We start from the raw sequence: 60,948 nt of genomic DNA, 5'->3' as shown, positions 1-60,948 counted from the left end.
ATAATTATTCGTATCAGCGAGCTATATAAATAAGTATTATTATGTCAAACTATTATAGATATCGTCAAAAAACCAAACATTATAGAGGCCTAAGAACCTACACTGCAACCCAAATAGAGATGGGTAGGGCACGGAGCCCATTTAAGAAATGGAAGATCGACAAAAGGGGCAGACAAAAAAATCAGACGATCCTATTTAGCCCTATAAAGAAAAATATTTCAGAAAGCAGATATAGAAAACTAAGGGGCAAGAGATTTTGTATATACCTACCTACAAGGAATATATTTATGTTTTTTTTTCTCATTTGACAATTCAATTTTTATCTTTCTCTCCCGTGTCTTGTTAAAATATTTATGTTTATTGGTTTTACAATAAAAAAGTTGTCTAATGAATAAATACGATATACAATCTTTCGCTTATAAATTCATACGATAAGCTTCGAAAGGCATATTCAACAAATTAATACGAGAAAAAGCGACGCAGAGACCTCGGAACTAAATCACGTTTGTTTTTATCAAACTTAAGTGAATATATTCACGAAATAACTTCTTCGAAATTAGTATTGTAAATGTACATTGTTCACTAAATACTCGTAAATAATTTAATTTTCAACGAATAGTTTTGTAATTGGCCATATTTTAGGTTATTTCAATTCTCTTTTCGGTGTAAGTCACAGCGCAGTGCAGATACAGCTAATATTCCACAATTGACAATCTATAAAAACTTATGATAAAAATAATGCAAGGAAACGAAGAGAACATCACTAAACTAACATGTACATGGTTAGGCACATGAGTCTCTAAACCACTTACCAAGTTGCAGACCGTTGTTACAACAGGGAAGTATTGTTTTTTTTATGAAGGCTTATGATAAGCGATATCGCCGCCCATAGACACTTATATTGACAGAGAGTAGACATGCTTGGAAGTGCGTTGCCGTCCTGTTGATAATTGGTACGCTCTTTTTCAATGTCGAATTGGGACGGAAAACCATCAGTGAGCCGCTGGTTCCACATAGTAGTAGTACGCGGCAAAACTTCCTTGAAAAGCGCTTACTTCTGGAACGACGAACGTTTAGATGATACGGGTGGAAGTACGTATTCTGCCTCGACTTCCGATGAGGAAACTCATCACGACCCTTAGCAATGAGCAATCATCGGAGAAGTAAATTATTTAAGGTCCTTCAAGAAAAGAGCGTACCAATTCTTAAAAGGCCGGCAACGCACTCGCGAGCCCTCTGGCATTGAGAGTGTCCATGGGCGGCGGTATCACTTAACATCAGGTGAGCTTCCTGCCCGTTTGCCCCCTGTTCTATAAAAAAAAGTTACAACGAAATGAGGAAACGCCTTGATTCACTTACTAGATCAATAGAATAAAAAACTGAACGCATTTATCAACGTTGACGTCATTCGCCTTATCAATAAAATATAAATCCAGCGTCACTTTACCATATAAAAATTCAAGATTCACCTGCCAACAGTATCTTTTGATGAGCACATTGACAGTTTGGTCTAATACTGAATTAATCACGCCCGTGTATTACCATTCAAACCAAAAACGACTTTAATTAATTGTATTAAAGTTCACTTTTCTCTATTGAAAATTTTCGAACATTGACGAATAACTCCCGCTTACAGGACATAAAAATGGGCATATTTTAAATTTTAAGAGCCTCGCCGCTTGTCAACTGAAAAACAACCTGTTATTTTGGATTCCATATAAATATGATAGGACAAAGTTTTTATTGAATATACAAGATTATGCGTTGTTTGACATGACAGCTGAGTTTTTGCAGCTACTCCCGTCTTGGATTTAACCGATTACATTATATACTTTTTGCTGGTATTGTATAAAAGTTTGGCATCGTCAATATTACTTGAAATTTACATCGACGAAGTTAGACATTTAATTCAACATAAATCTTTTATTAAAGATATTAAATCATTTATTTACAAAAGCTTGATCAACGCTCGGCATAATACACATTATAAAGAGAAAAAAAAACAGCGATTTAAAAATTAAATAAATGCCAGGAAAGCAACTATCAAAGCATTATCCAGGATCTTTATAAAAATAAAAATTAAAAATTACTGGTAATTTATGTTGTAATCTGTAAGTATACGATACATAACTGACTTTCGTAAACAGTTGGTCTTGGATTGAGGAATTTGGAATAATTGGGTTTGCCTTGTATTTATTTATTAACACAACATAATTTAATGACAAGCAACTGGCGGCCTTATCGCTTTAGAGCGATTTCTTCCAGACAACCACTGATATTATTATACTGATATGTATTGTGTGATGAAGAGGTCTGAAATAGCAAAAGCGTTATATTATTGTTGTGTTTATGTTTTAACTGGAAATTGTTGGTGTTAAAAAAACTTAAATAATCACGTTCCAAGTAGACTAAATGTTTAATATTCGATTACCCAATATCACGGTTGAAGCAGAAAATTTGCATTTTTCCATGGATAAAATCTGGGTCAAGCGTTATTATGTTAATTCTTATCGAGTCACGGCTTTAAACAAAATATGCTCGTACCTTAAAATTTAAGTGATTTTGAAAAATATTTTTTTTATTTAAATGTTTATAGACGTATGTAGATATTGAGTCAAGTCAAGACTCTACCGAAGTATTTCCGAACCAATTCGACTTAGGGTCCTTCAAGAAAAGAGCGTACAAATTCTTAAAAGGCTGGCAACGCACTCGCGAGCATCCAGAGTGTCCATGGGCGGCGGTATCACTTAACATCAGGTGAGCCTCCTGCCCGTTTGCCCCCTGTTCTATAAAAAAAAATATTCTCATCGCATAAGTCTGCATTGTTTCTTTAAATGTTTACATTACAGAAATGTGTGTGTGATATACACAACAAACAACAAAAAAAAACAACTTAAAAGCGTCAACACACGGCCCTAAAATCAATGGGCGTCGTAGAAAATGACTTTCATTATTTTCACTAACGCGTCATAAGAACTAGAAAAATGGGGTAAGCCAAAAAATCGTCTATAACATCATTTTTACGTATTTATTGGAGTGCTTGCAGTTTATTAAAACTGCCAGTTTCTAACGGTCCACTCCATAGTTGAAGTTAGCCGCCCAGACTAGTAGTGCGTAGAGTGCGTAAATTTGGATAATTTCTGCGTCATGTTTTTTTAAAATCTTACAAGACTATATTTAATTACGTTTATTTATTAGCAAAGTGATAAGAATATTATAGTTAAAGGTTATTTGTGAAAAGATTTGTCATTGGTAACAGTTTATCAGTTATCAAAGATAAGATATATTATGTTCTAGGCTATTCTATTTTCTATTTCCATTTTCTAATAAATACTTCCTTATTTATGGTTCAAGTTTAACCTCATTCAAGTTTTATGAGTAAATAATTAAAAAAACCAAAATCATTAAATCACATTACAATCATTTTTATTCAAAGTTTTGATTAGACACGGCTACACATCAAAGTTCTCTTGGACTGGTCGAAAGTTCTTAGCTGATAGAGTCATACTGCTAACTCACGCCCTTAGAAAACGCATTTAAATTTGCTTAAAAATGTAAACAATGTAAGTAAATATGGATGAATGTATATTTTTATTTTATTAAAAAAACCTTGTTTCGGATCCAAGTTGTCGGGGTACACTACGTCGAGTGTCGAATACTCGGATCCGAGAACTAGTGATGGCAATGGTTTGAAAAAAATAACGAAACGCTCTGAAGAATGGCCCTACTCCACTCGGATCCGAGAAAAGAGCACTTAATGTGTTACCCTCACACTTTGAAATCGATTTTAGTTTAGTTTTTTGTAATTCTTTCTTTTTTGTAATGTTGGTTTTGTTTAAAAATTGTTTCGATTGATATTTGTATGTGCTCTAAATGAATGTCATGTTTGTCTCTAATTGCTCGTCACATTCAAAATTGTATTTTGTGTTTGTTTTTACCAATGTATCAGTGTGCCGACCGTTGGCAAACTTTATCAATAAAAAAAATGTGTTAAAAGGCTCGCGAGCCTTGTTGCTTTCTGGCAATGTGAGTATAGTAGTAGTCCATGGGTATCTCTTAAAATCAGGTGATCCTCCTGCCCTCTGCGTATGCATATAAAAATAATAATATACATTCTCACATAGGTATTTTTAAACATTCATATTTAATTAATCAAAATTCGCCATAGATAGTTTTTTTTAATAGGGTTTTCAGCGATTACTTTGTATTCATTCTTTAAGCATTCAATGTAACTTAACTTTTATTATTGATTAGATCAACTCTAACGGCTATGACAAGTTTTTGACACACGCGAGTAACTATTAGCATTAGATTCCGACTCAGCATCTGAGGATTAAGTACCAAAAACAGTTAAGGTCCTTGATATCAGATAACTAAAATAATATTAACCTATTTTGCCACTTTGATTTCAGCAAGAAATATGGTAATAGAATCTTTATTTCTCTTACAGCTTTCAAATTACAAATAAACTGTAAGTTTCCTGGGTCATCGAGGTGCTTTTAATAATAGGGGATTAGTTCTACTCTATATTAATAGAGTAGTTTCCGAATCATCATCGAAATCATCGGGTGTTACTCCGATGATTTAGGTAATCGCCACTCTAACACTAAGAAATCCTGAGTGAGCAAACTGTACAGCCTTGGATCGTACAGAAACCTTTATATATATATAATTAATCTTATTGAAATGACTACTAACAGTTACACAACACAATTAGTAATTTAACTAATAACACACTACAATAAGGGGTCAGTTTTAGATAAATAGTCGTTTAGATTAAGGTCGTAGTGAGCATAGAAAATACCATTAATTTACATCCATGCGCTGACATTGTCCCAATTCTCTGCCCTTAGCCATGACAATGTAACAGATTCGTAACTCATTATTCACAGCGCATCGATGGACATTATATAATGTGTACCGCTGACCTTTACGCTTGAACATGGAACAATTGACAGTTGCATCGCTTTTAAAAATAAACAATGATTCCATATTTAAATTCAATGACATTACCGTGAAAATACATCTTTAGTCTGTGTTACGTTGCTACGGCAACAGTACGAGTACGCAATGAAAACAATTGGCGGTTTTTTTTACGTCATACACATTTTGCTTTTAAGGGCATGTCTTTTTATTATCAGGTGAACTATGGTGAGATTCCAGTGGAGGTCTAATTTCACATATTTTTGTTATTTTTTGTTGTATAATATTACAAACGCATTATTTTGTATTTATCTCAAACACTGTTTTATTGGTTATATTGTTTTGTAATGTAAAATAATCTACGATTTCGATATTTGTTAATATGTGAAGAACATGTATACTAACAATACAATAATAGACCTGTGTAGTAATTTTATTCTGGTAGTACATTGTCTACACATAAAATGATTTAAGAATAAGTGTGGAGTTTCCTGCCCATTCTTCTCCACACGAAACAACCTTTTGGAAGGGGCAACTAGAATCATCTTTATATTTTATTTAATGTTCAAAACTGCCATTATAATAAACGATTTGATTATTAGATTTTTTGATTTTGGTCGACTTTTTGGGTCTGAGGCAAGTAAGTCAAGATGTTTGATGTTGTTGTGATGTTTGTCTCGAGATGAGCCTATACACGCTGTTGACTTTGGGTCTATGGCAAGATAGTTTCTTCACGATATTTTCCTTCAACATTCGGTTGAATATTAAATGCGCACACAGAAAGTCCATTGGTGTCCAGCTGAAGATCGAAATTACGACTTCAGGGGATGAGAGTCGCAAGTTAAAGCCACAAGGACAGCTACTCTATCCCCTAGTCATCATCATCATCATCATCACTTAAGGTATATTTCTGTTCGTGAATTTGTCACAATTTGATGATACGTCATGTGGGCGCACCCGCATCGCTACGACTTCAGACTTCAAAGCAGACACAGGCCTTCGAGTGACCTTTGCCGTCTTATCGCTGCCATACGAAATCCTTTCCGCTTTCCATTTCCGTGTGTATATCTTAAGGACGATAATGTGTTGAAATGATAATCTATAAATAGGCAAATAGGATGACAATAAGCAAATCGTTGGTGGAATGTATTTACTTTTAGAAGTGTCGTGTAGTTTAGTGTAGTAGTGAAGTTTTTAAGTACGAACTAGCGTCTTTATAACAGTTATATTTGATTAATGTTAGATGTACAGTATTGGGCTCAGCTTAAGAGACGAATTCTGGGGCTACTCGGCGTAGTTTTTGAAAAAAAAAATTATAAAATTGTTACGGATGAAACGTCACGAAGATGTGCAGCGTTTTTGCCGAAGAAAAGGAGAGAGCGATTGAGACCGTTTAAGCGAGAGTGAGAAAGGGAGATCGAGAAAAAAACACGCGCTATTGCACCCAATATAATAAACGCAATTTTTATTATAGATAAATAGACATATTTAACAATGTAGCTTGTCAATGTTTATCACACTCATTCGTTATTATGAACATAAAAATTACTGATTCTAATAGGCATGTGTTGGCAATCATAAAACTAAAACTATAAACATTTTTTAAATCAAAGTATTTTTAAAGCGTTAAACTAGTGCCTTTGTCTGCTTGTTTGACTTATAATTACTTATCTTTTTTAATTTCTGGGTACTGTGTCTCCATAAGGACACACAACAGCTAGGAACGCACTCTTCTTACGCCCGAACCCAATAATGAATCCAAAACGACTGTCACGGTCTGATCTCAGATTGAAAACAATCAATCAATCTCCTACTTGCATCCTAATAACCAAACCCTACGAACACAATCCATGTTTGGCGACGGATAGAATGCAATCTCGCTCTTTACACTCAAAAGCTTGCAAAAAACAAATAGCTTTTTAATTATAAGTAAGTAAGTTAAAATCTTAAGATAGGATATTGGCACAGTTCAACTGTCATTTTCAAACAAACTTCTATCCACATACACTGATCGGACATACCACGGATAGCTTGTAACGACAGATGGCTATTACAATCCGTCGAATGGTAATAGGCACACTTTTATCAACATTTGGGTTAAGATATTTATCTCAGATGCTTAAAAATGGATTGAGATAGGTTTGGGCGTTAGTGTATTCATGAACTTGTTTAACCGACTTGAAAAATCATAGAAAATTCGACGTGTTTAATTTAAATTTTATTCCTATTGAGAAATCTCAATGATGTCTTTGAATCTCGTATCTAATACTTCTTCGTCCTAAGTAGGCCAAGATGCTTCTGTTCTACTTTGCTATGCACTTGGCCGAGTAATGTGTTGTGGAAGTAATCAGTATTAGGGTAACCATACTTTTTTACGATAAATTAATTAAATGTCAACAAAAATGTTTTTGATGCAAAAGACTTTTATCTCATGTCATAATCTCAATTAGTAATAATTGACACTGTTCAGTTAGGGTACTCTTGCATTTAATTATATATATATTAACGCCAAAATCGAAATCTTCTTTGCAAACTTCATTACTTGATATAAACATAGTCATAACATTTATTACTAACAAAAACACGCACACAGGAACCCATATTAACAATGAAAAGGATACTAAATACATTACATATACAAATATATACCAAATGAAAGTAATATCATCAAATCAGTATCAAGAGGTTTTGAAAAAAAAATTGACAATTTAAACATTATTGTTATGTATTTTATCATTATTCTAAATAAAGCAACGATTACAATTTTTCTACTCTTTAAACATATTAGGGACGACATAGTAACTGCATATTTTGACGAACGTCTAGAACGTTAGAATTTATTACCTCTCTTTTCGCGGACACATTATGACATTGGTGAAACAGGCAGTACCAATCTTTATTGTCGCTTTACCTTTTATTTCATAGAATATTTACAATATTTATTTTTTATATAATTAATACTATGCACAATATAATTTCCGTAGACATACAGTGGTTTTTTTTGTATAATAAAATGTTTTGCAAATATTCTAATTCATTATGACATATTCACCCTAGTCCAGTGCATTTGACATTGTAGAGAAATATTTCGATAATGTATTGTCATTTATGTGTAATGAGTGGTTCCGCGACTCTTATCAGCTTATCAACCGAGGCTGCGACGAACCTGACAATGAATATTAATAGAGATGACTCTTTTCATCTATCGATATCGATAGATTTGAGTACTTTTATTTTGATTTTTTTCAATTAATTTCGTTCCAGTAATAGCGTACTTAGTGAATTAAACGTTTTCTTACGCAGCCTGCCGCAGGGCCGAATTGATTATAAATATATTTTATAATTAAAACAAATATTATTTATTTAAGCAGACATTCGTAAACCAACAGTGGGATATTAAGATTTTGTTCTCGGGGTTCTTTGTTTAATTATAGTTTACACAATATTATACTCTCTGCAGATGTCGATATTGTTATATTGATATACGATTGTATTCCTCCAGTCAACTTAATCAAAAATTTATCATTGTTAATGCTTGCTCACCTGATGTTATCGTAGCTGATAACGCCCTCTATGGACACTATGCCAAGGCACTCGCGAGTGCGTTACCGGCCTTCTAAGAATTGTTACATTTCCTGAAGGACACTAAGACTACTAGGTTCAGAAATACTTTAGCGGGCAGCTGGTTCCACATTTTGTGTTGCACGACAAAAACTACCTTAATAATGTTCAGTTGTTTAACGTTCTATTCAACAAGCTGTTGCAATTTACCTTTTTTTCAAACTATCGATAACTATGCGCTCGCGCAACTCACTAGCACCTTATAGGGGTGAGGCCTTCATACTTCAGAAGGATTATTTCAAATCATAGAATCCTTTAAATATTTAACGTTTGACAATCGGACGCATAGTATCATTGTATGTCTGTAACGTATGCCATCCTAAAAGGAAGGAAATATATAGTCATACACTGCAGTAGCATTATCAGATAATAGGAAAAACTTGTGAACATGGGTCGTGTTATTTTGTGTGTTTTGTTTGTGATTTTCGATTTTGGATTGTGTTATATTAATCGTAAGTATGATAATTATTATACATCTAAGAGACTTCTGATATTCAGATTAAAACATTACATTGACTTATATTTTGTAGAGATCTTTGATTCCAACATACAAATAAATATAGTATTTAAAATTTTCTTAAACTATATAATATTAATTATTTATAGCGAGGAAATGATACCAGCATTTAAGGTACATTGTCACAGGGTACCAAAATTTTAAATTTATTTTAATTTAATTTTAAATTGATTTTTAATTGATTATTACTTTATAGGTTAAAAAAATTGTCAATTCTGTATATTTGTTGTTAATGTTACATGAATAGAATGTTGCGAAGGATTATGTTATATATATAATTCCTTTTTTTATTATACGCTTTTCCTACTTTATAATGAGGATCTCTTATCGTTTATTTATATTTTGATTTACGTGTCTTCTATTAAGTATATGGCTCAATTTACGCCTAGGTGAACAGACCCACAAACCAAACTATGTTTATATGACTATATATGACTGAAGAATTCGACTTAATTTGATTATTTTTTTTTAAATTATAATTTGAGACTTTTAAGACTGTAATTTTAACGGTTAGATTTTTTAAAATGTTTTATGGTGAAAGAAAATTTTGATACATTTGTATCAATTGTAGACAATAAATAAAAAAGACTATTAACAATATTGATTTCATTTCAAAATAATAGCTAATTTATATTGAATTATTTTAAAATATTCTCGGTTCGATGTGGTAAATGCATACTTACAGTATTTTCGTGATTAATATAAACTTTTTAGACCCATTCATTGTCATTACATATTCTGTTCTTACTAATACATGATGCATGCACTATTATATGAATTGTTTGAAAAAAATATATAATTACAATAATACGTCTTGCCTTATAATTATAATTACCTACAAGAGTAACTCTTAGTGCACGTGCAGAATAAAAATCAGTCTTATTCCACTGTTTAAAAATTTATATTTACATCACAGCGCAAATACAATTTGACAGCAGAGATAACAGAAATTATATATGGCTATGACTTCCGAATTCCGGCTTTATGTGCATGACAGGAGGCTAATTTGATGTTAACTGATACCGCCGCCCATAGACAGTCAGTATTGCCGCAAGTGCGTTGCCGTCCTTTTAAGAATTGGTGCGCTCGGTGTGTCCATAAGCAGCGGTATCACTTAACATCAGATGAGCCTCCTGCCCGTTTCCCTCCTGTTTTATAAAAGAAAACGTTTATGGTGCAGCTTATCACAATTATCAGCTATTATTTTGGGTCCATGTTTTGACGATGGTTATTATGGAGGCTTTTGCATTCATTTGCAGCTTGCATGCTTTATGATGTTATTGCTCCAAATTGTCTTTGGGCGGCAAGATGATTTTTAGTTCCTTCCAAAAAGCTTTTAGGTCTATCGGGTCTTGTCTATGTGCGCTATATGCCCACCATTTTAATTAACAGTGCAGTTAGACTGAAGGTGTTTTTTGAAGAATACCATTTTGAAACCATGAAACTATATGTAAATGGTGATATAACTATATATTTAATATTCGAAGATCATCATAAAATATCAAGGAGAATATTCAGACTGCAAAATTAATTTGAATTACCTTATTAATACCTTAACTTTACAAATAATTAGAACTAAATTAAATCTTTTTGAATCAAGTATTGATGTAAGTCGTGCCGAAGCGTAGTTGAGATGTTCAATCTAGGAATGGCAGGAAGTTTCTATACTTGGAAATTTCATTTACTAATGGAAATAGATTATATGATCGTAATTGAACGACATCGTAGTTTGCAAAGAAAAATCAAACGAAAACTTTTCTTACGATACCTGTTTTAACGATAACATATATAATGATTGAGTTCTATAGATTTTTTTAGAGTTTAGGCACTTTAGCCTATGGCGTCCGCATATGACTAACTTTAGCAGTCTAGTCCCTGTGGAGACAAATGAAGAAAATTAAAATAAAGCAATGGCACTACAACCTATTTAGGTCTGGGCCTTATATATCTGTATAAGTTTTAAGATCAATTCATTTTAATAGGCAAGTAGGTGATCAGCCTCCTCTGTCTGACACACGCCATCAACTAAGGCATGTCGGTTTCCTCACGTTGTTCTCCTACGCCGGTTGAGCGAATGTTAAACGCGTACATAGAAAGTCCATTGATGCACAGCCGGGGATCGAACCTTCGACCTCAGCGATGAGAATTACATGGTGAGGCCACTATGCCAACACTGCTGAGTGCTGGATTCTTTAAATAACTGGTTTATATTATTTGTTTTTGGTTATTTACAGTGGCAGATATAGAATGCGGTGCCCAAACCTATAGGAATGCACGTATTGTGGGTGGTACAAGCAGTCAGCCAGCTGAGTTCCCATGGGCTGCCAGCATCTGGAGACAAGGCACCCACCAGTGTGGTGCCACAGTCATAAGTGATCGTTGGTTGATCACAGCTGGGCATTGTGTTTGCAAGTAAGATCGTTTATATACAAAATAACAGGGAATTGGAATGCGTTATATTTGCGTACAATTGTAATTATATTCAAAAAGTTATGTACTATATAGCTTCGATTCCCTGCTTCAATGATTAAGATGATGATCTTCAGTAATTTTAAAACGTGTAAAATAATAAATATTATAGTCTAGAATAATTTCGTTGGCATAAACGTAGTAGGATCCAAAGTTCTGTCACAGGCACTTTATTTTTAAATTTCGAACATGACTTATTGAAATATATTGCATTCTATTTTTGAATTTGACTATTTTTTAAAACAATCACTTTCCGCACATGTCCATAGATAATTCCACAATGAAAGAAATATAAATTACTATTAATATATTTCACTTGTTTTTTTTTTAAATTAAATATTCATATAGGGTTATATTATGTTGTGTAATATTGCTAACAAAAACGATATTAACAATTAAAAATAACTCAGTAAGGATGTAGCACAATATATTCGTACGTATATTATTTAAATACAATTATGTATTTTATTAAAAATATTACAATCACAAAGTGGTTGCGTTTAGTTGCAAAAATTTTAAAAATGTTCTATTACAATAACAGTTCTTATCACACTTAGAACAATTCTCACATTTCAGTGTATTCGATGCCTTTTATAAGGCAAAACAGCTGACAGCTGTCGTTGGCTTCACAGACATATCTACTTCGGATAGAAACGAAGCGTTATCAAGCATAGTACCACATCCCGACTACAGGTAAGTATTGTACAATAGTGCGGTCTGCATTAATATTGACTCTTTGTTTACTCTACTTGTCTATAAGGCAGTAAAGATGCATGTTCACTCTGAACACAGGTGACTAAAATTGAGACGGCTAATGGCGACGTGTATCTCGCTCATATATAAACATATTAATATTAGGTTACTCATGTAAATCATTTTTTTTTGTAATGAGAAATAACGTTTAAATATTTGTTATTTATAGGCTCCCATTGTTACTAGACATTTCAATCTAGTCCAAAAGACTTTTATGAACTAATTCCACTTAGGTTCCTTCAATACATGAGCATACCGATTCTGAAAAGGCTGGCGATCCCTATGTCGGTATCTGGGTATATGGGTGGCGGTATCACTTCAGATGAGCCTTGCCTTGTTGTATGAATTATATTTTGTAGTATTTAGCTTCCCGTTCGAATATTCTTTCATTACATTGAAATCCACGTCTAAGGATAAATTAACGCCAACTATGGTGACCGTACTGGATATGGATATGGCGGGATGCCATACTTTGCACAAGTCTCGATTTTGAATGTTACTTAAAATCAATGAACCAGACGCATAAATTTGTAGACTCTTAGATTGGTTAGAAAATTAAGAATTGTATAATAGAGAGATTTTTCTATATTTTTAGATGCAAGAAGAAGACTAACGATGTTGCCTTACTGAAAACAATTCGTCAGCTAATATGGAGTAGTTCCATTCGACCTGCATGTCTACCACAACCTTTAGATTCAGACTACAGCGGACAGTTGGCTACGGTAGCTGGTTGGGGCTTTACTCACGAAGATAGGGGTATAGGTAAGTTTGAAATCACGGTCAATCATTTTGAAAATAGATTTAAAAAAAACGTATAAGATGGAGGTTTTTAGTTCAATCTGTACGTATGTAGACTTCAAAGCATGTGTATTAAATTTCTCGATACTTTTTTTAAAAATAGGTATATTCTTAATTGTAACATATGCATGTTTAAGTTGCATCAATCGTTTTAGTACTTTTTGATATATCATTTGATAGGGATCACTGATCGTACTGAGGCGTAGGTTTTAAGATTCTTTTTTAACGTTTATTAGCATTGTCAAGTACCTAATATTAGCGCCATTTATAGCTTCAAATTTTGTTTAATGATCACTACAACGTCATACCTTGAAACGCGCTTACATCTCTTCCTTATCCACTAATATTCTTCCACAAAACTTAACAAAAAAAAGTTTCAACTTTATTGTTAATTGCATATTGTTCTAGGCGAGAGGCCCAATGTTCTTCAAAAGACTGACGTTCTAGTTGTTGACAACGATGTCTGCAACGATTGGTATAAATCCCAGGGTAGCAAAGTTCGCATAATTGGTACTCAAATGTGTGCAGGACACGAGACTGGTGGTAAAGATTCTTGTTGGGTGAGTAGACTATTTAATAATTTAGGGACCCCACCATGAGCATGTTTATTCTGTAATAAGTAATAGTAAGCAGCTGCAGCAATCTGAGGCCATGCCATAAGGCCAATCCATAGATCAAGGGCTAAGACATAAATTGCGTCCTTCCTTCCAAGTACTTTCTTAAGCTTAAAAATCAACAATGGTACTGCAACCTTTTAAAGACTGGGCCTCAGATTTCAGTTTGTGATATTTTTCTTCTGAATGGCAAGTAGGTGATCAACGTTCTGTGCCTGTCATTAAAAAAAATACAATAAAGAGATGGCAGTGGTCAATTTGGTTCTAAGAGCCTATTTTAGAGATTCGCTAAGTACTAAGTGACCCCTACCATTTATTTCAGGCTGACAGCGGCGGCCCACTGATGACTAAAAATGAAAATGGTCACACTACGCTCATAGGAGTTGTTTCAACTGGTAGTGGATGCGCAAGAGCAAAGATGCCTGGTATCTATACAAGAGTATCTCGATACACAGAATGGATACAGGCAAGTGTTAGTGAAGACACATCACGTTCTAGTTTAAGATGGTTTTCGGGAGCACATTAGACCTAGATCTGTTGTAGCTCTACAAATACTATATTATCTAGTGTAGTGAGGTAACACTCAAAAAAGAGCAAGGGTTGGCAACGTTCCATGGGCAGCGGTATGGCCAGCCTCTATGCTCGTTTTCTCCCCAAGCCGGTTTTATTTTACTCAATAGCGATTTTAAGTTTCATTTAGTCTCTTCAATTTTATTTATTTATTTAATTATAAGTAATCTAACAGCTTATACTTACACATATTATAATACAAAATACTAAGACAATACAGAGAGCCAAAACAGATTACATATATAACAATTTATGTATAAAAAACAAAAGAATAAAATTAAAAAACTGAAATTTGACATTTAAAAGCAACAAATAATACTAAGAATTTAAAACTACTACTTAAAAAAAAATTCGTAGTCCTATTGTTTTTTTTTGTCGAAAAGATTTAGTATAAAAAGAAATCTCTTTTGTAGTAGCAGTATTTAGTTTATCATAATTCTTTATAAATTTTGTTAATTTTGTGATATTTTAGACAATTTTACTATTCACACCTTGTTGACTATTTAAGTGTTCTATGTTATAGTTAAGTTGTAAAATTTATTTTAAAATAGAAAAACTGTGATACTAATCTTAAGTATATTTATTGTTAAAAATAAATAGTTAAAAAGTAACATTATTTTGCTTACAAAACACCTTAAATTCCTTATCACTCCCTTCAATTACCGAAAACAGCATCCTACCAGACGACTCTCCAAGATCGTCACTTAGTGCGCTTAAAGCTATTTCTATTGCATCTTTCGCCTCTTTTAAAAGCGCATCACGTGTTTTTAAACAACTTTTAACCTTTTTAGATTTTAGTACTAAAGCTGAGTGTAATTCATGATGTAAAACTGAGTTGTATAAACTCAATCTAGCGTTTCCTGGGTCCAAAGTTTTAGTGATAAAAATAAGATCTTTACACATTTTGATTTTCTTGTCCAAAATATCTTCCGTTGAATAGCTAGGTTGTCTACCATATAACTGAACGAGTGAGTGTTTTATTGAATATAGATGATAATGATTCGGATGCAGGAACATTGTTAGTCTGCATAGAATATTTTCTAACATTGGTACAGCACCTCCCATCATTAAAACTCCATCAACCTCTTCCCCCATTTGAGAAATTATCGCATTGACATGCGAATTGCCAACTTTTACTTTACATTTACTGCAAGCCCAGTCTGTTTCATCATCTAAAGGGTCTTCTGGTAGATGTATCCCATCACATTGTTCCTTTCCATCACCCATGCACTTCATAGCACTTAGATATGTCCCTAACTCTGTGGGGTCAGTACATCTAAGGCATTTACATGAAAAATATTTTGTCTCCTGTAAATGTTGCCGTCTTGCTTGAGTTCCCCATAAAGCGTGACTATACATTGTGGCTATATGCTGGCCCTTTAAAATCGGCACAACTACTTTGACACAAATTTTTAGGTTATTTTCAATTTTGAATGTATGTTTTGTGTTCGGTACACAGCTATGTTCCATGACACTTGTTTTTGCGTACAATCCGTTTAACTCCGATCCATCGGGCAGACGTATTTCTAGTGCGTTCGTATCAATTATACCACAAATTGTATGTAATAGTTCCTTTGAGGCATGGGGAAGGTATTTCGTCTTGATATCACCGTCCAGTTTTGAGATGAAATTGGTTATAAGATAGTCGACTATAAATTCGTCCGCCTCACTGAAATATTAAGAAACAAATGTTAAAAAATATATGTTATAGAATTTTTATTTTAGCTGAAACAAAGTCTAGTTAAATTGATTTTGAATTATTACTTTCGAAATGTTAAAGCCTCGTAAATGATTTTTCGAGTATAACAAATTTTAATATAATATTGAAATAAAAATAAAACAGCTCTGGTAGTATATACATGTCTACAATAAAGCCTAATGTTAGGGAAGAGATTTGAAATTAATAAAATTAGACTATCTAGTAATAATTTATATAAAGTTATGTTTGTTTTTCATCTATTGACAAACGTAACTACTAACCTCCCATGCAACAACATTATCCAGAAATTTCCAAGAACACGGTGTAAAATTTAAGCAAGAAAATTGTACGTAGACGATTATAAGTAGTAAAAACTAGGTCTGAAAACAACGTGCATAGAATCGGGAATTCCTGGTCTGAGATCTGACAGAAATTTGTAATATCCATTTCATCTTAAGTGGATTGGTTTGACCGCAAATAGTCCATTATCTCGGATATGATAAAATCTCAGTTTAACCAAATTGTGATTACTAAAGATGGTAATTTTCCCAATTCCCCTGGGCATGGCTCGGATTATTGCGTAAATACAATTTTCGGCCCCACCTGGGGTTTAAATACAAGTACGGCGGCGCTCATATTGATAGTAGAAAAAACGGTTGCTCTACAGACATTTAGATGTAAGCCTCAGATTTCTGCATCTGTGTTTTTTTCTAATATGCAAATTTTATCAGCCTTCTGTGCCTGACAAATGCCATCGACTCTTTAGCTCTAAGAAATGCCTCACTGTTTTTCTTCACCGTACGAACCAATATTTAATAAGCTTATAGACAGTAGATATAAGTTTTTACAGTGCGGATTGAACACACGATATCAGAGTTGTGAGGCGAACGCTCAAGCCACTGGCCATCACATATAACGAACACAAAGATAATGATTATAATGAAATATATTACTTATAATCTTGTCTCGTGTAATATCACTGACTCGGCAAAGCTTCTTGTCATATAAATACGGGTTATTTCGAATTAATCAATTAGTGCACGTTGATCTTAAATGCTAAACAGTGGAAAAATTAGAATGCGAGAACATAGTGTCTTCCCCTTAATAGAGACAGTAAGTGAGTGAGACACTTATATTAATAATTAGGTTAGACTTAAGTGAATATAAGTGTATTAAACAAAATAAAAAATGTATTGTTTTACCAAATAAATATTATTATTCGTACTCTTATTAGATAAAATGTTTGGTCAAGCAGTTTTTAGTGTGAGAATATAGAATATTATACATATATATATATAAGTATATATTTACTCATAAGCCTCAGTGCCAGGTGCTCTACTCTCCATATGTGATTGCATGTCCATCACCAGCTTCCATCTCTCAGGATCAATATTTTTTAGAAGCAAACAGCGGAGTGGCAGAAGTGCGTCATGTCTGAAATTAGGCATCAACAAGAACTTTAAGACTTTTTATTATATTAAATTAGAAAATTTTCTTTAAATCACTTGAGTAACTTTAAATAAATGTTTTGTAACTAATTTATCGCTTTCTATAACAATTTTCAAATTGCAAATTGCGCTGATGATTCTGAAAAAAAATACTACTATATAATTTATACCTGCTGCTGAGTTTCATGAGACATCGAAGAAGAATAGTTTATTTCAAAGCAGGTTTTTGCAGAGCACCACCACTATGTTGATCCAGCCCACTGAAGTAATTCCGAGCCAATTCGACTTAGGGTCCTTCAAGAAAAGACCGTACCAATTCTTAATAGAAAGGCATTGCACTCGCGAGCCCTCTGGCTTTAAGAGTGTCCATGGGCGGTTATATCATTTAACATTGCTTTGCTTTACTTTGTTTCACGTTCCTCAAATCAATACTAATTATGCTAAAAACTCAGTTTTGTATCGCGCTGCCCGGACATACAATGACCACTATTTGGGCCTTGACTTGTTTGGGTTATCGCGGAATGTGGTTAAAAAATTTATTAGGAATATCCACAGCGCAAAATCACACACATCATGAGCACACCCCACATACACACCATCACGTACATACCCACACTTTTATATCATCACACAACACAACTAATTTAAGCTTAGTTAAATAAATTAAATTAAAACACAATTAGTCAAATGTATTAAATAATTTTTGTTTGTTTGTTCCCTTTTTTAAATCTTTTTATTGTTAAATATATCATGTATTCCATATTTGGCTATATTCTTAGTGTATTTGTATGTCATTATGTATAATTTATGTTAGCTGTAGGAGTACTAAATAAATAAATAAATAAACATCAGGTGAGCCTCCTGCTCGTTTGCCCCCTGTTCTATAAAAAAACGCTACCCATTGAAGTATTTCCGAATCAATCCGACTTAGCGTCATTCAAGAACAGCATACCTCTCGCTTACATACCTACAGCTCTTGTTAAAAGGCCGGCAACGCACTCGCGACCCTTCAGGCATTGAGAGTGTCCATGGGTGCGGTATCACTTCAGATGGGGTAACATAAAAAGAACTTACCTGTAGTATTCAGCCATATTATCCAAAACGCAGTGCGGCCTTGAACTCAGTATGTGACACTCCACGCCATGATGTCTTGGGTCTGTGAGCCCCGGACAGTTGCCAGAACACACTGGCCAGCCGCATCTGAAATTATGAAATAAACCTGCAGTTCTTATGAATTTCTTTATTATGGTAAGGGATCCCTTTTTAAAGTAGTATTTTTGAGAACCTGAAGTTTAGCGATACCGCCGCCCATGGACATTCTCAATGTTAGATGCCTACGCACTCGTTGCCCTTTTAAAATTAATTAATTCATTTTAATTGACTCTATTACTCAAATTTTAAGAAAGCGCAGACAGAATTCATACAACTGTATTTTAAACCTAAATTATTTTAGGCAATTTACTATAAAAATAAAATTAATTATAATTATAATATATTTTATAAGACTCACACACTTTAAAAGCTTGATCACTTTCGATATAAATTAATTTCCATTACTGTATTACTATACATATTAATTTCAACAAAAATCTTACAATACATCCTTCCTTGTTTTTTAAAAAAAATTGTTATCTCTCACTTTTTTTTATTCCTATATTTTTTTTCATTATTGTTATTTTGTTTCTGTGCGTGGGTTTTGTTAGTAATATATGTCTATATCATTTCTATAACGATTATTAGACAGATTGTTACTTCTGGAGGCTAAATAATATACTGACTTGGAACATCGTTCACCAACATCCGTAAAGATAGGCTTATAGCAGCCCACACAAGGCATTTTAGATTCCGGGTCAGCCATTGCTTTGGGACCAAATACAATTGGAGACTCTTCTATCACTATATCGCCTGGTGACAAGTCTCTTGATGCTACCAGGTACCTTCCTAGATCTTCCGAGGCGTGGATCTGCGTAATTTTTATAATAATATTCATATATGAGCAGTGCTGGCCTAGTTGCTGCAGCATGCAACTCTCATCCCTGAGGTCGTAGGTTGGAACCTCTGCTATCCACCAATGTACTTTCTTTCTATGTGCGCACTAAACAAAGCTCAAGTGCCTTCTACAATACAAGTAGATGGTCAGCCTTCTATGGCTGACACAGACCATCAACTGTTTGGGACTAACTCAGACTCTAAGGGCTCATGCCCACGAGACGGTTTTTCGCTGGAACTAGGCCCAGGTCTACGTCCCTGGCGCCGTCTCTCCGCTCAACCGGGCACGGTGCTCGCCGCATCTACGCCCTGTGCGCAGTGGAGTATGGTACAGTGTGAAACCGGGTCGTGTACAACCCGTCTCGAGGGCATGAGCCCTTAGAGTCTGAGTTAGTCCCAAAAAGTTGATGGTCTGTGTCATACATAGGAGGCTGACCACCTACTTGTATTGTAGAAGGCACTTGATCTTTGCTTCGAAGGCTCCTGACTTGTACACGAGATCGTGAATACAATTGTTTAAAGCGCCATCTATTATTTTTATAATAGACCAGATGGTCGCAATAAGCGCAACAGTTTAGTAGTTTTAGTTGAAGTATCCTAGATGGCGTAAATACCAATATTTGCTTACCTCATACGGTAATTTTATTGAGTCCATAGTTCTGAAAATGTATAATAAAATTACATAAATACAATATACAAAAAATTATAGCTTTATATCTAGAAGTAGAATACGAAGTGATATTTTTCTTATGGAAATCTTTAAAATTTTAAATAACGCCATTGTTAAACATATTGTTTAAAAATGGCGTTATTAACCAAATTACTGTACATAGAAGCAGCTGAAACCTGGTGCTTCCTAGATTTTTTATTTCGTTCTTATACTAACAAAGTTAAAACAAAAGGTCAGTTTTGGTGGCTTGCCAAAGTCTGGAATAGTACCGCTTATATTATCAGCAAGAAACTACTTCAGAACATTTTCGAATCACATAAATCAATTAAAATACAAAAAATTAAAAGTTATATCGTTAAAATTCTCTACAAAAAACTGGGTATGTTTTTACGTTTTTTTATATACTAAGTTGTAAAGACTCTTAAAATTATAGCTACCGAAATATCAAATTATTATGGTAAAGATTTTATTATTGTCTTGAAATTTTAGCCAACCACATAGCCGTTGAAACTGTCTATAATTAAAATAATATTTTAAAACGGATAAATATAAAACTAAAATAAATTTAAAAAGTTTATTCCTGTGGCAGTGTGCCTTTAAAGCTGATAATTCCTCGCTGTTTGCGATACTTATTCGTAGAAACCACCAGGTATGGGGTCACCGATACTATCTACCAGGCGCCAATAGATATCTCCAGTAGTGCCTGGGCTATTGGTGACTAACGTCCTATCAATCTCTTTTCCAAAGGGAACATAATCAAAGTTGAAAGAACGACATACAGTTTTGCCGTTAACGATATTTAATTCTCGCTGTAAAAGTTAAATTAAATATAGCTCTTGTGGTTTGTAAAAACTATATGCGAATCCGTTAAATATTTTATATAAAATAACAACCAATAAATAAAAAAGATATGAATACAACTTTAACTAAGATGTACTTCAGTACATCCTGTCTAACTGACCCTGTCCGGGAGAACACCTCCTCCAACTTTTTCCACCCTAATTTATTTTGTGCCATCGTCATCCAAATTCTTTTTTTTTTCATTAGTATGCAAAAAATATTATAATACCCTATATTTGTGTGTTGTACATATAAAACGTAATTTAAAATCTCACTACCAATAATACACACTATTTTAGTATACACTTGATTTAATGCTCCATTGCTCTAAATCACGATTCCAGCGTTTAAATTTAAACCTAGATGTTAGATAATCATATTACAATTGTATTAGACAAGTCTTCGTTTTCGGGGTTCATATAAGATTTAGTTAATTTATATATTTATAATAATAAATAACTGTTACTTTATTTTGTACTCTGTAGTTTTGGTAAATAACGAAATAGATAAAAAAGCATTCAATATGTTTATACAAATATAATTGCACTGAAAATAATTTTGCAATTATCAAACATTTATCACTATAAAGACACAAATATTTTTATCACTATAAATCATACAGGAACAATTTAATCCTTTAGAATGGTATTACCTAATGTGATCTAATCAATAGACAATTTATTTACATACCCAGAGTCGTTGATTAAATATTTCTACTGGCAACGTAAATATGTTACCTAATGTCAGATTAAACGACTCATTTAAAGAGTATACCTATTTTAACTTCGATTTTAAAATAGATTAAGTCTCGGTTAAGCATTGATGAACGACTCTGAGTATACGTAACTGCCATTTGAACAATTGAAAGATTCGCGAATCTTGATTATTTTACTCACTTGGTGATAATCATAAATCAATATCACAAGGTGCGCGCGCGCACTGTAAGCTTTCCAGCTGAAAACTGAACGGTCAGTGATTTAATGGCATCATTTCGGAATTGCGTAATTCATTAAGAATTTCGTGTTTAGTCTAATTTCATTGATAGATTTTTTAGTTACTAAATGAAATGGAATTATTAATATAATGAATTCGTCCTTATTGTGTACCTTCAACACTTTTTTTTAAAGAACAGGGGGCAAACGGGCAGGAGGCTCACTTGATGTTAAGTGAAACCCCCGCCCATGGACACTCTTGATACTAGAGGGCTCGCGAGTGCGGCCTTTTAAGAATTCTCTTTTCTTGAAGGACCCTAATAATGAATTTTTAATAACGACATAATGACAATTATGTCGTTTATAAAACAACATACAAATGTCTTAAAACTCAATCTTATTAATTTATCTCTAATACATTTATTTTACACATTTTTCTAGTAAACAAACACAAGAAACATATTCATAGTCATTTTTTACTTTCGGGAAGTGAGGACCAACGTCGATTATAATCGTCCTCTTAACAGAGGAGCAATACAATTGACGTTTTATGCAGATAGATGCATTAAATGACGTTTATGACAGTCTTCATGTCTTCAGGCATAACATGCTGCAGTCATTGCTGTTCCGTCACAAATAATAACAATATATTAAAGTGTATATTAATTGTAATTGTAAATCAAGTTTATTATCGTTTTCTCGTAATTTTATTGTATGATTTATTTTCTATTTTATCATTGTAATGTTTCCTTTAAATTCTCTGCACACTTGCGAGTCGTTAGTTCTGTTTGTATGTTTCGTTAGTTGGCATTTTTAAAATAAATAAAAATTAAATTATTCATTAAAATTAATTTAGCAATTTTTTAAGTTTTACGTAACACATTTGATAAACTATACAAAGTTGATGGATTAACATTTAAACCGAGAACGACTTTTGAAATATTCCAATTTTTGGCAGTCGTCCGAGATGTTACATTTAGTTCGTTGTGATAATTACTCGTGTCTATTTCTATCGAGTATTGTGTCAGAGACGGAGCCGAGCACTCGCTCTAATCTCGACTATGGATAACAAAAAGAGGAAAATGCCCGCCTGTGAAGTATGCCAGCAGCCGGCAAACCAAACATGTGGTGGATGCAAATCCGTCTTCTATTGCTCAAGAAATCATCAGAAGACCGCATGGAAAGAACACAAATTCCAATGCCGCCTATTCGAAATCCAATTTTCAAATACCGCTGGTCGATATTTGGTAGCTACCAGGGACATAAAGCAAGGAGAAATTATACTAAGAGAAAAGGCTGCCGTAAGTGGACCAAGAACGGCATGTACTGCTCATTGCCTTTCCTGTAATAAAAAGTTGGAACCCATGAATGTAGATGAAACGTTAGATTATTACAAATGCTCAGGATGTTACTGGCCTATGTGTGGCCTTAAATGTGAGAAGTCCAGTGTACATGAAGAGGAATGTAAGCTTATGTCAAGTAATAACTATAAAAGCACTATCTCATACAAAAATCCTGAGAAAGCAGAGGCAGCATACTGTGTAATAGCGCCTTTGAGAATGCTCTTACTGAAAACATCAAATCCAGAACAATACAACAGTCTTATGAGTCTTGAATCACATGTAGAGAAGAGAATTAATACACAACTGTATTCCATTCTGAAAACCAATCTTGTTACGTTCATTGTTCAAGTGCTCAAACTCCCATTTGACGAGGACACCATATTGAAGGTGGCAGGAATATTGGATACGAATTCGTTTGATGTGAGATCGCCGGATGGTGTAAGTAGATTCAGAGCAATTTATGCTACAGCTGCAATGATAAACCATAATTGTACGCCTAATACTAGACATATCTATTTAGGTGACGATTATACGTTGGCATTGATCGCAACTGTACCAATTGCAAAGGGAGAGACGCTGACAGCAACGTACACCCAAGTCTTATTGAGTACATTAGATAGAAGAAAACATTTATATACAGCCAAGTACTTTCATTGTGACTGCGAGAGGTGTAAAGATGAAACTGAATTTGACACTTATCTTGGAAGTATTTACTGTTCGTTATGCGCCAAGGGTAAAGTAGAAAAGAAACCTATGATGCTCTCCACCGATCCCTTAAACGAAACAGCACCTTGGAAGTGTGGAAATTGCGGCCATTGTGTTGAAAGTCGCCAAATGTTTTGGGGGAACAATGCTTTGAAACAAGATCTGAATAAAATGAATAAGAAAAGGCCTGAGGACTATGAGACATTTATCAAAACATATAGCCATACTTTACATCAAAAAAACCATTTGGTTGTACAAGCAAAACTTGCATTGATGCAGATTTATGGTAGTTACGAAGGCTATGGTCTATCAGGTAAGATGGTTTTTAAAATACGTATTAAATATAATTCGTAAAAAATCTCTTTTCAAAACAGCTTAAAAAATTGAAATAAGAAGTCAAATGTGGACTATTAGTGAACTATGTAAATAAAACATTAGGCAGAAAATACTGACATTGATTAAAAATTTCAGAACTATCGGATGAGTTACTAGAAAGAAAGGTAGAGATATGCCATGAACTACTAGAAATAGCAGATAAATTGGAGCCAGGGTGGTCCAAGTTCAGAGGCTCTATACTTCTAGAACTCCAGGGTGCTATGGTGATGCAGACTAAACGAGATTTTGAAGCGGATAAGATTACAAAAAGTGGCGCTCAGGTGTGTATAAATATATCAGCTATATCATTGAGGAAAACAATAAAATTGTGAAACACTAAAACGTAATAATAATAATTTATTTATTCAAGCAGACTACCCTAAGTTCATATGGTTATTTTAGTATTTAAAACTAAGCTAAGCTTAAAAAAGGCACATGAAGACCATTGCGAGGCCCCATGTAATGGCAATCCAGCTATTAAAATTCTAATAGTTTTATTAATATCGGTAATATAATAATAGAAACGAGCCAGCTTCAATAACAACGAGTCTATCATATGCCCCATAGAAAGTATCGTAAGCAGCCTAGATGTTTGGTACTGAAATAAACTCTATTTCATTTCCGCTTTAGATCCGTATTTTATTAGGAGCTGAAGTCACTATCCTGATAGTAATGATAAGTGTGGGTAGTGACTAGTGACCCACTTTTCAAAAATGTTATCATTTTCATGTCAATCGTCTTATAGAAAAATGTTTAGCAATAATTGAGAAGTCTTAAAATAGTTTCCCAACGTTGGGCCCACGCCCCACAGGGGGCAAATTGATTGTTAAGGGGACAACTAGAAGATGGACTTTTTGCTTTATATTTTTTTATTTACATACTGTTTCGTTAAAGTTATCATTTAAGTTTCTTATGCAAACGTTTAAATTTTAACATTATGTATGTTACAAATGGATTTTAGGCAATGTTGGGCATGGAAGGTTGTGAAACACTGCCTTAGAATGGGATTCAGATACGATGCAGAACTATGGCTGCCATATGTCAACATCCATTACATTGTTGACGTACGGAAGATAGAATTGGCACAGTTTATCCTTAGTACTTTTTAAATATATAAGTTTTAAGAATGGATATAATATAATGATAGAACTACTAGTTATGGAAAAATATCGGTTGTCTGTAAAGTCTGTTTACTGACGTTAGATGAACGTGACAATGTCATAATAAAATACTGATAGAATTGTTGCATATTTTTTTTATTTAATTTAATTTGTTTGATAGATATTTTATATGGATATAGAGGAGGTAAATGGAAATCACTATTAAATTGATCAAGTAACATTTATGTGTACGCATAAATACCATTATGTCAATTTTTTAACGAACCAATGCTGCCGAACGCGGAAGATAATTGTGCCTCTTTGCTCTCGCTTGCACTTCAAGCCTTAAATGGAACGCCTCAGAGCGAGGTAACGCCGCATACGTCATGCTTTTTCGTGCGTGCAGTCGGCTCCATCGAAGTATAATACGTAGTCACGTTAAAAATGTTTTCTTAAATATTGTGTTAATGATTCCAGGAGCAATTAATGGAGAGTATGGTTTTACTTCAAGAAGCCGTGAATATTTTGAAAGTTGAACCACATATGAAAGACGCTTTGGAGGAGAAGGTTCAAGAATTGTCAATGTTATTAGAAACAACGTCGATTGAATGTAGTTGAAAAAAAAAGCTGTTTTATTCAATTTAATTTATGTAATACAAGATTATACAGACCAAGTATTTTTTCTTAAATACACATTTATAATAAAAATAATTATACGAGGTATAAAATACTGCGATACGTATTATAACTGGCAATAATATAATTTAATAATATTGATTGCTACTAAAATTTAATGTTAACAGAAATCATCTTCATCATTCTTAGGTCTGGGCCTCAGACTTCTGTGTCTGTTTCATAATCATTTATCTATCTAATAGGCAAGTAGGTGATCAGCTTCCTGTGTTTGACACACACCGTCAAGTTTTTAGGTCTAAGACAGCACGGTTCCTCACGATGTTTTCCTCCACCCTTCGACCAAATTTTAAATGCGTATATTTAGAGAAAATCTATTAGCGCCTGCCGGGGATCGAACCTACGACCTCCGGAATAATAGTCGATCACCACTAGAGCAACAGTGCTCAGAAATCTACATTCTATAAATTCAGATCAAGTTAAATATGGTAACAATCCTTTTCAAGATTTTACTATTTTTTTTGAAGAAATTTTCTAAGTATGGGTGGTATACTTATAACAATTAAAAATAAAGACAATTATAACTTCTGTATTGATTTAATAACGGAAATTTAAAAACTTTTAAATTTATTTGACGGGACTGGCTATCTTTGGTGGAGGCCTTCACCTATAGAGGAGTTTTTACAGAAAATAATAGTTTAAAAGTAGGAAAAACTAACAACTAAATTTAGGATACAAATTTAATTACTAACAAAACTAACACTAGTATGTAAGTAAATTTAATTAATCCAACTTCTTGTTCTGCTGTCAGAAATAAAAGGCTTTTTTATTTTTATTTTATTTATTATATATCGTTACATTGTTCAATTCTTATAGGCGTTACTTTGGTGGGTTTTGTTGTGACTTCGTCCATATGGACACTGAGTTCCAGAGTCTGCTTGTTGATGTTAAGAATATTTTTGATTGCATTCGATAATTTCTTCTTTGGTTTTGGAGATGTTTCTATAACGAATATTTCATTCTGTGCGTTTTCAAGATCTTTAGTCTTTCTGGTAACCTGAAAGTTTATTTATATTTTATTTGTTTCTCACAAGTACACATTATATATTATTAAGCCTACAACATCATACATATTACGAAATCTACTATTATTTTATGAAATCTTCTATCTTATATGTACAATGTATGTATTAAAATATAAAGTTTTGCAATTTTATATTTTAATATCTAAACACTTTGGTAAATCGCCAATGCTTTCTTTACAAATATAGGCTTTTCAAAATATTTTTAAAATTGTTCAGCTGGGTATTAGTATGTATGTAATGTCAGTTGTCTTTAATTTATGCCTTATATACATAACTACGTGTTGCAGTTGAAAAATCTTTTATTTACTTTAAATACATTTTTTTAAAAAGATGAGTACCTGCTTAAAATAATATTTTAAATAGGAGGGTACCCTCATAAGAACATGTAATTATTATTAAAATCATATAAAAATGTCACTAGATGAATATATACATACCAAACAACAAACACAGCACCAAGTACCGAATCTGAAACATGCCAAGCCTGGTGTTCTGTCCATGGCTCTTCGAAATCTCACGTTGGTGAAGCCGTAGATGAGAGGGTTGAGGGCACAGTTCATATACATAAGGTAACTCGCGATAAACCATAATATTTCATAACTACCTTCCACCTGTTGGAAATCATTAAAAATAAATAGTATCGGTGACCCTGGTACATTCATCAATGCTCCTAGCGTTAGAGGTACACTGCGATAGGGACAAAACTTTAACTTGTCATTAATTATTTTTATTATTACTATGCAGGTTAAGATATTGTAAATACTGTATTATTTCAAGAAACATTTCTGGGCATTAAGCTGGCGATTAAATGTACCTATTTGATAACGATAAAATGAAATAAAATAGATAAACACGCCATCTATCGGAGTAGTAATAAACGTTATGGGCGTTATTGTTATGTTACAACAACACTAGAGGGCATAAAATTAATTAATTGACTCGTAATTAGCTACTACTATTAATTGTGATACATATATTAATTCTGATAATATAAATCATATTAATTATGTATCAATTAACCTTCGGGAGAGCTTTCACATGTCTGTTTATACATATTACTATTTATATTTTTTCTTTAGATTTTATTTTAGTTGTAATTGCATGTTATTTTGAGTTTTTTTTGTTAATTAATTTAGGTCGGTGTAGGTGTTTCTTTACAATTTTAATTATATATATATATATATATATATATATAAAGATATATAATAATATGGTAACGAAGTATAAATAAACAAGTAAATATATAAGAAAATTGTTAAAACTGTATATTTGATTGTTTTTATAAGTAACTAATAAACATTTAATTTTTAGCATTAATTCCAATGATTTAGATGTGACTATTAGTTTTTTTGCTTAAGCGCATATTACGTACCGCATTAATTTCCTTCACCATATTGTTCCTCCAATAAATTAGCACAGTGTAGGGTAGTCTACACAAAGTTGATGCGACTAGAACCATAGCAGTCACACGCATAGCCTTTCCCCTCGCTTTTACCACTACCTTACCCCCACCTCGTGATGTCAGTTGACGAGCACTACATTCCAAACGCCAAATTATTCCACCGTACTAAAAAAAATACCAGAGATGTGTATCGTTTTCTTAAATTTTTCTAATATTTATTCAAAAGGCACACTAAGGATACACAAACAGTCACACATGTATGTACATAAATTACAAGTACGCAGGAAATGTAGAGATAAGAAAAATCAGAAAAAGCAACGCATTAAAAAATATATATTTTATCATTTCACATATTAAATAAAAAAGTTATCTCATATATCAATATATATATACACATAATTATATACAATCAACGCTTTTATGTAATACACAAAAACAGTTAATAACCATACAATTATTTACAGTTTTTTGTGTCACCCAATGTTTAGTTAGTTTTATTACAATACAATTTTCTAGTTTATAATAACTGAAATTCACTTACAGTGACTACCATAACACCCAGAGGAAGCCAGACTAGCAGCATCAGAATAAAATGCCAATAAACTTCTAAAAATTTCACATCCTCCACACAAAACATCTCTAAGAAATCTAGCCATTGTCTTTCCTAAAAAAATTAAAAATCTTTGTATATTAACATAATAATAATATGTGTTTATTGATTATATCAATGCATTACAATTTGTAAGATTAGGGAACACTTTTAAGTAAAGAATACCAATATATAATATACTTAATTCCATAACTAATTGAATATTGTTTTTTTAAATAAAAGTCTGAAACTGTTCACAACAACTCCCAATACAATATTTTTTTGGGGTCTACCCTCGGTTGGTAAAACACGTTACGTGAATATTTGGAGCTTATAAATTCTAGTCTAAAAATAAAAACCCTAGGAAAATCTTTAAGAGAACGCTATATAATTTTTAAAAAAAAACTATAAAATAACCTAACAATAGGCTCTTTGGTATATCATTCAGGCGAAGTGAAACAAGCGTGAAATAATAAAAAAACAGTTGTGTGATCGATCGATTCTCGAAAATCATATTAATTTATTGACCTATTTATAAGTCAATAAATTAAATAAAAAAATGTGAGGCGTCACGGGACGCTTGGCAGATGTGAAACATCGACATTATTTTGGAAAAGTAATAAGCAGAAAAGAACAGATTGTGATAGAAACTAAATATGTCATAATGATAAAATAAAATATTACGATTTTTTTCCAGATAACGATGACTATTTGTTGAATAAACATTATTTTCATTAAATATTTTTAATGTGAAATTTACTACTGCATTTAGACTGTATATCATATAGACCGATTTTTGGCGTGGCGACGCATGCCGTGGCGACGCATCGCCACGCCAAAAATCGGTTTTACGTGCGGCTATAAATGTTTCACATCAAAAATGAAATTAATTAGGAATATTTATATCCCAAAAATCACTTGATTGCGTTACTTATTTATAATTGCTTACTTGATACTGCCTCTTGATAATCCAAGGCAGGGAAAGACCCATTGCTGCAACCCAAGTAATCAGAATAAGCTTCGGCGCACACTGCTTAGTAACCCTTGCCTCTGCAGTTAAGCAAGCAGCTGCCAGTCTGTCGTAGGAGACCAGCATTATTGATCCAACACTGGCTAAGAGAAGAGTTGCTGAAAATTTGTAAAACGGCGGATTCACAAGAGCTGGTATATCGTTATACTATAGAAGATAATTTTTAGTAATTTTAGTTAAAGCACACAAAAATATTAGTTATTGTTATATATTACATTAGTTCTTCTATTCAAGTAAGTGATCAGCCTCCAGTTCCTGACACACGTCGTCGACTTTTTGGGTCTAAGACATGTCGGTTTCCTCACGATGTTTTCCTTTACCGTTTGAGCTAAGCTAAGCTAACCAATGTTAAATGCACATATAGAAAGAAAGTCCATTGGTGCACAGCCGGGGATGAAACCTACGACCTCAGGTATGAGAGTTGCCCGCTGAATCCACTAGGCCAACACTGTTACACAGACCTAACACCACCATTTTTTTTTATTTTTATGCACCCAAAATTTCATGAAAATCGGCGAGCCATTTCGGAGGAGTTATATAACAAACATTGTGATACGAGAATTTTAAATATTAAATTTATTACCTTGCAAGAACCCTTCAAATCTGCACCCGAAATTTCTCAATACGTAATTCTGGTAGAAGTCTCTAACAAGCATGAACCATGGGCAGATTAGCAACGTCAGCATGTCCACAAGCGCCATATTCCCAACCAAAATATTGCTGGACGTCCATAACCAGCGATTCCTCATCAGGATTATGAGGATTATGGAGTTCAGAAAGATGCCGATAATTCCAACGATGACCATGGCTGAACTTTTGAAGGCGATTTCTCTGGCTGGTTTTACAAGCCATAGTGTATTCGGGAATGGGTATTGTGATGTATCTAACTAGAATACATACAATTTATATACAATTGACATTACAATATCAATTTAAATGAAAGATTTTATAATATTTTTAGTTGTTCAAGCACAATATACTACTGCAAGAGACGAGGTCAAAAGAAAGATAAAGGAAACTAAAGATAATTACTTCTCCAACGAATTTGTTAAATACGCTCATAACCCAAAAAAAATGTGGAGTCTAATAAATAAATTGGCTAGTAACAAATTAAACAAAGATTGCACACCTTCAAAACTTATAATAGACACCAAAGAGTTAACTCAAACAACCGATATTTGTGCAGCTTTTAATACATACTTTTCTACCATAGGGCTGAAACTAGCTAATGAAATACCAACACAATTTCACACTAATTTTACACTAGCACTTCCTCAAAGTCTTAATGCTGAATTATCTAACTTCAGTCCATGCACAACACTTGAAATAAGAAATATAATAAAAACACTAGACACAAATTGCAGTACTGGAATAGATGGAATCAATACTAAAACCATAAAATGCATTATCAATGATCTCTCTGAATATCTCTCGGTCTGCTTTAATAAGCTGCTGCATAAAGGTGAATTTCCGGATTCTCTAAAGAAAGCCAAAGTTACTCCTATTTATAAATCAGGCAGTAAAACTGACCCCGGCAATTACAGACCAATATCCATTCTACCTTCAATTTCAAAAATATTAGAAAAAATTATTTATTCAAGACTTGATACTTACTTACAAACTAACAATTTTATTTTTAAACGCCAATATGGTTTTAGATCAAAAAGCAGCACTTTATCAGCCACATTAGATCTTATCAGTCATATAAAGGAAAACATTGACTCTAAAAAAATGGCGCTGGGTGTCTTTATAGATTTGAAAAAAGCGTTTGATACCGTAAGCCACAATCTATTGCTTAAAAAATTAGATTGTATAGGAATAAAAGGTTGTGCGCTAAAATTATTCAAATCTTATCTATCAAACAGAACCCAGATAGTCAAAATAGGTAACATGCGGCGTCCCACAAGGGTCTATACTAGGTCCACTGTTATTTTTAATATATATTAATAACATTCACGAGCTCGGTTTACATGGCCAAATCACTCTCTACGCTGATGACACCTGCTTATTTTATTTCGGTATAAATATCCAGACTATGGTTGCTCGAGCTCAGTCAGACCTAAATTCTCTATATTCTTGGTTTCAACAAAATCTGCTAACCATAAATATCTCAAAAACATCTTATGTAATATTCAGAGCAAAAAATAAAATCATTCCTGTTTCAACCGTTAAAAGTTCAAGACGTTGAAATCACTAACAAAAAATGGGAAAAATATCTGGGTCTTAGAATAGATACATATTTAAAGTGGAACTTTCATATATCACACATAATTACCAAACTAAAATCACTTATAGGCAGATTTTGGTCAATATCAAAATGTATTCCTCAATCGGTACGTCATTTAATTTATAATTGTTTAGTCAAGCCACATTTCATATATATAATTGAAATATGGGGTACGGCATGTAAAAACATAATTTCTAACTTACAAACACTACAAAATAAATTAATAAAATCATTATTTAGATACAATTTTTTAACACCGACTAATAAAATCTACCAAGAAACCAAAATTATGACAATTAAACAACTGTATGTATATAGCACCTGTATCTTGATAAAAAAATTTTTAAATAACTCTATCCATAGTTGCTTGTCGTTTAAAAAAATCAAACACACAACGACACGCAATACTCGTCGAGCGAGTTTGCTTATCTTACCGAAGCCGCGTACAAATTATTTGAAGAAATCTATTAGGTATGAGGGTGTGCAATTATTTAACCAATTACCATCTCAAATTCGCAATATTGGAGTGTTTGACAAATTCAAAAAGGCATTAAAGATGCATGTTAGAATGAACATAGCTGACTAAAATTGTTACGGCTAATGGCGACGTGTATCTCGCTCGTATATAATATATACATATTAATATTAAGTTTCTCATGTAAATAAAATATTTCTGTTTTGTAATGAGAAATAAAGTTCTTTAAACATTAAACATATTTTTACAAATTTTTTATTATATTATTTCATCCATTAAATGATTCTAATTCTGTTTGATATCGAGACTTATGACGACTATATGTTAATATGTCTCTGAGTTATTTATTTTATTTCACTTGCACATAATATTTTGAACCAAACCTAGAAATATAATTGTGAAACGGGAGTACTAATCGCTGTCACTTACATGCAAATTCAGTGAAACAAAACCGTAAAAAGTGTCTAATACAAAAAAAATGCACAATTATATCCTCAAGCAGTGTTTCCCAATGTGGGGCAATTTGATTATAAATAATTGAGCTTTTAATATTTTTTGAAAAATTACTTGCTGTGTCTACAAACATTTAACAAGAATCTAAATGTTTATTAATAGTACAATTTTTTTATATTGAAAATATATTTTACGTTACATAGGGGGTAGAAAACTTAGCTCTCATACTACTACTATACTATGAACGACAAATTATTGATAAATAAAAATTAAGACGTAACTAAAAGCTTTACACAGATCACGCTTTCTCAGTTTTGCGTATTCATATTTTCATATTTAAAAATCAAAATAAACTCTTGACTGCATTAGCCCCTGCAATACCATTTAATTTTTTTGTATGGATTGTCTTAATCGTCACAACTGTGTTCAAATTCAAATGATTATATGTAAAAATGATTATGAAAGTCACTTACATCCAAACAGTCAGCTGTTAAATCCGTACAATTGGCTAAATATTTCTCATCAATTTTATACAATTCCGCACCAAACATTTCCAAATAGACTGGCCTCGAAAATAAAACGCATAAGTGAAAATCACTTACGATAAAACAGTAGTCCATTAGCATGAAAGGTTTTATCTGCGGGATTATGTTGACAATGTTATTGCAACATTCAAATATTGATAACTGTATGCTAAAATAGTTAATCTTTTGCGCTTATGAAGATAACAACTGAAGGTTAAAAATCTTTAATCTTTCCACCGTTCTACATCGTAAGCCTCATCGGTATCGGTGTCGGTATGTAGACTCAATAGGTCTGCTGCACATAAATCCCTGGCTAACTAAGCCAGCCTAACTCCTTCCAAAAGCACAGAAGCTTCCTGGACTTCCGCAGGCTTCACGGGGTGACCTCACTGTTCCGAGGATTTCTGTACGTTGTTTAGCCACAGCCTCGCATTCCAGGACTACGTGGGTGACTGATTCCTTTGCACTGAAACAGCTTCTGCACATGGGGCTGTCTGTTGCGCCTAGGACAAAGAGACAATGGCCTGTGATTGTCCCTATCATTGTTCTGAGTTGCTTTGTAATTTTTGAGTTAACTGCTGGTAGAACCATTTTGGACTGCCTTCAGTTCGCACTTCGTGATCAATGTTGTTGCTGAAGTTCCTCAGATCTTTGGCGAATCCATGCTCTTGCGAGTAGGGCAAGGGTAGGAGAGGATACGGGCCAGCAGGCAACATGTCCGAACCTCTCCTCGCAAGTTCATCAGCAGCATCATTGCCGAGAGATCCACTATGTCCTTTAATCCACTGTAGGGCAACCCTGTTTGTCCGGGTTATTGCCTCCAGTGCATTATGGCATTATAATACCATCGTAAGCCTCATGCCAACATATCGAACGACGTTCAGTTTCGTGGTACTTTGGAGGGCAAGGATAAATTAGCTTCCAATAAGCGAGGTGTGCTCAGCAAGGCAATACGGTACTTAATTCTGGGCTACCTGCACATGAAGTACTGTTCTCATCTCTGGGCAGGGTACCAGCCTCTAGTACCAGCTCCTTCTACTTGACCGTATTCAACGAAGAGCGGTTCGAATCGTCGACGACCAATCCCTCTTCTAGATGTTACTGCCATCCTGGTTACTGCCATCTATTAGGGTAAAACGGTACTCTTTATGTATTCCTGAACGAAAATAAACCGTGAGTATTATAACCACGAGTAACTTTACAAGTATTTGTAATAGGAAACTAGATGGCGCAAATTTAGAATGTACACTAATTTTTAAAGGAAAAATCATTTGTGTAATGGTTACGTTGACGATTTTTTTATTTTTTTCTAATTGTTGGTCTTTGATGATACTGATATTTAGTCCTTGTGCTATAATTTATAAATCATTGTAGAATATCTAGAACGTTTTTGCATTCGTTAATCAATTATCTAATAAAAAAGAATTTTTGAATTCATTAATGCATAAACAAACCCCTCAGAGTTTATAATATAATCATATTTTTTAAATTAATTATAATGATCCCGCTGTTATAGTATTTTTATCAAACAGTAAACAATAGAGATATATTATCATAGATAAAAATCAAAATGCCTTATGTCCGGCAAATTAAAGTTAATGTGTATTTAATTTCGTACGAGTGACATATCTGTAATCTATAAGTTATAATTTACTTAAACTGTTTTATATGATGTATTGTTCGCATGTTCAACTTTACTGACAATAAGTATATAATAGATGTATAATATAATATAATATTTATATATAATTAAATTTTAATGTTACTTATTAGATATATTTTTATGTATTATGTTATTTATTTTGAATTATAAATAAATGATCTGTGCACTTTAAATTAAAATAAATGAAATATGATAGATGTATTCAGAATAAGTCATTCAGTAATTTTCTTCTACCAACACGCCTTTTAGACTGGATTATATATAAATGAAGGAAGTGGTAGCGGTCATGGCGTAACACTAGGCCCAGGCTTTCCATGACCGGAAAGAACCATTTGTAGCAATAATTGAAATTCTTTGTGTACTTTTGCGATATTATTTATTATCAATACTGATAGGACGCCATGGGCGAAACAGACTAGACAACAATATTTTTGTAAAATATTTTACAAAATTATTTAATTTATGCAACACATAAATTATTCGAAAGATAAAAGTTCCTAATAAGATACATTGCATTTCACGACGAACAGCGCTATCTGAAAGTCGTGAAACGCAAAAATAAATATCTGTTTATCCTACCAATAAGTAATAAATAGCTTATTTGTAACTTATCCGGACATTTTAAAACAGACCCTAAGTATCAAATTTGATTTGTAGAGTTATTAATGTCTATGAACCTTGCCTTTTGATGTTGGTTAAAATAATTTTTCACTTGGTAATCACAGAGCCAATTTGCGACAGACGTAATCTCACACGCTCGCCTCTAACGGTGTGAATATAATTTTGCTTACTAATTTTTCTACCTTGTAATTTAATAAAACACACGCTGCGGGTAATTCTGACAGACATCCTATTCTGTACATAAAGATATTTTATTATAACTTGCGACCCGCCCCGGCTTCGCACGGGTGACTTCCGCGCTTTCGTTGCGTAGTTTCAAAGATTTAAGCATACAAAGGGACATAGGGACAGAGAAAGCGACTTTGTTTTATTCTATGTAGTGATTAAATCTATCAATATTTTGTTGACTTCAATAATCTCCAAAACGACTACATACCTGTGTAGTCGTTTTTGGCAACGGATAGAATGCAATCTGTTTGCTCTTACACTCATATTTGATAATATAAACATAATAATTTAAATAAAACCGTACATTTAATATTAAAATACATATTTTTATGTTTAAAACATATTAAATAGCTTTTTAAAAACTGGTGTGAGTTAAAATCTTAGATAGGATATTGACACACTTTTATCAATATTTCGATAAGATGTCTATCTCAGATGTGCAAAAATGGATTGAGATTGGGAATAAGCCCGTACAAACCGCAGCTGTCTGCATTCTGCAATTTACATGAGTCTATACATTATAATCGTTAAATGTATTCAGAATGTCGTGATTTCCATTTCTTTGTGAGCAAAGTGGTTGGGATTCAGTTCCAACATCTACATATTGTTACACAGTACATTGAAATCGCAGACAGTGGCTCAAATGTGATGTACAAAATCTAACGCCTTGCCCACTACCTACTAGGGATTATACAACTACTATTAAAGATAGAGAAAGATTTCTTTCTTCCACACATCAAAGTGTTACATATGAATTTAATAACGAGATATTTTCAGTATGTACTAAAAGTTATTGTAACTGTTTTTTATAGAAAACGGGCAGGAGGCTCATCTGATGTTAAGTGATACCACCTCCCATCGACACTCTCAATGCCGGTGAGTTCATTAAATAATTGTATAATAAAAAAAATGTTTAGTCACAACACCAAGGACATACCCGCTAAGGCCCAGCACTTGTACATAGGCGCCGGTTATCATTTAATTCAAAGTGACCCTGTTTTCCTTCTGTGACATAAAGTAACAAAATAAGCCTACTTTAGCGATAAAACATTTAGTTGGATCAAGAAAATATTCTACTGGAAATAAATGAAAATTCATAGCAAGCATGCTTCAAGTAGACGTGATTAATCATATAAAATTTGGGCAGTATTCTTCGCGTCGTATGTCTGTAAATCCGACTGCACCAACGAATTGTTATTATCGCTGTTAACTCTTATAGTAAAATAACATCAAAACATTAGACGAAGAAATCAATGACGTGTGTCAGGCACAGAAGGCTGAAGACATACTTAATAAAACCAAATTATATACTATTAAGATATTGAATCTAATACCGAGAGTTGTAGTCAATAGTGAGATGATTTGCATAATAGTAATAAATGTCAAAGTGGTGTTATAAAAAAATATTTTGGCAAAGTTTTTTTTTGTTTATTTCATTTATTAACGACACAACATATAGATAAAACTTACGAAGTTAAGAATAAAAGTAAATTATATGTCAGACCTTTCCTTTTTCTATTCATTGAAATTTAAAAATGTTACATTAAAATCGCTCAATACGTTCGAACTCAATTCGAATCTAGCCGCGCGCCAGAAAGACTTAAACAAATGAAGCATGACAATAAAATATGAATCGCGGCGTAATATTTATGCACATACATTTCCCGAGGCCACAGACTGGAATCTAATAATGGAAAAATCTTGAGACACACGGAACGAGAAATTAAAGCTAATTGAATGAAATGATGTAGGATTGAGACTGGCTTCACCGAATTGATTTTCAACAGTTCGATTTTTGAATATGTCTGACAGGTGTGGGGTTGTTATTGACGCAGTATTGACGTTATGTATAAGAGTCGAAATTTAATTTAAAAATGGTATTAGTCTTGATTACTTGTCTTTTTTTTTTAAGGCATATGTTTATGCACTATTCTTGATATATGATTCTCTTAAGGTACATCCTTAGAAATTGTTCGAAATATATTTATTATTGTCTGACAGGTGTGGCGATGTTATTGACGCAGTTGTGAAGATGAAGTATGAATTATGTTATCTGTAAAACATTTCTATTTGTATTATTGTTTTCTTATTATTACGACTGAAATTTGTGTGTCTTATTAACTTCAAGTAGTTTTTTTTAAAGAACGGGCATCGAACTATTATATTATGATTAAACCCACAGTATACGAGTAGTGTTTATAGACAAAGTTAAAGTAAATTATTTAGCACCAATATATTATATATAAGAAACAACTAATATATATATATATATATATATTATATTTATAAGGTTAGTTTATGTTTAAGATATGTAAAGGAAACAATATAGCAATGATATAAACTATGCATATAATTATTAGTAGTAGTATCAAATACTTGTAATGAGTAAAGTGGGTGATAAGAAAGATTATACGTACTTGTGTAAGTAAACTCAGTGATAGATATAATAATATAAATAATTATTCACTATTATTTTTGTTCTTGTCTCTATCTTTTGTTTGTGAGACTTATAAATGAAAATATAAATTTAAACTTGTGTACTCTTTCATCTCTTTCTTATAAATTGATTACTATCAATCACTTTGTATAAAATAAAATGTTATCTTTATATTATATATTATAAAAACAGATCGATGGTATTTTACGTGTAACGGTACGGTTAGGTACCTAGCGTGCTTATTTACGTTTTTATATCTTTTTTGAGTACCTTTTTAAATCACAGTAATATTACCCTCATACGCTTAACAAATAAATCGCCCTCTGTGAGTCGAGAATACTGTAACAGCAAAAAGGTTGTAGTTCCGGTAGCGGTGATAAATGGCTGGAACTTACTCATAATCTCTCCTATTCTGTGTCTTAAAGGGAACAGCCCAATATGTATTAATGATAAATATTGCTTATTATAACGGTACCGCTCTTTGTAATACACATCTTAGATTTAAAACTTAGACTAAGTAATATTTTAATATTAGCGGATTGTGAGTGTGTGCAGTTCTTATCGACAGACGCGCAGTCTGGCTAAAGTACGACCAGCAAAATAATATACGAATACTTTATTACTAAAAATGTGTATAAATAGTCTTACTCGAAATGAGATCAAAAATGTGATTTCAATATGGACGTGGAAGCATAAATAGTAGAACCTAAAATATACATTTTTATACCATATTCTAGCAATAAATTAAGATTATTATATGTTTAATAAACAGTTCGCAGGCATTTTAAAAGAGGTGTTCGCACCGCAATTATTGATTTGTACTTGTATTATTGTACTTGTACACAGATGCACCAGAATTGGATTAAAATGGAAATTTGTTTAAATGTATATAAAATATATAATGTAAAATGTATCTGTATAAAGGCTATTATTATTAATATTATTATTATTATTACTTGTATTATTTGATTAAAATGTAATGTATTAATTACGCACGCTGACGTCACAACTTTGGGAGGGTAAGATTTTGGAACGAGACATCTCAGAGAGATTCAGAAACAGGCATAGCAAAAAATCTGAATCTTGTAGAAATTGTATTTGGACATACAGGAGTCTTCAGTCTCTTTCTTAATTTCTGATGGCCGTGTTAGTGTCGCCCAACAATTATCTTCACACCCGGTCGTCGGCAAAGAGAAGAACACCACGTATATCCTCACCTGACTCTGTGACACAAAAAGTCAACACCTCCAACAACAAGAAACTTCCAGAGATCCCTGTCCTATGTCACCCACTGCTAATTGCTGGCTTAGCTGCAGCTGGTCCTCCACTCTGTAGCAACTGTACGTAGACTGACTCCATCGTTACGCAAATTCAGACCGATCAGATATGGCGATTACTGTATAAAAACTCAACTCAAATTGTTATGACAATCGCTATTATTAAAATACCTGCTGGTGTAACAAATGATGAAATATGACCGTATAATTTTTTGACAAACAGGATTGACCAAGTCAAGTGATACGCCACCCATGGACACTCAATGACTGAAGGCTCGAGAGTGCGGTGACTTTTAAGAATCGGTACGTTCTTTTCAAGGGCCCAGTCGAATTGTTTCGGATATTCTTCAGTGAGTACCTGGTTCCACAGAGTAGTGCGTGAAGAAACTAGATTGGGAAGCACCCAGTTGTTAGACAGACGTTGAGGTGATACGAGTGGAATTTCGTATTATGCCGCAGAATGAGGAAACTCAGCTGCAGTTATAAATGTTTCTGTTTTGCTATCGTTACAAAATGGTTCATATTATCGGCACATCAGGTTCATTTGAAATATTCATACGTAAGTACCGAGCATTAACGTTACTCGGAATATAATCATATTGAAGAAATGTGATTGTACACTTGGTTCCCATTTATTTATGTTGTAGATACAAGTTGATTTTATATAGAGATGATGAGACAAAATAAGGTATAAGTTTAACTATTTTTAAATAAAAAAATAATTCTTCAACTGACTATGTATTGGTTTTAGGTAGTCTATGGTATATGATATACATTTGTAACTTATAAAAGCGTCCTTTTGGAATAGGTAATATATTCTTTTAATTAAATTTATTTTTACATTTATTATTATATACTGTTACTAAACTGTGCCCTGTATACCGTACCAATTCTTAAAAAACCGGCAACGCACTCGCGAGCCCTTCGGCACTGAGGGTGTCTATGGGCGGCGGGGCGGTATCACAAAAAAAAACAACTAACCCCCCAGGGGATGTTATCTCCTCTGAACTATTATTATTTAGAATTTCTAAGACTAATCCTATACAACTAAGACTATCCAACACAGCTAACTCTAACCAATACTTAGAGTACGCTTTACAAGATAAATTGATTTAATATTACCATAACGAAACCGCCTAAAATCTTATCAGAATCTCAACCCGTACATAATTATTTAACACATTGTGTGAGTTCCCTTCCATTCGCTCTAAATAAAACGAAATAAGCTTAGTCATTCGTTCGTATTCATTAATTAAGATCACATGCGGAGGCTTAAACCAATCTTGAGAACAATTGCCTTCTTCGACTAGGGTGACAATGGTTCTAAAAACTTCGTGAATACAAGCGAAATTGAATAAGTTAGTCATTTACGATGAGTGTAATGTATTGACGCAGTGTTGCCCTTAAACTAAACTCGGGTAAAATAAAACATAGTTAGGAAACTGGCATGTCTTGGACACCAAAATCGGTTAAAGCTGTTCTCCTACCTTAAAAATAAATGATCACGAAACACATACGATAATCTGATGTCAAAATCTAAAGTGCTGTAGCTATTAGTAATGGGTACTTTTTCTTATTCAGTTATAGGCGCGTATAGGGCATAAAAAAGGAAAAAAACGACACACATTGGTATTATTGATTTGTGGAGAACAAGTGGGAATGTGGCCTGGATAAAAAGTCATAGGTGTATGTTTTAAACAGTGTGTAGGTGTATGTTTTAAACACTGTTTTAAACAGTCGGGCATTATTTGTACGAAACCTTATCGACTTTACCAACAGCTGACGCAAAATATGATAAAAAACAATGATATTTTATGTTTTTAAAAGTGATTTATTTCGATCAAATTCTCAAAATGGCACGAGGCTTACCTTTTAAGAATTGGTTATCTCTTTTCTTAAAGGATCCTAAGGAGGTATTGGTTCGGAAATACTTCAGTACTGCCTTAAAAAATGCTCTGTTTTGAAAAAACGGACGTTAGGATAATATTCCGTATGCCGTCCGATGATTCGATAGTTGATGAGTTAGGTTAGTTCTTGCAAAAATTAAGTTTAGCAAGAACTAACCTAACTCATCACATACAGACATAACAGACACATATAAATTGGAATTTCCGAAACTATTGTCACCCTAATCGCAAGTTACGGACGTGTATTACTCTTGCCGAGTTTTGTTGAGTGAAGAAAGAGGTACCGACAGAGACGCGGATGTGTGAGAGATTAATTGTATGTTTTCAACAGCGAGCGAATTTTTTCGGAACATCCGTAACTTTCAAAGGCGCCTGTAAAATAGCTTTTTTTTTTAGCAGGAAAATGTTTGAATGTTTGCTTCGCCAGGAATCATACCAGGGTTGCGATTTTTGCTTGTTTTCAAAACCGAAATGAATCAAAAATGAGTAAATATTAACATACACAATAGATACATAAGATACAAAAGCATATATTAAAATAACAAAAAACCATCGTAGTTCCGAAAACTTGATGATTTGTATTGTATGCGTAAGAAAAGACAAATAAAAGTATCTTAGTAGACGCATTCAATAGAATGCTTAATCATGGTTTTCGCGATACATTCATTAAGGCCTCTTTTGTTCAAATATATTTGGGGAAAGCAAAAATTATAACATACAGTGGTATTGTGAGGGGAGGCGACGCGGAATAAGTGGCGAAATTTGAGTTTCATCTAGGGCTGTGTACGTATAAGAAGCTTTATTTAAATAATTCCTAAAATTTAATCTGAATGTAATAAATTAATTTACCTCTTTTAACTAGCATTAATCTCGTCTTCTCTCTAACAAATTGAGTTAAAAAGGGACAGGATGAGTACTTAACGATGCTTGGACAGAATTTCGATAAGAAAAACGTAATTTGAAAAAAATAAGTGTTAGTGTCAGTGTCAAGCTTCCTGTTTTCACTCTGTTTCAGTATCCGTTTCAGTCTTCTCACTAGGACAGTGGTTTCAAGTAGTTGAATAGCCTCGACATTCACGTGATGGTGGGGTCTATGTTAATGGGCTTCAGCAGACGTTTTTATATTTGTTGGTGACGTTCTCTACATTAAGGTTCCGACGGAAGTCTTTATTGCGAATGTACCAAGAGATTCCCTGATGCGAGCTTTGGTTTCGACGTATTTGCTGACGTCACCTGTTCTGTTTTGCACCTATGGAGCACCAGGTGACGATTAATCGATCGATCAATTATCGAGTCCTCTCTCTAATCTCATAATGTACCTGGACCATTTCCATTTCACGTAACCATAACTAGAATAGCTTTCTTTATTGAGGGAAATGTATTTCTGTACAGAGTATGGGAATCGCTCTAACCTACCGACTGAACCCCTCCCACTAAATGACGTCACTGTTACTAACTAGAATAACTAATAATTTTAATTTATTGAATAATTTTATCATAATTGCTATTATATCAATAATTTCTTAAGATTAAACACGACGTGGCAACCCTATCATACATAGACGCGATTTAAAGTCTCACGCTAATGCTAAGAAAACACCCGCTCCAGGGTGATCTAAATTCATTCCGTTAAACAAATAAATAACGTATTTTCCGCTTCCACATATTTTTCAGAAGGCTTTGGAGGAAAATTTGTTTCAGTTTGTTCTGTACTTTATGTTCAATTTTACAATGGTAATGTCTATAAATTTCCTTTTAAGAATGCTTTTTTACATTTTGAGTATATGATCTATGCTATGCTTTTTCCAATTCATATACAGAGTTCAATGATATGAAAGTAGAGAGAATAATGGCTGAGAGAGAAGAGTAATGGCTGGAGTCAGGACGATCTCCTACCTATTAGTTTGATCAGGTAAAGATAACTATGGGTCTCGAGGCAAGCTGAGTATTGAGTGATGTGGAGGCGGCAAGTCGATGTGTAGGGTAAAAGGATTAACTCATGGCAGAATCTACATCGTCATATTCATAATGTAACAGGCTCAAGTGGTTGGTATATGTTAACCGACAGAACCCCAAAGTCTTTACTGAACCCACAACCCAGCTAAATCCCGGTAAACCAAAGCTGTGTTGGGATAGTTTTTCGTTGTTGGACGAGAGAATCACTACGTTGATTGCGATGGCCAAATATACATGAAAACCTGATGACGATGAATCATGGTACAAGATTGGAGTGAGAGCCATTTCAGAAAATTATTTTTATCTATTTGAAAAGCTAGCTAATCAAGGTTTTTAACAAAGGTTCCTTATCTTGAGTATTTAAAATTTCCGTTTAATACGTCTCCAATGAGACTGGTATCAAACAAAAACGAAGTGTTGAAATTATGTTTCGTGTAATCCGCAGTACTACATACTTTCAACTAGCTAACGATAATATATATTTTATATTAAATAATATATAAAAATAAGCCTTTAAATAAAGTTATTTCAGTGATATTGTCGTTCATTACATGCCTCTCAGTTGGAGATATATTATGTAACACTAAAGTTATGAAAACAATTTATTGACATAACTGTTCTTATTATTATGATAATGTAATAATTATTATGACATCTGTATGACTATTTGGGCTGGTTGTGTTTTTAATTATGAAAATACCACTTTATTATTATTATCCAACATAATAGGTTTCAAAATAGGCTTTTCCGTTATTATTTAAATAAAAGATCGGTAGGTATAATTTAGTTTAATATATTTTAGAACAACCTATATATATTAATCGCGAATCAAAGATGTATTCAAAACGGGTGAGCGCACATCTAAGCATCACAATTTGTGGTGGAATTATGGAGAGTTCTTGAAGATTATAACAATAGAATATCGAACTGACAAAATTAAATTTAGATGTAAATTGTTTACATATATATTTATTTGAAATATTCTGATTTAAAGAGAAATGTTAGGCTTGTGGCTTCATCCCTGAGATCCTAGGGTTCGATCTCCGGCTATGTATCATTGGACTTTCTGCCTACGTGAGCAACTAATACCTCGCACGCTAAAAGAAGGCTTGCTAAGGCAAGGCTTGATCGAAGGAGGAGACTACCCACGATTAAATAACAAACGAGCTTTTTAAACTTTGTAAAAATATTGTTGCATGCTTTAAGGAAACAAACAGATTTAATACGTTGAATGTAATCTATCAGTTTCATAGACCTAACGTATTTATATTATTTGGTTCCCTTTGGAGTAGAGACTCTTAAACCTTGGGGATTCAAGTGCACGTGCGCTAATTAAAGAATTGGTGCCTGGTAAATAGTAGTAGTGATCGCAAAGCTGGTGATTTCTTCGCTCAACGTATTAGCATCGAAATGCTACCAGAAATGAAAGTACACAGGAACCAAACTTTTAAAATTTGTTTTAGTTTAATAAAATAATAATTATTATTACCTACCTACCTACCTACATAACAAAAAAAACAAAAAATACATTTATTTTGGAACATAAGATCATCTAGGTATCACTTATTCCACGTCAATCAATTCGAACTTGTAGGCATCCCTACTCATCGGCAAAGAAGACAGAGGGTGTAGGCCGAGAGAAAAAGCCGGCGTAAAAAACTCTCGGTACTCTTTTAAAAAAGCAAATCATCAAACAATATTTAAAACAAATATATCAAATTAATTAGAGGTAGCCTGCCCAGCATTAGTCCCAGGCCCTTTTATCAACTAGAACATAACCTACATAAGGTTAAAAATATTCTACATACTGTACTGGTGTCCTGGAAATAACTCTATGACATTATAGAGATTATATTAAAAGTTATGTATGAAATGTATGTTAAATAACACTTTGAAGCCGTCAACTGGCTTTAATCAATTAATATAATATGAGTAACAATGAATAAAAGATACAGACTTAAGGAAAGGATAACAATACTTTTAATTATCTATAATTTAGTTTTATTTCAACTATGTCGAATCATGTGGATTTTTTTATATTCTAACCATAACCAAAACATAAATGTAGTTTTTTTCTGAACAAATATTTCCTTTTTCACTACTGTTACATATCTTGCCACAATATAGAAAACCAGCTCTTGTATTTTTTTAATTAACCCTAGTAATAAATATTACAACAATAGATAGCTTACGATTTTAATCACAGTAAATTTTTTGTATTTACGCTACTCGACACTAGATGGCGCCAGTTATTCCTATAACTACATAAATTTAAGTCTTTATATCATGTTAAACCCTTCTCATGAGTATCAAATAAATAATATTAATAATTATATCATGTATCAAAAAAGATAGGGCAATATAAAATTTTACCAGCGTGAACAAACAAGAATCAATTATTCAAATTGTAATATATTTTGCCTCGGTCGTACCCCAGTCTCGGATGATAGGACCCAGTCTATTTCTAAATATTTTAGAAATTAATATAGCCTACGATACTTTAAGTCAATGTGGCATTTTAATGGTTAAACAGTACGAAATTGGTCCTATATTTAATTCCATACAAATCTTTTCTCTTTATTGTATTACACTAGATTAATATTATATTACTTATTTTAAAAAAAACGTTTTCTTACTCCTTAATCAAAATGTAATGCTTTTACGAATAAAGTTAACAAGAATTCCTCGTCCATTATGTACAAAATGATATCGGGGAGAATGTTTCAAATATACCGAAATTGCTACAAATCGAACATCTTGCTATTAATTTAAATATTTACAGCCCATATTAGGTATAATTGGTATTTCGATACGAGAACCTGAAGAAATTCGAAAAATCAGCTTTAAATTTCTCTTCACTTGACTGACATATAAGATCTTCCTTCAAACGGGTATGACGTTACAAACGTATAAAGACTTATGATATCAATCTAAATTCCAATTATATATAGAGCCAATTAACATCTGTCCGTTTATCATTTTATCACGATTGCAGAACAATACCTCTTATTAATGTTGTGAAGGTGATGACGTCTTATTACCGACTCAAATCAAGATCATAGTCCCAATTAAAAACAAGGTAGATGTACTGTGGAATGTGTGATAAAATGTTTTGCCTGATTAACCGCGTTTATTTAATATTATCGTAAAAGTTTGCAAGTCACGTGCTTTTAAACAGGCATAAGGCATGAAATAAACAGTTTAAAGTTAATAAAACAATCCTTTAATGTTATTTCGCATATCAATGAATGAAGAGAAAAGTAAATGGACACTTACAAATGATTACAAATAAATTAAATACAATGATCTCATATATTATTATCGACAACTATATATTTAAACATACAAATACAGTATTTACAATATTCTTAACCTAGTAATAATAATAATTAAAATTTATACATAGAAAATTGAAACAACTTTCAAAAGTTTGTGTCCCAATTACCTTTAATGCTGGCAGCATTTCTTCGCTGTATTGCAATACTTATTATATATACATAGAGAGCACCGGCTCTAAGGTTAGGGGTACTATCTACGAGACGCCAACTTAAATCTTTAACTAACGCCTATGCACTTGAATAACCAAGGAAAGAAATTAATTCACAACAAGTAGTATTTACAAATAAATGCCGTCGACGTCGGAGTACAACTTTTAAAAGATTTTTTATGTTTTTCTCTTTACAATGTCTATTTTTGATTTATTTTAGATACACAATTCTTATACATTTTGTGTGTGCGTGTACATGTATGTTGAAATATGTCTATTAAAATGTCTACCAAAAAGTTTGCCTGGCAAAGATTGAATTGTTTATCTGTACCTAGTTTATAAGCAGTTTTAAATTTTGTGATGAAGATTTTATCTATATATTGCGAGAGTAAGCCCAAACATATTTTGCTTTAAATCTTCATATTATTGTTAAAATATGAACTATAACTAATCACATGAAACCATTTTGCAAACAAACCACAATTTCATATCAGCAATCGTTGGTTCACGCGCGCTTCGCTCCCGATTGTTCCCACGCGCTTCACTATTCATACACTAATGTCAGACCACAGACTAAATCTTTATGGATGTATAATTAATGGTACAGACTATAAATGATTATATTCATACTGTAATTTCAAACTTCAACTATGAGGCACTATTTAAATATATAACTGTTTATTTATTATATTTTAAATCATTTTATTAATAATTTTAAGCGGTTATTGCCACGAACCACGTCCTTGTGTAAACACATACTGAAATATTTTCAATTCGACTTAGGGTCCTTCAAGAAATATCAATTGCGTATCAATTCTTAAATGACCGGCAACGCACTTGAGAGCCTTCAGACAGTAGGCTTAAGGTCAGCATTCAGCCCGATTGAAAAAAATAAATAAATATCACACTGTTTTTTCTATTATTATTTAATTTATTAAATTAATTAATTATTTAATAAATTAAATAATAATAAAAGAAACAGTAATAATAATAATAATAATAGTTTTTTATTATTTAATAAATTAAATAATTGCCAACGCTCGGCACACTGGTGTATTGGTATATAAGAAAAAATAATAATTTGAATAATTATAGGTAAATATGTATACATAAATGTCAAAAACTAACAGAAAATCTATTTCAAAGTGTGTGGGGAGCAACTATGGCTATCTATTTCACGTATTGTATCAAAATTACCAATACAAAATATATTTAATGAATTAACATGATAACTGATTACCAATAGCAATACAAAGTAATCGTAATATATTGAAACCAAACCTCACACGATGTTATCTGACAGATTGAGACCTTTCATATTCATACTAAATTGAATCTTAAGAAAACGCAACAAGAGTTATCTCCAACTATATGAAAGTATCTTATGAGGAATGTAAAGAAAATGTCAAGTCAACAAATGGTACCTATGTCATATTGATTTATATTAGAAGACAATATCTAGGACAAGAGTGAAATGCTAATCATATTGCTATACGAATTTGAGTTCTATTATAATCCACACTTTTGGTTCATATTTGTACGAAGACTGATGTTCTAGAAGTTATAGTACAGTGCCACATACTTTTTTTGGCCGGTAAAAGCGTTGCTGTCATGGATATAAGTATTGCCAGTAAATAAAAAATAACCATTAATCAAGGAATAATTTAGAGCAGGCTAAATTAATAATGTATACTAGTATCTATAAAATACAGTTCTAGGCTTAAATATGACACAAACTTAGGAACAACTGATATGATAGGATTTGTTACCTGTACTATTAATATATGTAATATATTTTGAGATACCTAGCAATCAAAACTTATTTAAATTTTAAAACTTTTAAATTAGACTTAGAAATGTGAGTTTTAAAAAAAAAATATAACCTTGTTCCAAATTTAAAATACTTCCCGAATAGGCTTTCATTATAATTAATGTAATGTAGCTCTTCCAAATTTAAAATACATGCGAAAAAGAATTTAAATTTAGAAATGTAATCTGTGTAACGTACGTAATCATTGGCCTGTGTCACAGACTACCATTATGATAGTATAAGACAGCTAGATTATCGAATAGCTGTTCGATTTCAAACAGTTTTGAAACAAAGCCTCAAAACTCTAATCTGAATCGATACATCGTCTGCGAATTATAGAATCGAATAGAATATATTAATACGTGAACGACTCGAGTTAGTTTGGAGATGTCTGCCGTTCTAAATCAGTGCAACAATGCGCTCTCTAGATGCAATTTGCTGGGGATAGAATTGTATGGATGTGATTTTTTGTGAATATAAGAACATCTCGAGTTTGTGTATGCTGTATAAGAAATGTATTTATGAACACTGTAAAAAACGGTTTTTTTTTACAATTTCCTTTTCCTAAAGAATATTAAAAGATTATGTGTGCTGAAAAATCCTTTATTTATTACCTATTAAACTCATCCCAATCTAATCAAACTCATTAACTGTCACACTTCGAATTGGCATATGTTAACTTCAACTACCACTGTCAGAAGATACAGATAATACTAAAAGAAATTAGAAGTTTATTTCCATACATTTTTCTATATTTGTATGTGTGTTTGTTTCTACCAATGTTTCAGTGTGCCGAGCGTTGGCAAACTTTATCAATAAAAAAATAGAATCTTAAAATATAGATTTTTACAGTCAGATTCAATAACTATTCTACTCGGTCTATTGCGAGTCCATACTTAGCCATCGTAAGCGGAGACACGCGGACAGTGAACATCGCAGAGTCCGCTTGGCTTATCTGTACAGCACATTTCCTGTTTCAGCCCAGTATACGTCATTTTCATATACTCTATAGACGTGTATAGTGAAAAATATTTGTTGAATTCTGTGTTTTATTAACTGCATTTAAGTCAAAAGCTTAAGGCCTATAAATAGACAAGTCTCTTTTCATCGTAGCGAAAACACAACTTGACAGAAAGAGAGAGTGCAATATTTTTTTTATACAACGGGAGGCCATCGGGCCCAGTGCTTACCTGATATTAAATGATACCGCCGCCCATTTACACACACACTGCCAGGCAAGCAAGTGCGTTGCCGTCCTTTTTGGAACTGAGCGCACTCTCAATACACTAAAAATGTAATATATTATATTTATTTATTCTCTCACAAAAACAAAAACAAAAACATATAAATACATATACAATAATTGTCATTCTTATTTGGATCACTGCTATTGCTTAAGTGAGACTGATGCCTGCTAAAGGTTGTGCACCTGTGTTACAGGTCATCAGGCCTCCACCACTTCGGATCGACAAAATGATTATATGTAAAGAATAGACAATTATATTAATTATAAGGAAACCACATGGTGTATGCGTGTGTGTTTGTGTATGTGTGTGTTTGTGTATGTGTGTCTGTGTATGTGTGTGTTCTGAATAATAAATGTGAAACCAATTACTAATTAAGTAGGTAACCTACTAATTTGCATCAAATACAAGAAAACCTATTTATCTCGATTATTACTATTCATATATTACTCGTACGATATATCGTATATAATTTAATATTCTTTTATAGACTAAAGCGTAACATAGGTATGCGTATTTTGTAGGTATTTACCTAATAGAAAAATAATACCTTATTTATTATATTTTTGACTCAACATGTATATGGTCTCGTCCTATTTTTGTGTATTATTGTTACGCAAAATTTTCACATTAGGTTCTAAGTCAATCATCACTTTTTACCGACCAAGGTATACATCATCATCATCAAAATATTTCTGTCTCATTCTTAATTGATAACAAATCATATTTGTTATACATTACTGGTTATTGATATTATTTTCTTAACAATTTACTTTTCATTAAATTATTTCTTGCATCACTTTGTGCTTTTGGAATCGAAATTTTAATTCTGATTGATAATTATACGAATTGTATATATAGGTGCAACATTAGAAAATTACGAGAATATACACATTGTTATATACATGTAAAATCACCAGGTCTTCCTATAGAAACCAACCATCCGAATAAACCTTCATCGTAATAATGATTTATCAAAAATTGTTAAATAAAAAATTAAGACAAATTTAAAACGTTTTTACCATTTAGTAGATTAGATAATGTATAAGCTACTTTCACAGTTTTAGATAATACTTGCGTTCAAAAGCGTTCGTGTAAGACGTTTAGCATTAAATATATGTTTTACCACCTTATAAAGATTGCGTCTGCGATCTGCCTCGGGCATGCGGCACGAAGCACTTGTACGACAGTTCTTAGTTATAGTCTAAGAGTCTATTATTGTCTTAAATACTGAAAATAACAATATTGAATACTAATAAATAAATAATTCTTATTTTAAAAGATTTAAGAGATATTTTATTCGAAATTTAAAATAACGCAACTTTAATTTAAATTTCGAATAAAAATATGATTCTCGTTCAACTCTTGGTATATTCATGTCATGGGCGCCTCCGGCCACCGTGTGTGATGGGTGAACAGCGTGACTTGTACGGACATTGTTTATTGGACCACTATTCTGTCCCATTAAATCAAGGATGTACATAAAAATTATAACATAATCTTTATTTACGTAAAAGAAATCCACATATTCTCTATAATGTTCTCATTTTACTTGTTTACAATATTCTAGTTTTAGCCAGCCACATCCAGTGTCGAATTTAGCACGTAGCAAGAGTAGCTAATGCTATGGGCTCCGCGAATTTGGGGGCACACCCACTTAATAAACTCAAACTCGATTAAGTTAAATCGTGATAATAAGTAGTTATTTTACAAACTTTTACGGCAATTTTCGTTTAATTATAATAGATTTATTTAGACTAGCATCTGTACTAAATCTACCTTCCAAGCCAGATTTTTATTTTAAAAGAACGTCTTAAACACCTTTTTGTTGAATATAGACCATGATTTGCTTAAATTAGTATGTATTGAAAGTGTTACTATCTATAAATTTGCCGATATTAAATAAAAAAAAATTGTACCGGATTTGATTTATAACCTAAACTTAAGTAGGGCCCCATGATAGAATTTGCTACGGGCCCTGAGTTAGCTTAGTCCGGCCCTGACCACATCCCTATGGTTAACACTTTAATGCCCGGTACACAATCAGATATTTGTTTTAAATTATGGTAATAAAATGTCTGTGAGAGTCACGAGCGGTGTATGCGCGTGCGTCCGGGAATTGGATCGGGATTAAACTGAACGATGACGAATTCAGATGCGCCACTCCTGTTTTGTGTTGTTAACCTTTTTGAACAGATCTGGCGCCATTTATGACAGATTAGCAATATTGTTGCATTATTACTTTTTTTTAGAACAAACTCCAATATCACCAAGATTTTTTTAAGATTTATTTATGTGTTCTTTGGTATATCAATGTTTAGTATATAATTTGTCATAGCTGTAGAATTACAATATAAATAAAATTTCATTATTTTCTCGTTAATTTGTGCGTATGTTCTCTATAAATAAATAAATAAATATTCATTAGGTTAATCCTAATTTTAGAATTCTGTCTCATCTTGAGGGTTGTCAATTATGTCAAAAATCAAACTAAAAAAAAAGTGATTTAACAGATCTTAAATCAGATTGAAGTTCTAAGTCATGTTATAAAATATTTCTTATCAAAGTCTTGTTTTGATTATCGAATACTTTTAAGTAATACATTATTATAATAAAATTAGTTAATTACAACTATGGTGATAGAATGTTAAAATATCGATAAAAATATTTATCGATGACACACAAAGAGGCCGCCATTTTGAAAGAGTCAGTTATCACTTAACATGAAATAGACAATAGACTGACCATAGATTACAAAACCATAGGAAATAGAGCAGTCAGCCTACCGGGTCCGAAAGTAATAAATCTTCCGATCGCCATCCCATCCAGATAATGTATTTCTATTCGGACGTTACACTTACTTTGGCAATTTGCGGGAACCTTTGTGCCCTTCAAGATATCTCGGATTGTACTGGACTTGAATGGATTTATATAGAGCTGATTGTTAAACACCTGTATCAATATTTTATGAATTTATGAATGGTTTAGTATATAAGTATTTGACCATACCATAACTATATATCGAGACACAAACTTAATGAATTAAAGGCAACTTTATATTTATAATACATGTATTCTCGTCAAAAAATACAGCAACATATTGTGATTCATGGAAGTATGCGTCGAACCAGTTATCTTGCTTTACGTTACACAAAATTACTTTCAAATTCATTTCTTATAATTACTTTTAGTTCATATTTCTTTAGTGATTTTTGCTTTTAAGTTTATTTCACGTCCTATCTTTTTATTGTGATTATTGTAAGAACGACTAAAATGTAGTGTTGTTGTCATGCAAGTTATATTTTTTGTCTTCTTTGAGAAATAAAGTCTTTAAACCTTAACGTAAATTTGACCGCTTTGTGGAACAAGCCGCCCACTGAAGTATTTCCGAACCAATTCGACTTCGGGTATTAAAAGGCGGGCAACGCACTCGCGAACCTTCTGGCATTAAGTGTCTATGGGCGGCGGTATCGCTTAACATTAGATGAGCCTCCTGCCCGTTTGTCCCCAGTTCCATAAAAAAATGATACTCAGCTCTATATAATTCCTGTAACAAAGTTATCTTCTTGGCGCGTGATATATCCTCGTCTTCGGAAGGGCTAAGGTCCAAGCCCATTTACAAATCACAAACAGTGACCACCCCACGCCACCCGGACAATTATGTACAACCCTTCTGTTCACCTTTCCAACTTACACTTGAAATATTGTTGGATTTAGACCCTTAAATTGTCTTACTTGTTATTAGAACAGGTAAGTATATTAGTTGTTCTCTAACTTCTGAGAAAATTCTTCATAGATATATATACTAGCTTCCCGCGAACTTCGTTTTCTTTTATTTGAATTTACTTAGCCTATCTTTTTAGTACATACAAACCATTTTGGTATGCTCATACCCTGAGACTGAACGGTTTTCCGGAATGAAAACTTTTTAGGTTGTCCTGTGAATTTTTCTCTATATAAACGTCAGAGTTGAAGTCCTTATTAAGAAATATATTATAAGGTTTGATCGTAGAAGGGTGAAAATTAAGGGTTGTATGTATTTTTGTATTATAAACAAATAAAAACAAAAAAAAAATGGTCTAAAAATAAAAAATATATTATATGCTCAGGGGTTCAAAAAAAAACATATGTCGAGCCATTTCGGAGCAGTATGGGAACTAAAATTGTGACACGAAATTATACCTATATGTATACAGATGGAGAAGACTGATGAGTCTTCGCCATAGTAAGTGATGTTCTAGCGTTGCCACATTTCTAGCAACTTTTCTTCCTCTTATATCTTGTTACGCGTATTCCATAAAAGGAAAGATCCTAAGTTTGAATTAATTCGGAAATACTTCAATGGGTAGCTCCGCTACAACCAATTTAGCTCTTGGCCTCAGATTTCTGAATCTGTTTCATGATCATTTTTAAATCTAATAGGCAAGTAGGTGATCAGTCTCCAGTGCCTGACACACGTCGTCGACTTTTAGGGTCTAAGATTGGGTTTCCTCACGATGTTTTCCTTCACCGTTCAAGCAAATGTTAAATGCGCACATAGAAAGAAAGTACATTGAGGAATGAGGGACATCGAGGTGATACGAGAGGTATATTCTGCATTGAGGATGATGAAACTCAGCTGCAGGCATCCGAACAACTCTGAACACTCATATGTATATAAATATATATATGGCAGTGTTTTTCTTTTAGCGTTTTCTTTTTTCTTCTATTATATATATACAATGTATATACAATGACCGTGTTCCGGTCCGGTGGTGGAGAGGCTGGCTATCTGTCACTCAGGTCTCCTGTTACAGAGACCAGTCTCTCACATACACTTTCAAATGTTATCATCTTAGTTTTAATCATTGTAACCTTGTATGTATATGTGAGAGAAGAAATAAAGATTATTATTACTATTATTATAAAAGATAGTTGCTCTTAATACTTAAGCGTTCTCATTGAACTATTGTAATTTAACGTTAACATATCTGCTTACGGTGACGTACGTGGCTTAGTAGAGCACGTGACGTCGTCCTTACGAACACGAGGCCTTGTAGATTTTTTTTCAATGTACGTAGTACATTACGTACCTTGTTATATTTAAACTTGTCGTTGTCTCGTATGCGGCAATGATATGAGTAATTAGATAAGTATCTAGTGGAAAAATAAATAAAATCAGTGAAGCAGCTCGCTTTTATCTTTTTTTATTGAAATGTAGTTTGTAATAAACGTAACGTTTCCTTGTTTTTGTATTGATTTAAGTCTTGTCCAAAGACTAGAACTGATTGGTGAAATCTTTTAATTTCTGTAACTAACCCAAATAATATTTTCGCTTTAAATCGAAGTTAAAATCAAAACTGGAAAATTAAGTTAATTAATAAAATGTGTGTTGTCTAATTACTAACACAGCGTGATACAGTCTATTATCATAAAACTAAAGTTATTTACGACTATATCTGTGAACGTTATCAACCCTTAAGCCCATTTGAATAACTATCGTCAGTTAATTCTTCAGATAACGCCGCCATGTTGGCTGCGGCCGGAAGTCCAACTTGGACATTCAAACTCGACCGGAACTTGATGGAACTGCGACATATATTTCAAATTTAGAACTCTATTGTTATCATTTTGTATTGACTGAAACTTGAAGGATTTAACTTAAGAACGTTACCCATTACACCAACAATCAATATATGTTTAGCTACTTAGTTCATTGTTCGTGATTTTTTATATGATAAAGGTATGTGTAGTGAATAATAATATAAATTACTTAAATTATGCTTTTTCTGTGCTGAGTTGGCCTACGAAATAACCCCCGGGATTTAGTTTTATAATAATCGATCAGTGTATATATAAATAATATATACATACATACATTCATAGATTTTATTGTTACTTTTAAGTATTGTTTAATATATTAAAAATAATTAAAACTAAGTGCACGCCGGCAACGCACTTGCGAGCCCTCCAGAAGGCCAACAATGTGAGTGTCGATGGGCGGCGGTATCACATAAGGGGACACAAAAATAAATTTTAAATTCCTTATAATATAAATTTAAAATACTTCAAGGCTATATTATTTCCATCATAGGCTGAACTTAAAATAAACAAATAGCACCGTTATTAATTAATCTCTAAGAAATTCATACGACAGTGGTCTTCTTACTCTGGACAGGGGTCAAGATATGGTTAAATTAATATTCATACGGCAGGCCCAGCTGGATGTCACAATCTGAGAAGGGTGGACTTAAGGAATGGACATCGGTTTGCGATTATTTACAAAGATAAGCTATCTCATCGAATATTTTAGTACCATATAGATGTTGCCTCTGTGAGGAATACTATACAATTGTCTAATCATTTTAGGTTATTTTGAATAAGCTCTGATACTTGTTGATAATTATATCTAGAATGTGTATAATTAAATAAAATTCGATAAATTATGGTAATATTCAATTTCCGGCCCATTGATTTTACGTAAAATATTAGATAGTAATAATTTGCCGCTTCACAATATGTAATTCTACGGGTTTAGTTGCTGCAGTTATTAAGCATCTTAGTGACAGTCAGGTCTATTATAGGACTATTCTAATCCTGTAATAACGGGTCACCTACCTTCATTGTGGACAGACAATATACATAGTATGTCATGTATCAACCTACTATCACTATCTCTTTGTCAACATGACAACAGCATCAATGGTTGTAGGTGTGTTGTGTGTGAAACACTGTCCAATTCATAAAATCATTCTCAAGTGGTTGGGACATGTACACCAAATGGTGGACGACAGAACCCTGAGATCTTACAGAACTGGTGAAACTCAACCTGGTGGCAAGAGAAACCCCGATAGACAAAGGCTGCGTTGGCGGAATGGAGTTGTCAAGGACCTCATAAGATATGGGTTCAAAGTTGGACGCCAGAAGCTAATTACAGCAGATAATTAATATATGTAATATATTCTAATTATCTGTTGTTACTTTTGTATATTTCATAAAGTTACTCGTATTTATTCTAGTTTCCGTATAAAATTATATTACGCAATATGCCAATGATTAAAAAAAAAGCGTTTAGTATTCAAGTTAAAATTGTATTGTTTCGAACACATTTCTTGAGAAAAGCTGACAAATTAGTTTAAAGACGAGCATGTATTGCGTTCAGACAGGAGGAAGTACTGTATCTACAGGTTAGATTATCTTTGGGCGGGCGGGCGACCAAGACGGGGTGGGATAGAATACGGGCGCTTGTCTTATCTGCCCACGCCCGAGGAACTGGCCTGATGGATTAACTTCATTGTTCCTGTTGCTGGGTGATGGAGAATTTATAATTACACTTTATGTACGGCTAATTTTGTTTTGTTATATGAATAAATAGGTCTGGTTTTGATAAGTTTTAGCAAGACTAAAGAAAATTGTTTAGGTCTTGTTGAAAAGTTCATGTTATAAGTTTCAAATTAGTTTTAGCTTTAAGTTTATAAATATCTTTGGTGTTTTGAAGACAAGAGATTTTTAAGGCTCAGTATTATGCTGTGGAGCAGACGTGTTCTACAGTGCTGGTCATTCTGCCAGAGACCACAACAGTTATTTTGTGCTTCAGACGCAAACAAGAATTTAAATAACATTAATAATAGAAAAAATAGTAATATGTATGTAAAGATTTGTGTGAAAAATTCTTAATTGACAAATAAATGTTTTTGGGCAGATAAAAAACTAGATTTTGTGGGATTATATCGCCTATTATTATACGTACATAAAAATTATTATTATAATCATAATTTAATCAAAACACATCCCAAGCTTGAGAATCCTACACAAACCTTTCTTAATTAGTTAACTAACATTATTTGCATACGTCCAGTTTGTTTTTAGTATTTGAGTCGGTCGACTGATTCTAACAATAACTTGGTCAAGATGTTTTGAGCGTAATTTAGTTTGCTTTGATGAGGGTCTAACCCTCAAGACGAGCTTCAGGTGGTCAGCGGAAAGGGGGCAAATATTGAAACTTTATGATTATATTAGTTTAAGATTTTTGTTCCCAATTTTCTCGCTCAAAAGCACTATATTGGCGTTCTTCGAACTGTATTCGAATTATTTTATATTAGTAATTATGGCGAAGGTGAAATGATTTTAATCTTTTATAAGCTTTAAGGGATTTCAAAAGGCTAGACACGGTCGGTGATTCAGTTATGAGTTACAAAGTTTTAATAACGTTTTAAAGGGTAAGTTTCTATAATTATTACTAATGCACTTCTTGCACTCATAATTTTTTTATTTATTGTTTTCTTACTAGGGTTGCCTGGAAGAGATCGCTTGATAGCGATAAGGCCGCCCGTTGCATCCCTTGTAATTTATATATATTGTGTTATTTGTGTTTCTTTCTAGCAACGAAGTGTGAATAAATAAATAAAGGGCTATGTTTTTTGAGGGAAGAAGCAATCATGTAACAGAATTGCAACGAAGTGGGAAACGTAAGAGATGCTAGCAGATAAGATAGGCGGACGATAGAGGAAATATAGCGGGTCTATTGAGGGTTGGAACAAATTGGAAAAAAATGAGGAGGCCTTTGTCTAAGGACATGCTGTAAATATATAATTTGCCGATATATAATAGGTATAATAACCATGATATTACTTTGGACACATTAACTTGCATGCTAAATATTAAAGGCTTTTCATTTTTAATACTTTTTGTTTATATTTTTTGAAATGTTTTTCTATTACTTCAAATTATAGGGTAGTAAAATAACAAAAAATCATTTCTGTGGTTATTTTTACCGCTTAAATTGGTAACAACACAAACAAACTAAACAATCAAACTAAATCTCCTGTACTCGATTTGTTTTATTTTAAAATAATAATCCATAAAATTATAAGACAAATTTCTTTGGCTTTAGTTTTTAATTTGAATTCATGTTTATCGATTTTTTGCTCTTATTGTACAAAATACTACTAGATTTATTCTATTTACTTCATAAACATACGGTTTATATGTTAAAGTCACTTCATTAAAACTTATTCGTTATTTAATACAAATAATTATTAGTTATTTCTATAACAAAACAAAAACCAATCCATCTTTCGTTGGCTTGGAAAACCGTGACGTCATCGTACACTTTTCCAGAGTGTCTTCAATTTGTTGAAGAAACATCAAGTCACGGTCTGACCACATATGTCACAGGAAACCGACTCTTAAAGTAATGGTGATAAAGGCTACAGAGGGATATTTGTGGTTTTGCTACACGGGCGTATATTTCATCAAGCTACCTTCTACCTTATACTTTTTGTCATTGAATGATGTGAATTACAAATATGTATAACAAATTAAAAAATATACACGCAATGATTACATTTTTGAACGGAAGTAGCATTCCGTACTTAATTAAAATTTTAGTTCTACACTTTTCGAATTTATTTTAAATTAAAAAACAGAATTCGATTGTAATCAAACATAAGTTTTATTTGTCATAGTGTTTTAATTCGATAAACTCACTAAGTGGATATGTTTCCAAATAATTAATGTATTTGCTTCCAGCGACGTTTTCCTGCTCACTGCTTCAACACCCAAAGTACAGATATACCAAAAATTGCACGACTTCTATAAACATTGTATCGCTCTCGAAGACTATATTAAATTTAAAAAAAAATCTATGTTACGAACTTTTCAACCGACCTAAAAAGCGCAAGCCATTATATAAATTTGTGTTGAATGCATACGAATGTCCATATGCAACACACGCCATCCGCTTGACGTAATTTCCTCCCGTATATTTCAAGTAAAGGGTGTGCTGTGGCATAAATGATCGCGGAGTTACGTTGACGAAGACAAATGACGACCGATGTCGAACTTACACAAAGATAACGTAGGCTCCTTAAATTAGCAGCGTTCTAGTTTATTTTTCACTGTCCAACGGTTAGTATACTTGAAGTATCGAAGTTGAGAAGTTAAGTTGATACTTATAAGGGTTAGTTAACACAATTTTTTTTTGTGGATATATACTAGTTATAGAAATAGAAATAGAAAATTACAGTCTCGGCTTAGATTTATATGGATCTTTATTTGAGAATTGGTTATCTGTCAAGATTTTATGCCAATAAATCCTTATTGAAATTAGCAAATTAGATGTTCAATATTTCAAGAACCCGCCAAAAGTAGATGGCGTCGCACCAATCCCTCTGACTTAAGTGACTTACACTCAACAAAAGTTTTCTATCTATTAAGTTTAATTATTATAAATATATTTTTGTGTATAAGAATGGTCAATCGTCAAATTCGTTTTAGGATGACAGGCGAACACATTCCTTATCAGATTAGGCAAACGTCATAATTGTGTGCGAGAGTAATTTATTTTTCACACAAGTAGATATTTTTTACTACAATGAAGAGGTCAGGCCGCCTTTCATAATTTTTAAGTGCTTTTCAGCTAGCATCAATGTTATAGTTTTAACGTATACTATTAATTTTTTCATCTACACAATCAAACAAATATCAGAACTAAAATTATTAATAATTAAAGTAAATCGTCAATAATACCTTTATATACACCAGACCGTATGAA

General features: G+C 32.8%; 4 protein-coding genes across 4 annotated transcripts; 2 read left to right on the top strand and 2 right to left on the bottom strand.

Annotated features, from left to right (window-relative positions):
- The first annotated feature begins 8,828 nt into the window (after nucleotides 1-8,828).
- On the top strand, nucleotides 8,829-14,402 carry LOC110995247 (transmembrane protease serine 9). The gene is made up of 6 exons (XM_022262316.2): nucleotides 8,829-8,996; nucleotides 11,296-11,473; nucleotides 12,107-12,223; nucleotides 12,879-13,045; nucleotides 13,490-13,641; nucleotides 14,018-14,402. The coding sequence occupies exons 1-6, from the start codon at nucleotides 8,933-8,935 to the stop codon at nucleotides 14,219-14,221; spliced, it is 882 nt and encodes a 293-aa protein (XP_022118008.2). The 5' UTR covers nucleotides 8,829-8,932; the 3' UTR covers nucleotides 14,222-14,402.
- A 425-nt stretch (nucleotides 14,403-14,827) lies between these two features.
- LOC110995241 (SET domain-containing protein SmydA-8) lies at nucleotides 14,828-21,874 on the bottom strand. Its single transcript, XM_045632906.1, has 6 exons — nucleotides 21,808-21,874; nucleotides 20,030-20,060; nucleotides 19,191-19,375; nucleotides 18,487-18,612; nucleotides 17,276-17,398; nucleotides 14,828-15,934 (listed from the first exon to the last, which is right to left on the bottom strand). The coding sequence occupies exons 1-6, from the start codon at nucleotides 21,819-21,821 to the stop codon at nucleotides 14,866-14,868; spliced, it is 1,548 nt and encodes a 515-aa protein (XP_045488862.1). The 5' UTR covers nucleotides 21,822-21,874; the 3' UTR covers nucleotides 14,828-14,865.
- A 924-nt stretch (nucleotides 21,875-22,798) lies between these two features.
- Nucleotides 22,799-26,027, top strand: LOC110995248 (SET domain-containing protein SmydA-8). The gene is made up of 3 exons (XM_022262317.2): nucleotides 22,799-24,204; nucleotides 24,363-24,547; nucleotides 25,844-26,027. Exons 1-3 carry the CDS (start codon nucleotides 22,905-22,907, stop codon nucleotides 25,982-25,984), a joined length of 1,626 nt encoding a protein of 541 aa, XP_022118009.2. The 5' UTR covers nucleotides 22,799-22,904; the 3' UTR covers nucleotides 25,985-26,027.
- Nucleotides 26,028-26,737: 710 nt separating this feature from the next.
- LOC110995242 (allatostatin-A receptor) lies at nucleotides 26,738-33,913 on the bottom strand. The gene is made up of 7 exons (XM_022262311.2): nucleotides 33,734-33,913; nucleotides 30,689-30,992; nucleotides 30,025-30,203; nucleotides 29,028-29,150; nucleotides 28,457-28,651; nucleotides 27,522-27,695; nucleotides 26,738-27,056 (listed from the first exon to the last, which is right to left on the bottom strand). The coding sequence occupies exons 1-7, from the start codon at nucleotides 33,884-33,886 to the stop codon at nucleotides 26,844-26,846; spliced, it is 1,341 nt and encodes a 446-aa protein (XP_022118003.1). The 5' UTR covers nucleotides 33,887-33,913; the 3' UTR covers nucleotides 26,738-26,843.
- Nucleotides 33,914-60,948: the final 27,035 nt, after the last annotated feature.

Source organism: Pieris rapae, chromosome 21 (assembly GCF_905147795.1).
Source record: "Pieris rapae chromosome 21, ilPieRapa1.1, whole genome shotgun sequence".
NCBI lineage: Eukaryota > Metazoa > Arthropoda > Insecta > Lepidoptera > Pieridae > Pieris > Pieris rapae.
Note: the sequence above shows the minus strand (reverse complement) of the source record. Positions and strands in the feature narration are given on the sequence as shown.

Coding starts and splice junctions, on each gene's coding strand:
- LOC110995247 (XM_022262316.2), top strand. CDS start 8,933: ATGGGTCGTGTTATTTTGTGTGTTTTGTTTGTGATTTTCGATTTTGGA. Junction 8,997..11,295: donor TGGATTGTGTTATATTAATC/GTAAGTATGATA, acceptor GGTTATTTACAG/TGGCAGATATAGAATGCGGT. Junction 13,642..14,017: donor GTGGTAAAGATTCTTGTTGG/GTGAGTAGACTA, acceptor CATTTATTTCAG/GCTGACAGCGGCGGCCCACT.
- LOC110995241 (XM_045632906.1), bottom strand. Junction 19,376..20,029: donor CAATAAAATTACCGTATGAG/GTAAGCAAATAT, acceptor AAAATTACGCAG/ATCCACGCCTCGGAAGATCT. Junction 15,935..17,275: donor CCTGGCACTGAGGCTTATGA/GTAAATATATAC, acceptor TTAATATTTCAG/TGAGGCGGACGAATTTATAG.
- LOC110995248 (XM_022262317.2), top strand. CDS start 22,905: ATGGATAACAAAAAGAGGAAAATGCCCGCCTGTGAAGTATGCCAGCAG. Junction 24,205..24,362: donor CGAAGGCTATGGTCTATCAG/GTAAGATGGTTT, acceptor TAAAAATTTCAG/AACTATCGGATGAGTTACTA. Junction 24,548..25,843: donor TTACAAAAAGTGGCGCTCAG/GTGTGTATAAAT, acceptor TAATGATTCCAG/GAGCAATTAATGGAGAGTAT.
- LOC110995242 (XM_022262311.2), bottom strand. CDS start 33,886: ATGCTAATGGACTACTGTTTTATCGTAAGTGATTTTCACTTATGCGTT. Junction 30,204..30,688: donor ATTTGAAGGGTTCTTGCAAG/GTAATAAATTTA, acceptor ACAAATTTTCAG/CAACTCTTCTCTTAGCCAGT. Junction 27,057..27,521: donor GGTGCTGTGTTTGTTGTTTG/GTATGTATATAT, acceptor ATAAACTTTCAG/GTTACCAGAAAGACTAAAGA.